Raw genomic sequence first — 71,865 nt, 5'->3', positions numbered from 1 at the left:
AAAGCAACACGCGGACTGGAGCGTCCCAGTTTACGTTACAAAGCACTACATGGACCGGAGCGTCCCAGTTTACGTTACAAAGCAACATGCGGACCGGAGCGTCCCAGTTTACGTTACAAAGAAATACGCGGACCGGAGCATCCCAGTTTACGTTACAAAGCAACACGCGGACTGGAGCGTCCCAGTTTACGTTACAAAGCAACACGCGGACTGGAGCGTCCCAGTTTACGTTACAAAGCAACATGCGGACTGGAGCGTCCCAGTTTACGTTACAAACCACCACATGGACCGGAGCGTCCCAGTTTACGTTACAAAGCAACATGTGGACTAGATCGTCCCAGTTTACGTTACAAAGCAACACGCGGACTGGAGCGTCCCAGTTTACGTTACAAAGCACCACACGGACCGGAGCGTCCCAGTTTACGTTACAAAGCAACACGCGGACCGGAGCGTCCCAGTTTACGTTACAAAGCAAAATGCTGACCGGAGCGTCCCAGTTTACGTTACAAACCACTACATGGACCGGAGCGTCCCAGTTTACGTTACAAAGCACCACACGGACCGGAGCGTCCCAGTTTACGTTACAAAGCAACATGCGGACCGGAGCGTCCCAGTTTACGTTACAAAGAAATACGCGGACCGGAGTGTCCCAGTTTATGTTACAAAGCAACAAGCGGACTGGAGCGTCCTAGTTTACGTTACAAACCACTACATGGACCGGAGCGTCCCAGTTTACGTTACAAACCACTACATGGACCGGAGCGTCCCAGTTTACGTTACAAAGCAACACGCGGACCGGAGCGTCCCAGTTTACGTTACAAAGCAACACGCGGACTGGAGCGTCCCAGTTTACGTTACAAAGCAACACGCGGACTGGAGCGTCCCAGTTTACGTTACAAAGCAACACGCGGACTGGAGCGTCCCAGTTTACGTTACAAAGCAACATGCGGACTGGAGCGTCCCAGTTTACGTTACAAAGCAACACGCGGACTGGAGCGTCCCAGTTTACGTTACAAACCACCACATGGACTGGAGCGTCTCAGTTGACGTTACAAAGCAACATTGGGACTGGAGCGTCCCAGCTTACATTACGAAGCAACATGCGGACCAGAGCATCCCAGTTTACGTTACGAAGCAACATGCGGACTGGAGCGTCCCAGTTTATGTTACAAAGCAACATGCTGACCGGAGCGTCCCAGTTTACGTTATAAACCACTACATGGACCGGAGCGTCCCAGTTTACGTTACAAAGCAACATGTGGACCGGAGCGTCCCAGTTTACGTTACAAAGCAACACGCGGACTGGAGCGTCCCAGTTTACGTTACAAAGCAACATGCGGACTGGAGCGTCCCAGTTTACGTTACAAAGCACCACACGGACCGGAGCGTCCCAGTTTACGTTACAAAGCAACATGCGGACTGGAGCGTCCCAGTTTACGTTACAAAGAAATACGCGGACCGGAGTGTCCCAGTTTACGTTACAAAGCAACAAGCGGACTGGAGCGTCCCAGTTTACGTTACAAACCACTACATGGACCGGAGCGTCCCAGTTTACGTTACAAAGCAACATGCGGACCGGAGCGTCCCAGTTTACGTTACAAAGCACCACACGGACCGGAGCGTCCCAGTTTACGTTACAAAGGAACATGCGGACCGGAGCGTCCCAGTTTACGTTACAAAGAAATACGCGGACCGGAGTGTCCCAGTTTACGTTACAAAGCAACAAGCGGACTGGAGCGTCCTAGTTTACGTTACAAACCACTACATGGACCGGAGCGTCCCAGTTTACGTTACAAAGCAACATGCGGACTGGAGCGTCCCAGTTTACGTTACAAAGCAACATGCGGACCGGAGCGTCCCAGTTTACGTTACAAAGAAATACGCGGACCGGAGTGTCCCAGTTTACGTTACAAAGCAACACGCGGACTGGAGCGTCCCAGTTTACGCTACAAAGCAACATGCGGACTGGAGCGTCCCAGTTTACATTACGAAGCAACATGCGGACCGGAGCATCCCAGTTTACGTTACGAAGCAACATGGAGACTGGAGCGTCCCAGTTTACGTTACAAACCACCACATGGACCGGAGCGTCCCAATTTACGTTACAAAGCAACATGCGGACTGGAGCGTCCCAGTTTATGTTACAAAGCAACATGCTGACCGGAGCGTCCCAGTTTACGTTACAAACCACTACATGGACCGGAGCGTCCCAGTTTACGTTACAAAGCAACATGCGGACCGGAGCATCCCAGTTTACATTACAAAGCAACATGCGGACTGGAGCGTCCCAGTTTACGTTACAAACCACCACACGGACCGGAGCGTCCCAGTTTACGTTACAAAGCAACACGCGGACTGGAGCATCCCAGTTTACGTTACAAAGCAACACGTGGACTGGAGCGTCCCAGTTTACGTTACAAAGCAACACGCGGACTGGAGCGTCCCAGTTTACGTTACAAAGCAACATGCGGACTGGAGCGTCCCAGTTTACGTTACAAACCACCACATGGACCGGAGCGTCCCAGTTTACGTTACAAAGCAACATGTGGACTAGATCGTCCCAGTTTACGTTACAAAGCAACACGCGGACTGGAGCGTCCCAGTTTACGTTACAAAGCAACACGCGGACTGGAGCGTCCCAGTTTACGTTACAAAGCAACATGCGGACTGGAGCGTCCCAGTTTACATTACAAAGCAACATGCGGACCGGAGCATCCCAGTTTACGTTACGAAGCAACATGCGGACTGGAGCGTCCCAGTTTATGTTACAAAGCAACATGTTGACCGGAGCGTCCCAGTTTACGTTACAAACCACTACATGGACCGGAGCGTCCCAGTTTACGTTACAAAGCAACATGTGGACCGGAGCGTCCCAGTTTACGTTACAAAGCAACACGCGGACTGGAGCGTCCCAGTTTACGTTACAAAGCAACATGCGGACTGGAGCGTCCCAGTTTATGTTACAAAGCACCACACGGACCGGAGCGTCCCAGTTTACGTTACAAAGCAACATGCGGACTGGAGCGTCCCAGTTTACGTTACAAAGCAACATGCGGACCGGAGCGTCCTAGTTTACGTTACAAACCACTACATGGACCGGAGCGTCCCAGTTTATGTTACAAAGCAACATGCGGACCGGAGCATCCCAGTTTACGTTACAAAGCAACACGCGGACTGGAGCGTCCCAGTTTACGTTACAAAGCAACATGCGGACTGGAGCGTCCCAGTTTACGTTACAAACCACCACATGGACCGGAGCGTCCCAGTTTACGTTACAAACCACCACATGGACCGGAGCGTCCCAATTTACGTTACAAAGCAACATGCGGACTGGAGCGTCCCAGTTTATGTTACAAAGCAACATGCGGACTGGAGCGTCCCAGTTTACGTTACAAACCACCACATGGACCGGAGCGTCCCAGTTTACGTTACAAAGCAACATGTGGACTAGATCGTCCCAGTTTACGTTACAAAGCAACACGCGGACTGGAGCGTCCCAGTTTACGTTACAAAGCAACACGCGGACTGGAGCGTCCCAGTTTACGTTACAAAGCAACATGCGGACTGGAGCGTCCCAGTTTACATTACAAAGCAACATGCGGACCGGAGCATCCCAGTTTACGTTACGAAGCAACATGCGGACTGGAGCGTCCCAGTTTATGTTACAAAGCAACATGTTGACCGGAGCGTCCCAGTTTACGTTACAAACCACTACATGGACCGGAGCGTCCCAGTTTACGTTACAAAGCAACATGTGGACCGGAGCGTCCCAGTTTACGTTACAAAGCAACACGCGGACCGGAGCATCCCAGTTTACGTTACAAAGCAACACGCGGACTGGAGCGTCCCAGTTTACGTTACAAAGCAACATGCGGACTGGAGCGTCCCAGTTTACGTTACAAAGCAACACGCGGACTGGAGCGTCCCAGTTTACGTTACAAAGCAACATGCGGACTGGAGCGTCCCAGTTTACATTACAAAGCAACATGCGGACCGGAGCATCCCAGTTTACGTTACGAAGCAACATGCGGACTGGAGCGTCCCAGTTTATGTTACAAAGCAACATGTTGACCGGAGCGTCCCAGTTTACGTTACAAACCACTACATGGACCGGAGCGTCCCAGTTTACGTTACAAAGCAACATGTGGACCGGAGCGTCCCAGTTTACGTTACAAAGCAACACGCGGACCGGAGCATCCCAGTTTACGTTACAAAGCAACACGCGGACTGGAGCGTCCCAGTTTACGTTACAAAGCAACATGCGGACTGGAGCGTCCCAGTTTACGTTACAAACCACCACATGGACCGGAGCGTCCCAGTTTACGTTACAAAGCAACATGCGGACCGGAGCGTCCCAGTTTACGCTACAAAGCAACATGCGGACTGGAGCGTCCCAGTTTACATTACGAAGCAACATGCGGACCGGAGCATCCCAGTTTACGTTACGAAGCAACATGGAGACTGGAGCGTCCCAGTTTACGTTACAAACCACCACATGGACCGGAGCGTCCCAATTTACGTTACAAAGCAACATGCGGACTGGAGCGTCCCAGTTTATGTTACAAAGCAACATGCGGACTGGAGCGTCCCAGTTTACGTTACAAACCACCACACGGACCGGAGCGTCCCAGTTTACGTTACAAAGCAACACGCGGACTGGAGCATCCCAGTTTACGTTACAAAGCAACACGTGGACTGGAGCGTCCCAGTTTACGTTACAAAGCAACACGCGGACTGGAGCGTCCCAGTTTACGTTACAAAGCAACACGCGGACTGGAGCGTCCCAGTTTACGTTACAAAGCAACATGCGGACTGGAGCGTCCCAGTTTACGTTACAAACCACCACATGGACCGGAGCGTCCCAGTTTACGTTACAAAGCAACATGTGGACTAGATCGTCCCAGTTTACGTTACAAAGCAACACGCGGACTGGAGCGTCCCAGTTTACGTTACAAAGCAACACGCGGACTGGAGCGTCCCAGTTTACGTTACAAAGCAACATGCGGACTGGAGCGTCCCAGTTTACATTACAAAGCAACATGCGGACCGGAGCATCCCAGTTTACGTTACGAAGCAACATGCGGACTGGAGCGTCCCAGTTTATGTTACAAAGCAACATGTTGACCGGAGCGTCCCAGTTTACGTTACAAACCACTACATGGACCGGAGCGTCCCAGTTTACGTTACAAAGCAACATGTGGACCGGAGCGTCCCAGTTTACGTTACAAAGCAACACGCGGACTGGAGCGTCCCAGTTTACGTTACAAAGCAACATGCGGACTGGAGCGTCCCAGTTTATGTTACAAAGCACCACACGGACCGGAGCGTCCCAGTTTACGTTACAAAGCAACATGCGGACTGGAGCGTCCCAGTTTACGTTACAAAGCAACATGCGGACCGGAGCGTCCTAGTTTACGTTACAAACCACTACATGGACCGGAGCGTCCCAGTTTATGTTACAAAGCAACATGCGGACCGGAGCATCCCAGTTTACGTTACAAAGCAACACGCGGACTGGAGCGTCCCAGTTTACGTTACAAAGCAACATGCGGACTGGAGCGTCCCAGTTCACGTTACAAACCACCACATGGACCGGAGCGTCCCAGTTTACGTTACAAAGCAACATGCGGACCGGAGCGTCCCAGTTTACGCTACAAAGCAACATGCGGACTGGAGCGTCCCAGTTTACATTACGAAGCAACATGCGGACCGGAGCATCCCAGTTTACGTTACGAAGCAACATGGAGACTGGAGCGTCCCAGTTTACGTTACAAACCACCACATGGACCGGAGCGTCCCAATTTACGTTACAAAGCAACATGCGGACTGGAGCGTCCCAGTTTATGTTACAAAGCAACATGCTGACCGGAGCGTCCCAGTTTACGTTACAAACCACTACATGGACCGGAGCGTCCCAGTTTACGTTACAAAGCAACATGTGGACCGGAGCGTCCCAGTTTACGTTACAAAGCAACATGCGGACCGGAGCGTCCCAGTTTACGTTACAAAGCAACATGCGGACCGGAGCGTCCCAGTTTACGTTACAAAGCAACACGCGGACCGGAGTGTCCCAGTTTACGTTACAAAGCAACAAGCGGACTGGAGCGTCCTAGTTTACGTTACAAACCACTACATGGACCGGAGCGTCCCAGTTTACGTTACAAAGCAACATGCGGACTGGAGCGTCCCAGTTTATGTTACAAAGCAACATGCGGACTGGAGCGTCCCAGTTTACGTTACAAACCACCACATGGACCGGAGCGTCCCAGTTTACGTTACAAAGCAACATGTGGACTAGATCGTCCCAGTTTACGTTACAAAGCAACACGCGGACTGGAGCGTCCCAGTTTACGTTACAAAGCAACACGCGGACTGGAGCGTCCCAGTTTACGTTACAAAGCAACATGCGGACTGGAGCGTCCCAGTTTACATTACAAAGCAACATGCGGACCGGAGCATCCCAGTTTACGTTACGAAGCAACATGCGGACTGGAGCGTCCCAGTTTATGTTACAAAGCAACATGTTGACCGGAGCGTCCCAGTTTACGTTACAAACCACTACATGGACCGGAGCGTCCCAGTTTACGTTACAAAGCAACATGTGGACCGGAGCGTCCCAGTTTACGTTACAAAGCAACACGCGGACCGGAGCATCCCAGTTTACGTTACAAAGCAACACGCGGACTGGAGCGTCCCAGTTTACGTTACAAAGCAACATGCGGACTGGAGCGTCCCAGTTTACGTTACAAAGCAACACGCGGACTGGAGCGTCCCAGTTTACGTTACAAAGCAACATGCGGACTGGAGCGTCCCAGTTTACATTACAAAGCAACATGCGGACCGGAGCATCCCAGTTTACGTTACGAAGCAACATGCGGACTGGAGCGTCCCAGTTTATGTTACAAAGCAACATGTTGACCGGAGCGTCCCAGTTTACGTTACAAACCACTACATGGACCGGAGCGTCCCAGTTTACGTTACAAAGCAACATGTGGACCGGAGCGTCCCAGTTTACGTTACAAAGCAACACGCGGACCGGAGCATCCCAGTTTACGTTACAAAGCAACACGCGGACTGGAGCGTCCCAGTTTACGTTACAAAGCAACATGCGGACTGGAGCGTCCCAGTTTACGTTACAAACCACCACATGGACCGGAGCGTCCCAGTTTACGTTACAAAGCAACATGCGGACCGGAGCGTCCCAGTTTACGCTACAAAGCAACATGCGGACTGGAGCGTCCCAGTTTACATTACGAAGCAACATGCGGACCGGAGCATCCCAGTTTACGTTACGAAGCAACATGGAGACTGGAGCGTCCCAGTTTACGTTACAAACCACCACATGGACCGGAGCGTCCCAATTTACGTTACAAAGCAACATGCGGACTGGAGCGTCCCAGTTTATGTTACAAAGCAACATGCGGACTGGAGCGTCCCAGTTTACGTTACAAACCACCACACGGACCGGAGCGTCCCAGTTTACGTTACAAAGCAACACGCGGACTGGAGCATCCCAGTTTACGTTACAAAGCAACACGTGGACTGGAGCGTCCCAGTTTACGTTACAAAGCAACACGCGGACTGGAGCGTCCCAGTTTACGTTACAAAGCAACACGCGGACTGGAGCGTCCCAGTTTACGTTACAAAGCAACATGCGGACTGGAGCGTCCCAGTTTACGTTACAAACCACCACATGGACCGGAGCGTCCCAGTTTACGTTACAAAGCAACATGTGGACTAGATCGTCCCAGTTTACGTTACAAAGCAACACGCGGACTGGAGCGTCCCAGTTTACGTTACAAAGCAACACGCGGACTGGAGCGTCCCAGTTTACGTTACAAAGCAACATGCGGACTGGAGCGTCCCAGTTTACATTACAAAGCAACATGCGGACCGGAGCATCCCAGTTTACGTTACGAAGCAACATGCGGACTGGAGCGTCCCAGTTTATGTTACAAAGCAACATGTTGACCGGAGCGTCCCAGTTTACGTTACAAACCACTACATGGACCGGAGCGTCCCAGTTTACGTTACAAAGCAACATGTGGACCGGAGCGTCCCAGTTTACGTTACAAAGCAACACGCGGACTGGAGCGTCCCAGTTTACGTTACAAAGCAACATGCGGACTGGAGCGTCCCAGTTTATGTTACAAAGCACCACACGGACCGGAGCGTCCCAGTTTACGTTACAAAGCAACATGCGGACTGGAGCGTCCCAGTTTACGTTACAAAGCAACATGCGGACCGGAGCGTCCTAGTTTACGTTACAAACCACTACATGGACCGGAGCGTCCCAGTTTATGTTACAAAGCAACATGCGGACCGGAGCATCCCAGTTTACGTTACAAAGCAACACGCGGACTGGAGCGTCCCAGTTTACGTTACAAAGCAACATGCGGACTGGAGCGTCCCAGTTCACGTTACAAACCACCACATGGACCGGAGCGTCCCAGTTTACGTTACAAAGCAACATGCGGACCGGAGCGTCCCAGTTTACGCTACAAAGCAACATGCGGACTGGAGCGTCCCAGTTTACATTACGAAGCAACATGCGGACCGGAGCATCCCAGTTTACGTTACGAAGCAACATGGAGACTGGAGCGTCCCAGTTTACGTTACAAACCACCACATGGACCGGAGCGTCCCAATTTACGTTACAAAGCAACATGCGGACTGGAGCGTCCCAGTTTATGTTACAAAGCAACATGCTGACCGGAGCGTCCCAGTTTACGTTACAAACCACTACATGGACCGGAGCGTCCCAGTTTACGTTACAAAGCAACATGTGGACCGGAGCGTCCCAGTTTACGTTACAAAGCAACATGCGGACCGGAGCGTCCCAGTTTACGTTACAAAGCAACATGCGGACCGGAGCGTCCCAGTTTACGTTACAAAGCAACACGCGGACCGGAGTGTCCCAGTTTACGTTACAAAGCAACAAGCGGACTGGAGCGTCCTAGTTTACGTTACAAACCACTACATGGACCGGAGCGTCCCAGTTTACGTTACAAAGCAACATGCGGACTGGAGCGTCCCAGTTTACGTTACAAAGCAATATGCGGACTGGAGCGTCCCAGTTTACGTTACAAAGCAACACGCGGACTGGAGCGTCCCAGTTTACGTTACAAAGCAACATGCGGACTGGAGCGTCCCAGCTTACGTTACAAAGCAACATGCGGACTGGAGCGTCCCAGTTTACGTTACAAACCACCACATGGACCGGAGCATCCCAGTTTATGTTACAAAGCAACACGTGGACCGGAGTGTCCCAGTTTTCGTTATAAAGTAACACGCGGACTGGAGCGTCCCAGTTTACGTTACAAACCACCACACGGACCGGAGCGTCCCAGTTTACGTTACAAAGCACCACACGGACCGAAGCGTCCCAGTTTACGTTACAAACCACCACATGGAACGGAGCGTCCCAGTTTACGTTACAAAGCAACATGCGGACCGGAGCATCCCAGTTTACATTACAAAGCAACATGCGGACTGGAGCGTCCCAGTTTACGTTACAAACCACCACACGGACCGTAGCGTCCCAGTTTACGTTACAAAGCAACACGCGGACTGGAGCATCCCAGTTTACGTTACAAAGCAACACGTGGACTGGAGCGTCCCAGTTTACGTTACAAAGCAACACGCGGACTGGAGCGTCCCAGTTTACGTTACAAAGCAACATGCGGACTGGAGCGTCCCAGTTTACGTTACAAACCACCACATGGACCGGAGCGTCCCAGTTTACGTTACAAAGCAACATGTGGACTAGATCGTCCCAGTTTACGTTACAAAGCAACACGCGGACTGGAGCATCCCAGTTTACGTTACAAAGCACCAGACGGACCGGAGCGTCCCAGTTTACGTTACAAAGCAACACGCGGACCGGAGCGTCCCAGTTTATGTTACAAAGCAACATGCTGACCGGAGCGTCCCAGTTTACATTACAAACCACTACATGCACCGGAGCGTCCCAGTTTACGTTACAAAGCACCACACGGACTGGAGCGTCCCAGTTTACGTTACAAAGCAACATGCAAACTGGAGCGTCCCAGTTTACGTTACAAAGCAACATGCAAACTGGAGCGTCCCAGTTTTCGTTACAAAGCAACATGCAAACTGGAGTGTCCCAGTTTACGTTACAAAGCAACACGCGGACTGGAGCATCCCAGTTTACGTTACAAAGCAACACGTGGACTGGAGCGTCCCAGTTTACGTTACAAAGCAACACGCGGACTGGAGCGTCCCAGTTTACGTTACAAAGCAACATGCGGACTGGAGCGTCCCAGTTTACGTTACAAACCACCACATGGACCGGAGCGTCCCAGTTTACGTTACAAAGCAACATGTGGACTAGATCGTCCCAGTTTACGTTACAAAGCAACACGCGGACTGGAGCATCCCAGTTTACGTTACAAAGCACCAGACGGACCGGAGCGTCCCAGTTTACGTTACAAAGCAACACGCGGACCGGAGCGTCCCAGTTTATGTTACAAAGCAACATGCTGACCGGAGCGTCCCAGTTTACATTACAAACCACTACATGCACCGGAGCGTCCCAGTTTACGTTACAAAGCACCACACGGACTGGAGCGTCCCAGTTTACGTTACAAAGCAACATGCAAACTGGAGCGTCCCAGTTTACGTTACAAAGCAACATGCAAACTGGAGCGTCCCAGTTTTCGTTATAAAGCAACATGCAAACTGGAGTGTCCCAGTTTACGTTACAAAGCAACATGCGGACTGGAGCGTCCCAGTTTACGTTACAAACCACCACATGGACCGGAGCGTCCCAGTTTACGTTACAAAGCACCACACGGACTGGAGCGTCCCAGTTTACGTTACAAAGCAACATGCAAACTGGAGCGTCCCAGTTTACGTTACAAAGCAACATGCAAACTGGAGCGTCCCAGTTTTCGTTACAAAGCAACATGCAAACTGGAGTGTCCCAGCTTACGTTACAAAGCAACATGCGGACTGGAGCGTCCCAGTTTACGTTACAAACCACCACATGGACCGGAGCGTCCCACTTTACGTTACAAAGCAACACGCGGACCGGAGCGTCCCAGTTTACGTTACAAAGCAACACGCGGACTGGAGCGTCCTAGTTTACGTTACAAAGCAACACGCGGACTGGAGCGTCCTAGTTTACGTTACAAAGCAACATGCGGACTGGAGCGTCCCAGTTTACGTTACAAAGCAACACGCGGACTGGAGCGTCCTAGTTTACGTTACAAAGCAACACGCGGACCGGAGCATCCCAGTTTACTTTACGAAGCAACATGCAGACTGGAGCGTCCTAGTTTACGTTACAAAGCAACATGTGGACCGGAGCGTCCCAGTTTACGTTACAAACCACCACATGGACTGGAGCGTCCCAGTTTACGTTACAAAGCAACATGCGGACCGGAGCATCCCAGTTTACGTTACAAAGCAACATGTGGACCGGAGCGTCCCAGTTTACGTTACAAACCACCACATGGACTGGAGCGTCCCAGTTTACGTTACAAAGCAACATGTGGACCGGAGCGTCCCAGTTTACGTTACGAAGCAACATGGAGACTGGAGCGTCCCAGTTTACGTTACAAACCACCACATGGACCGGAGCGTCCCAATTTACGTTACAAAGCAACATGCGGACTGGAGCGTCCCAGTTTATGTTACAAAGCAACATGCTGACCGGAGCGTCCCAGTTTACGTTACAAACCACTACATGGACCGGAGCGTCCCAGTTTACGTTACAAAGCAACATGTGGACCGGAGCGTCCCAGTTTACGTTACAAAGCAACATGCGGACCGGAGCGTCCCAGTTTACGTTACAAAGCAACATGCGGACCGGAGCGTCCCAGTTTACGTTACAAAGCAACACGCGGACCGGAGTGTCCCAGTTTACGTTACAAAGCAACAAGCGGACTGGAGCGTCCTAGTTTACGTTACAAACCACTACATGGACCGGAGCGTCCCAGTTTACGTTACAAAGCAACATGCGGACTGGAGCGTCCCAGTTTACGTTACAAAGCAATATGCGGACTGGAGCGTCCCAGTTTACGTTACAAAGCAACACGCGGACTGGAGCGTCCCAGTTTACGTTACAAAGCAACATGCGGACTGGAGCGTCCCAGCTTACGTTACAAAGCAACATGCGGACTGGAGCGTCCCAGTTTACGTTACAAACCACCACATGGACCGGAGCATCCCAGTTTATGTTACAAAGCAACACGTGGACCGGAGTGTCCCAGTTTTCGTTATAAAGTAACACGCGGACTGGAGCGTCCCAGTTTACGTTACAAACCACCACACGGACCGGAGCGTCCCAGTTTACGTTACAAAGCACCACACGGACCGAAGCGTCCCAGTTTACGTTACAAACCACCACATGGAACGGAGCGTCCCAGTTTACGTTACAAAGCAACATGCGGACCGGAGCATCCCAGTTTACATTACAAAGCAACATGCGGACTGGAGCGTCCCAGTTTACGTTACAAACCACCACACGGACCGTAGCGTCCCAGTTTACGTTACAAAGCAACACGCGGACTGGAGCATCCCAGTTTACGTTACAAAGCAACACGTGGACTGGAGCGTCCCAGTTTACGTTACAAAGCAACACGCGGACTGGAGCGTCCCAGTTTACGTTACAAAGCAACATGCGGACTGGAGCGTCCCAGTTTACGTTACAAACCACCACATGGACCGGAGCGTCCCAGTTTACGTTACAAAGCAACATGTGGACTAGATCGTCCCAGTTTACGTTACAAAGCAACACGCGGACTGGAGCATCCCAGTTTACGTTACAAAGCACCAGACGGACCGGAGCGTCCCAGTTTACGTTACAAAGCAACACGCGGACCGGAGCGTCCCAGTTTATGTTACAAAGCAACATGCTGACCGGAGCGTCCCAGTTTACATTACAAACCACTACATGCACCGGAGCGTCCCAGTTTACGTTACAAAGCACCACACGGACTGGAGCGTCCCAGTTTACGTTACAAAGCAACATGCAAACTGGAGCGTCCCAGTTTACGTTACAAAGCAACATGCAAACTGGAGCGTCCCAGTTTTCGTTACAAAGCAACATGCAAACTGGAGTGTCCCAGTTTACGTTACAAAGCAACATGCGGACTGGAGCGTCCCAGTTTACGTTACAAACCACCACATGGACCGGAGCGTCCCAGTTTACGTTACAAAGCACCACACGGACTGGAGCGTCCCAGTTTACGTTACAAAGCAACATGCAAACTGGAGCGTCCCAGTTTACGTTACAAAGCAACATGCAAACTGGAGCGTCCCAGTTTTCGTTACAAAGCAACATGCAAACTGGAGTGTCCCAGCTTACGTTACAAAGCAACATGCGGACTGGAGCGTCCCAGTTTACGTTACAAACCACCACATGGACCGGAGCGTCCCAGTTTACGTTACAAAGCAACACGCGGACCGGAGCGTCCCAGTTTACGTTACAAAGCAACACGCGGACTGGAGCGTCCTAGTTTACGTTACAAAGCAACACGCGGACTGGAGCGTCCTAGTTTACGTTACAAAGCAACATGCGGACTGGAGCGTCCCAGTTTACGTTACAAAGCAACACGCGGACTGGAGCGTCCTAGTTTACGTTACAAAGCAACATGCGGACCGGAGCATCCCAGTTTACTTTACGAAGCAACATGCAGACTGGAGCGTCCTAGTTTACGTTACAAAGCAACATGTGGACCGGAGCGTCCCAGTTTACGTTACAAACCACCACATGGACTGGAGCGTCCCAGTTTACGTTACAAAGCAACATGCGGACCGGAGCATCCCAGTTTACGTTACAAAGCAACATGTGGACCGGAGCGTCCCAGTTTACGTTACAAACCACCACATGGACTGGAGCGTCCCAGTTTACGTTACAAAGCAACATGTGGACCGGAGCGTCCCAGTTTACGTTACAAAGCAACATGTGGACCGGAGCGTCCCAGTTTACGTTACAAACCACCACATGGACTGGAGCGTCTCAGTTTACGTTACAAAGCAACACGCGGACCGGAGCGTCCCAGTTTACGTTACAAAGCAACATGCGGACCGGAGCATCCCAGTTTACGTTGAACTAATCCAAAAGTCTGTTTCTGTTTTGCTGTTTAGCTTTTTTCTGCTTTCTGCCTTTTGTCCGGCTGGAAAAATAGTCATCCTACCAATGACTTAAATCCTTTCGTTGGTTTAATTCATCTTTTCTAACTGATGTTGGCATCCAGCTGTGTCCTTCAGGCAGCCATGATGGAACTAACTTCAGGAAATGCTGCTTTAACCACCACCACCTTTACCACCACCTCCACCACCACCACCTTTACCACCCCCACCTCCACCACCCCCACCTCCACCACCACCACCTTTACCACCACCTCCACCACCACCACCTTTACCACCACCACCTCCACCACCACCACCTTTACCACCCCCACCTCCACCACCACCACCTTTACCAGCACCAGTTAATAATCAAACTAAATGAATGTGTTTCTTCTTCTTGTGTTTCCAGCTGACCCGCTGGTAGGCAGCATCGCCACACAGTACCTGACCAACAGAGCGGAACACGACAGGATAGCCAAACAGTGGACCAAACGCTACGCCACATAGAGCGGCCGCACCCCCCCAACACACACACACGCCCAACACGTCCCTTCCTCTGGAATCTATGGAAGCACACACACACACACACCCCCCCCCCCCCCCCCCCCCCCCCCCGTCCCCCGGAGATATGAACTGTTTTTTGTTCCATGCTGACTTGAAAAGCTTCTTTTATACAAAGTCTGTTGGATTGTATTTTCCAAGTGGCTGAATGTTGATATGGTCATGAAAAGCTTTATTACTGTTCTTATTGTTGATAACATGGTCGCTTGTTGTCTCTGTGTTTTATTCCTGATCTCATGTGATGTAAAAATGTTCATACTGAGTGCATTTAGCTCGCTTTTACCTGGCTGATATTAGTGCATGGCATGAGGCTCGTGTTCCTGCAGCGTTAACTCTTTCTGTCCCAGCAGCGAGCCCACCATGATGTACCACACTAGTGGATAGTTTGCTGTAAATTTTAATGCCTTGTGAGAATACATGCTCATTAAATACTCAATAAAACCCTGGCTGTAAAGTGATGGAGTGTGTTCTGATGTGCTGGGGCTCGTCTGTCCGACCTGCTCGCCGCCGAGCCGGATGGTTGCACAGCGAAAGGTGACACATCGTTTCATCGTTTCGCCTTTTATTTTCACTTTAAATCCGTTTTCTGCTGACTTGGATTGATGTCAGTGATGCAGCACAAACACTCTGCGTGCCCTGTGAGGCAACTGAACTCTGCTCCGACACACCTGTCCAGGTGGAAAATGCTTCCTTTATGCAGATGATCAAAACCAACAGGAGGAGTTGAGGTGGCATGTGGGAGGAACCATTCCTACTTCTATGTTTAATGTTTTGTGTCATTTCCAGCTCAGAAAGGTTTGAGGAGGCCGTCGATGCTTCATCTGCCTCCAACGTCTTCAGCTTGTCCAAAAACTGGAAGTAAAATCAGGCAAGTCTTTACAAATGTTGAGCCTGAATCTCCAGAACCTTCTGGAGTTTTTCTGCAGAAAACCTCCCTGAGATTCACAAAGGTGTTTGCAGACTGCTGAAAAGCAACCTGGTGCGCCATGAAACGACAAACCAGCTGCTTTTACTTTGCAGGGAGACGCTAAAAACTGCCTGTAAAGGAGCGCGAGGTTTGCAGGCGGCGTGCAAACAGACAGGCACGTCAACATGATGACGAGGAGGAATGAAAAGAAGAAGAAAAAGTGTAGCGAAGCCGATTTTTCTCATGTTTAACATGTTGACTTGATTCTAAATGATCTAATGGAGAACTTTAAACAGCAGCTTTATGTGCGAGCGGGTGTGCACGTGGACATCTGTGCAGGTGAGTCTGGGTCTTACAAGCAGCTGACAGGAACACAACCTGCATGTCTTCATGAAAATACTTTTTAGAATAAAAACCAAGAGAATTCTGGTTCTGCTGGACTCTAATCTAAACTAATCTAATCATGAAACGATTTAATCGGTTCATTTCAGTTCTTCACATTTTATAAAACATTTTTCCAAGAAGCAACTTTTTATTTAAACGTATTTTAGTGGAAGAAATAACAGCTGGTGTAAACTTGAATTAAACTGTATTTTCATTCTAAACGGCTGGAAAATCTGGACCTGATGGTTTGGAGCCGCTGCGGCGGCTTTCTACACGATACAGACCCGTTCGATGATATCGACCAACATCAGGAATGATCACTTTTTACTTTAATGACACAACATGCACATATTATTCATCGAACTCTTCAGTTTTCCAGCAGATTCTGCGCAACATCTGTCAGCCTGATGACATCAAGCCGTGTCACCTGAGAGGATTTACTGGATAAAGTTTTGGATACTGGGGATGAGACGTTGTGTTTTCATGGTCGGTGGAAACGTTTTCGGCTGCTGATGCTGCACCAGCATCTTTTTCTGCTTTATTTTAACTCGCATTGTGTCTTACAGTTCTCAGGAGTGAAATTTTAAACACTGGTTTGAGGGAAAAAAATCACGGCTTGCATTTAAAGCGGTACGAAATTCCACCATTCAGCAATGTAAAGCAGAATAAAGGAAAAAGTGAGACAGGAAAGCAAACTGAAGGCGGGAGACTCCGGCATTGTTTTATAAATCCTGCATTGACTGATTTTCCTCTGCTGTAACTTTTAGGAATGTTGTTTTTGGTGTAGACCTCCACCCGGTATGTAAACCTCCACCCGGTATGTAGACCTCCACCCGGTATGTAAACCTCCACCCGGTATGTAAACCTCCACCCGGTATGTAGACCTCCACCCGGTGTGTAAACCTCCACCCGGTATGTAAACCTCCACCCGGTATGTAAACCTCCACCCGGTATGTAGACCTCCACCCGGTGTGTAAACCTCCACCCGGTATGTAAACCTCCACCCGGTATGTAAACCTCCACCCGGTATGTAGACCTCCACCCAGTATGTAAACCTCCACCCGGTATGTAGACCTCCACCCGGTATGTAAACCTCCACCCGGTATGTAGACCTCCACCCGGTATGTAAACCTCCACCCGGTATGTAGACCTCCACCCAGTATGTAAACCTCCACCCGGTATGTAGACCTCCACCCGGTATGTAAACCTCCACCCGGTATGTAAACCTCCACCCGGTATGTAAACCTCCACCCGGTATGTAAACCTCCACCCGGTATGTAAACCTCCACCCGGTATGTAGACCTCCACCCAGTATGTAAACCTCCACCCGGTATGTAGACCTCCACCCAGTATGTAGACCTCCACCCGGTATGTAGACCTCCACCCGGTATGTAGACCTCCACCCGGTATGTAGACCTACATACCCGGTATGTAGACCTCCACCCGGTATGTAGACCTCCACCCGGTATGTAAAGCTCCACCCGGTATGTAGACCTCCACCCGGTATGTAGACCTACATACCCGGTATGTAGACCTCCACCCGGTATGTAAACCTCCACCCGGTATGTAGACCTCCACCCAGTATGTAAACCTCCACCCGGTATGTAAACCTCCACCCGGTATGTAGACCTCCACCCGGTATGTAGACCTCCACCCGGTATGTAAACCTCCACCCGGTATGTAAACCTCCACCCGGTATGTAGACCTCCACCCAGTATGTAAACCTCCACCCGGTGTGTAAACCTCCACCCGGTATGTAAACCTCCACCCGGTATGTAGACCTCCACCCGGTATGTAGACCTCCACCCGGTATGTAAACCTCCACCCGGTATGTAGACCTCCACCCGGTATGTAGACCTCCACCCGGTATGTAGACCTCCACCCGGTATGTAAAGCTCCACCCGGTATGTAGACCTCCACCCGGTATGTAGACCTCCACCCAGTATGTAGACCTCCACCCAGTATGTAAACCTCCACCCGTTATGTAAACCTCCACCCGTTATGTAGACCTCCACCCGGTATGTAGACCTCCACCCAGTATGTAAACCTCCACCCGGTATGTAGACCTCCACCCAGTATGTAGACCTCCACCCAGTATGTAAACCTCCACCCGGTATGTAGACCTCCACCCAGTATGTAGACCTCCACCCGGTATGTAGACCTCCACCCAGTATGTAGACCTCCACCCAGTATGTAAACCTCCACCCGGTATGTAAACCTCCACCCGGTATGTAAACCTCCACCCAGTACCTCCACCCAGTATGTAAACCTCCACCCAGTACCTCCACCCGGTATGTAGACCTCCACCCGGTATGTAAACCTCCACCCAGTACCTCCACCCAGTATGTAAACCTCCACCCAGTACCTCCACCCGGTATGTAGACCTCCACCCGGTATGTAGACCTCCACCAAGTATGTAAACCTCCACCCGGTATGTAGACCTCCACCAAGTATGTAAACCTCCACCCGGTATGTAAACCTCCACCCGGTATGTAGACCTCCACCCGGTATGTAAACCTCCACCCGGTATGTAGACCTCCACCCGGTATGTAGACCTCCACCCGGTATGGAGACCTCCACCCAGTATGTAAACCTCCACCCGGTATGTAAACCTCCACCCGGTATGTAGACCTCCACCCGGTATGTAGACCTCCACCCGGTATGTAGACCTCCACCCGGTATGGAGACCTCCACCCGGTATGGAGACCTCCACCCAGTATGTAGACCTCCACCAAGTATGTAAACCTCCACCCGGTATGTAGACCTCCACCAAGTATGTAAACCTCCACCCGGTATGTAGACCTCCACCAAGTATGTAAACCTCCACCCAGTATGTAAACCTCCACCCGGTATGTAGACCTCCACCCGGTATGTAAACCTCCACCCGGTATGTAGACCTCCACCCGGTATGTAGACCTCCACCCGGTATGGAGACCTCCACCCGGTATGTAGACCTCCACCAAGTATGTAAACCTCCACCCGGTATGTAGACCTCCACCAAGTATGTAAACCTCCACCCGGTATGTAGACCTCCACCAAGTATGTAAACCTCCACCCAGTATGTAAACCTCCACCCGGTATGTAGACCTCCACCAAGTATGTAAACCTCCACCCAGTATGTAAACCTCCACCCGGTATGTAGACCTCCACCAAGTATGTAAACCTCCACCCAGTATGTAAACCTCCACCCGGTATGTAGACCTCCACCCAGTATGTAAACCTCCACCCAGTATGTAAACCTCCACCCAGTATGTAGACCTCCACCCGGTATGTAGACCTCCACCCAGTATGGAGACCTCCACCCAGTATGTAGACCTCCACCAAGTATGTAAACCTCCACCCGGTATGTAAACCTCCACCCAGTATGTAGACCTCCACCAAGTATGTAAACCTCCACCCAGTATGTAAACCTCCACCCGGTATGTAGACCTCCACCAAGTATGTAAACCTCCACCCAGTATGTAAACCTCCACCCGGTATGGAGACCTCCACCCGGTATGTAGACCTCCACCAAGTATGTAAACCTCCACCCAGTATGTAAACCTCCACCCAGTATGTAGACCTCCACCCGGTATGTAGACCTCCACCCAGTATGGAGACCTCCACCCAGTATGGAGACCTCCACCCAGTATGGAGACCTCCCCCCGGGAGGAGGAGGAGAAGGAGGAGGAGGAAGATGAAAAGGAGGAGGAGGAAGAGGAACAGGATGAGGAGGAGGAGGAAGAGGATGAGGAGGAGGAAGATGAGGAGGAGGAGAAACAGGGTGAGGAAGAGGAGGAGGAGGAGGAGGAGGATGCACGTGACCTGCAAGTGACAAGATGACACCTGCTTCATCATCTCACATGAGGAACAAGTTGACTTTTCTCTTCTTTGAGTGAAAAAGTCCAAACAGAAACGCTGAACTGGTTTTTCCTCCGTTTCAGGGAAAAGTTCAGATTTCTGCTGCTGCTCCGACACTTCCGGCGGCGGCAGGCACGCGACCATCAGAAACTGCGTCAAGCTTTGTTTGTTACCGGAAACAGGCCGATTAACTCCTGCAAAATAAAAGCATTTAACCGTAAACCCAGCTGTTGATTCCAAATGACATTCAGCCAGTAGTAAATGTTTACATCTCCACCTGTTTAATCTTTAACAGTTTTATTTAAAGTATTTAAAGTTTTATTCACTGTGAATCATTTTGTGTGTTTTTGTTGAAACATGACCAAACTACACGATAATGACATGCTTGGGGGGGTGGCAACAGGGTGAAAACTAATGACTTCAACACCTTCTTCAGCTGGTTTAGCTCCCACACTGCCCCCGCCTCCTCTGGTCTCTGATCTGGACTCTGGTCTAGTCTTTGGTCTTGACTCTGGTCTGAACTCTGGACTCTGGTCTCTGATCCACCATGACGTTCACAGCCCCCCTCTAAGCTCCACCTCTTTGCCCATATTTGTATTTTCTGGGTGAGACGACACGCATGCCCCTGCCAAGATGGTGATGGGAGGAACCGCCCACCGAGCTTCAATTCAGCTCTTCAGAAACCTACGGGTGACGTCACGGAGGCTCCGCCCATCTCTATATACAGTCTATGGTTCCCACCCTCTGTTCCTCGTCAGAACTTGTGCCACTGAGTTCTGGAGTAATTGTAAGCTGGAAATGGACTTTTTAGGAAGACCAGAGAGCAGGGAATTACAGTAATCTCATCTACTGGAAATAAAAGCATCAGCACCTCTGTGCTGGCAGGAGAGACTCTGGCGATGTTTTTTTTTTTAGATGATTAAAACATGTTTTTGTTACATTTTTATTGTGTGGAATAAAGTCCAGCTCAGAGTCAAGAAGAACACCCAGATTTCTCACACACTGAGGGAATAAAATGGTAGAATATTGGTAAAAGGATCTCTCTCTCTCTTGCCTTCAGGACCGACAATTAAAACTTCAATCCTGGTTAAGCTGTAAAGGTTCTCTGCCATCCATGACTTTATATCTGAAATACAGTTAAAAAGAACATCAAGTGGCTCTAAGTCATCAGGGGACTCGGCGATGTAAAGCTGCGTATCATCAGCATAGCTGTGGACATCAACGCCTGGATAGACGGAGGAGACAAACAGAAGAAAACATTTTATAATCAGAATAAACCGAAAAGATTTGGTACATTTTCCATTTTATTGATAAAAGTCCATTTAAAAGAGAAAGAAACGAACTTTCCAACTGTTGAAGATTTATTGGGATGAAGAAATAATCCGCCGAACACAGGAACTCTTCCGCGCTTTTATTTAGTAAACAGACGCTGACCGGAACCGTTGGACGTGCGGATTGACAGTCGTGCGTCCAGGCGGCGGAGGCACACGCGCACAGTCCGTGCACCCACACAAAGAAAGGTACCTTAAAGGAGGTGTTTAGGATGCGGGAGGACTGGGGGGCTGTTTGGTGTGATGTGGCTGATTTTGGTGCTGTTTGGGGGGGGGCATCCTGTGGCTGGCTGCGGGAGATCAGCTGCATGTCGGCGGCTGCTGAAAGCCTGAAAACCTGCAACTGAAGCCTGAAAACCTGCAACTGAAGCCGTTTTCTGTCCGTTTTAACGTCCCACCGCGGACCGGGGGGACACCAGCCTGGGGGGCTGCAGGACACCAGCCTGGGGGGTGCGCGACCCCGCTGACCTCCTCAGGGGAAGTTTAATTCTGCAGAAACGTGTTGCGGTGGAAGTCTCGCGGCTCCTCCAGACTGTACCGGACCGGGTCGCCGGCTCGGCTCGGCTCGGCTCGGGTGTCTGGCCGTGGATCGCGCCGTGGTGGGGGCTACAACGAGGCCTGCAGCCGGACTAGTCCACCACATCATTTCCTTTGTCGCTGCCCGACACGGCCAGAGGCGCAGACATAAGAAGAGCCAGATCTGTGTCGCCCACGCGGGGAGTACTGGTTAGTTAGCTGGGACTAGTTAGTTGGGTAAACATCTAGTCGAGCCTGGTGGTTAAAAGCACGGAGGCGTTTATGGAGACTGGTTGCTGGGATTCCTGCCCATAGCTTCCAGTTGCACCGCGGCCGTTCTTTCCAACGCTGCGCCGAATTCCGTAGAAAAATCCTAGAATTTACGTCTAACGCTCATTTCCAGTAAAATTATAGAATCACTTCTAGATTCTCATCTTTGTCCAGGATTTTGATTAAAATTTAGCACGGATATTTATAATACTTAGACTTGACAGATCTCAGTGCTGCATAGGGGGGGGTCCTGTTTTTACTTTCAACCAGAGTTCTTGTTTGTTGCCAAGGCTCGGTATGTCGGATGAAGATTCCCGTGCCAGCACAAGCTCTTCCTCTTCCACATCATCAACCCAGCAGCAACAGGAAGCACCCCCCCAAAAGAAACGAGAAAGCAAGGCCAGCATGAGCAAGACCTCCAAACTTCTGTCCACCAGCGCTAAAAGGTGAGCCTGCCGGTGTGTCTCTGCACCGGCTGCAGGATTTAGCCTCCATCTGACCCGACTGCTCTCCCTGCAGAATTCAGAAGGAACTGGCCGACATCACCCTGGACCCTCCTCCAAACTGCAGGTAGGGGGGCGTTGGTCTGAAGGGGCTGAAGAGGTGTGTGTGGGGGGGGGGGGCAGGGGGGAGGTAGGGTGGAAGCAGGGGGGAGGCTGGTTCTGGGAACTGTAAAACCCAGACCAGGTCTGGTTCTGGAAGCTGTAAAACATGTTGTAACACGAAACACGTTGGGGCATGTCGACGTGCTGGAGGGGGAAACACGTTGGGGCGTGTCGACGTGCTGGAGGGGGAAACACGTTGGGGCGTGTCGACGTGCTGGAGGGGGAAACACGTTGGGGCGTGTCGTCGTGCTGGAGGGGGAAACACGTTGGGGCGTGTCGACGTGCTGGAGGGGGAAACACGGGGCGTGTCGACATGCTGGAGGTGGTAACACGTTGGGGCGTGTTGACGTGCTGGAGGGGGAAACACGTTGGGGCATGTTGACTTGCTGGATGGGGAAACACGTTGGGGCATGTTGATGTGCTGGAGGGGGAAACACGTTGGGGCATGTTGATGTGCTGGAGGGGGAAACACGTTGGGGCATGTTGACGTGCTGGAGGGGGAAACACGTTGGGGCATGTTGATGTGCTGGAGGGGGAAACACGTTGGGGCATGTTGACGTGCTGGAGGGGGAAACACGTTGGGGCATGTTGACGTGCTGGAGGGGGAAACACGTTGGGGCATGTTGACGTGCTGGAGGGGGAAACACGTTGGGGCGTGTCGACGTGCTGGAGGGGGAAACACGTTGGGGCGTGTCGACGTGCTGGAGGGGGAAACACGTTGGGGCGTGTCGTCGTGCTGGAGGCTGTAACACGCTGGGGTGTGTAGACTTGCTGGAGGCGGTAACAAGGGGCGTGTCGACGTGCTGGAGGGGGAAACACGTTGGGGCGTGTCGACATGCTGGAGGTGGTAACACGTTGGGGCGTGTTGACGTGCTGGAGGGGGAAACACGTTGGGGCATGTTGACTTGCTGGATGGGGAAACACGTTGGGGCATGTTGATGTGCTGGAGGGGGAAACACGTTGGGGCATGTTGATGTGCTGGAGGGGGAAACACGTTGGGGCATGTTGATGTGCTGGAGGGGGAAACACGTTGGGGCATGTTGACGTGCTGGAGGGGGAAACACGTTGGGGCATGTAGACGTGCTGGAGGGGGAAACACGTTGGGGCATGTATACATGCTGGATGGGGAAACACGTTGGGGCATGTTGACTTGCTGGAGGGGGAAACACGTTGGGGCATGTTGACTTGCTGGAGGGGGAAACACGTTGGGGCATGTATACATGCTGGAGGGGGAAACACTTGGGGCATGTATACATGCTGGAGAGGGAAACACTTGGGGCATGTATACATGCTGGATGGGGAAACACGTTGGGGCATGTTGACGTGCTGGAGGGGGAAACATGTTGGGCATGTTGACGTGCTGGAGGGGGAAACACGTTGGGGCATGTTGACATGCTGGAGGGGGAAACATGTTGGGCATGTTGACGTGCTGGAGGGGGGAAACACGTTGGGGCATGTTGACATGCTGGATGGGGAAACACGTTGGGGCATGTTGACATGCTGGAGGGGGAAACATGTTGGGCATGTTGACGTGCTGGAGGGGGGAAACACGTTGGGGCATGTTGACGTGCTGGAGGGGGGAAACACGTTGGGGCATGTTGACGTGCTGGAGGGGGAAACACGTTGGGGCGTGTTGACGTGCTGGAGGGGGAAACACGTTGGGGCATGTTGACTTGCTGGATGGGGAAACACGTTGGGGCATGTTGATGTGCTGGAGGGGGAAACACGTTGGGGCATGTTGATGTGCTGGAGGGGGAAACACGTTGGGGCATGTTGACGTGCTGGAGGGGGAAACACGTTGGGGCATGTTGACGTGCTGGAGGGGGAAACACGTTGGGGCATGTTGACGTGCTGGAGGGGGAAACACGTTGGGGCGTGTCGACGTGCTGGAGGGGGAAACACGTTGGGGCGTGTCGACGTGCTGGAGGGGGAAACACGTTGGGGCGTGTCGTCGTGCTGGAGGCTGTAACACGCTGGGGTGTGTAGACTTGCTGGAGGCGGTAACAAGGGGCGTGTCGACGTGCTGGAGGGGGAAACACGTTGGGGCGTGTCGACATGCTGGAGGTGGTAACACGTTGGGGCGTGTTGACGTGCTGGAGGGGGAAACACGTTGGGGCATGTTGACTTGCTGGATGGGGAAACACGTTGGGGCATGTTGATGTGCTGGAGGGGGAAACACGTTGGGGCATGTTGATGTGCTGGAGGGGGAAACACGTTGGGGCATGTTGATGTGCTGGAGGGGGAAACACGTTGGGGCATGTTGACGTGCTGGAGGGGGAAACACGTTGGGGCATGTAGACGTGCTGGAGGGGGAAACACGTTGGGGCATGTATACATGCTGGATGGGGAAACACGTTGGGGCATGTTGACTTGCTGGAGGGGGAAACACGTTGGGGCATGTTGACTTGCTGGAGGGGGAAACACGTTGGGGCATGTATACATGCTGGAGGGGGAAACACTTGGGGCATGTATACATGCTGGAGAGGGAAACACTTGGGGCATGTATACATGCTGGATGGGGAAACACGTTGGGGCATGTTGACGTGCTGGAGGGGGAAACATGTTGGGCATGTTGACGTGCTGGAGGGGGAAACATGTTGGGCATGTTGACGTGCTGGAGGGGGAAACACGTTGGGGCATGTTGACATGCTGGAGGGGGAAACATGTTGGGCATGTTGACGTGCTGGAGGGGGGAAACACGTTGGGGCATGTTGACATGCTGGATGGGGAAACACGTTGGGGCATGTTGACATGCTGGAGGGGGAAACATGTTGGGCATGTTGACGTGCTGGAGGGGGAAACACGTTGGGGCATGTCGACGTGCTGGAGGGGGAAACACGTTGGGGCATGTCGACGTGCTGGAGGGGGAAACACGTTGGGGCATGTTGACGTGCTGGAGGGGGAAACACGTTGGGGCATGTTGACGTGCTGGAGAGGGAAACACGTTGGGGCATGTTGACATGCTGGAGGGGGAAACACGTTGGGGCATGTCGACGTGCTGGAGGGGGAAACACGTTGGGGCATGTCGACGTGCTGGAGGGGGAAACACGTTGGGGCATGTTGACGTGCTGGAGGGGGAAACACGTTGGGGCATGTTGACGTGCTGGAGGGGGAAACACGTTGGGGCATGTTGACGTGCTGGAGGGGGAAACACGTTGGGGCATGTTGACGTGCTGGAGAGGGAAACACGTTGGGGCATGTTGACATGCTGGAGGGGGAAACACGTTGGGGCATGTCGACGTGCTGGAGGGGGAAACACGTTGGGGCATGTTGACGTGCTGGAGGGGGAAACACGTTGGGGCATGTTGACGTGCTGGAGAGGGAAACACGTTGGGGCATGTTGACATGCTGGAGAGGGAAACATGTTGGGGCATGTTGACATGCTGGAGGGGGAAACATGTTGGGCATGTTGACGTGCTGGAGGGGGGAAACACGTTGGGGCATGTTGACATGCAGGAGGGGGAAACACGTTGGTGCATGTAGACTTGCTGAGGCGGTAACACTGGGGCGTGTTGACGTGCTGGAGGGGGAAACACGTTGGGGCATGTTGACATGCTGGAGAGGGAAACATGTTGGGGCATGTTGACATGCTGGAGGGGGAAACATGTTGGGCATGTTGACGTGCTGGAGGGGGGAAACACGTTGGGGCATGTTGACATGCAGGAGGGGGAAACACGTTGGTGCATGTAGACTTGCTGAGGCGGTAACACTGGGGCGTGTTGACGTGCTGGAGGGGGAAACACGTTGGGGCATGTTGACGTGCTGGAGGGGGAAACACGTTGGTGCGTGTAGACTTGCTGAGGCGGTAACACGTTGGGGCGGGGGAAAGTCTTCCCCGATGGTCGAGCGTTCGGATGAGATGGTTTTATTCTAGACAAAACCTGACGCATTTTCTGTCAGCTCTGCATGGTTAGGGTTAGGGACATGACGTTGGGTGCGCCGTCGTCATGTCGACGTCCTCCTCAGCACACCCATCCGTTCTCTCCACACTGCGTGCAGCTGTGCTGAAATGCTTTTGCTCTGTTCCCGCAGCGCCGGACCCAAAGGAGACAACATCTACGAGTGGAGGTCCACCATCCTGGGCCCCCCCGGCTCCGTGTACGAGGGAGGAGTGTTCTTCCTGGACATCGCCTTCACGCCAGACTACCCCTTCAAACCGCCCAAGGTGACATAAATCACTTGTGATGATGGAAAGGCTGATGGCTGGCAGGATTTCCATGTTTCCCTGCTGCAGCGCCTGCTTCCCTAACAGCTGTGGTCTGTAAATGAATCAGGTGTGTTGCAGCAGGTAAACATCCCGGCAGGGATCCAGTATTTTCAGCATCTCTTGATTGCTCTGTGTCGCTACGTAGCCTGCACGCAACACGTCGTCAGATGTTTATGTAACTGAGAGCACAGACGACGTAACAGCGTTAAACTGGAGGCGTTGCAGTGAGCAGCCATGTAAAAACGCTCGTTGTCTCTTATCTAACTGAGCTCATTATCTTAGAACAACCGTCTTTGTTTTCTAATCGATTTAATCCAGAAAAACAACTTTCTATTTTCTCCCAGTGAATCCTTGAATCATCAACTGGGCTTTATTTACAGGCGTAGTTCTCATTTCGTCCAGTAGAGGGCGACATGCGTCTGCAGCAGGGAGAGTCCAGCTCCACTCCGCAATCCCACAGGTTGCGGAGTGGAGCTGTGTCCCTGCTCCAACACACCTGACAGAACTTGTGTCCCTGCTCCAACACACCTGACAGAACTTCGTTGGCTATTGGATCATACAATGGAAGCCAGGTGTGTTGGAGCAGGGATACATGGAACCCCTGCAGGACAGCAGACCGACTTCAGACACCCCTGGTCTGCGATGAGCTCCTTCCCAGATGTGGCAACATCAAACATTTGTTGTGTACTTTTATTTTCACATAAATTGTGTTTTCATGTAATTTTATATAACATTTATTTTTAAATGATCCTCCTGAATTATGGTTTGATAATTATTTCTAATTATGTTCTGGTTTGAAATTAATTTAAAAGTCATAATAAAAAAAATTTCATGTTTTATTTTAATTCCTTTTGTATTTATTTTTTGTCCCCACCTGCTTTTGTTATTCTGCTTCTAATATTAGCGTTGTTGTTGTTGAGATTTTACTTTTGATTTTTCATTTATCTATTTTTAAAGTGGCCCAGCTTCTAAATAAACACACATTTGACTTGGCACAAAGATAAAAACAGCTTTTTTTTATTAGACTAAGTTGTTGTTATCACTATTATTAGTAGTAGTAGTAGTAGTAGTAGTATTAATAATAATAACTAGAACCAGCTATTATTAAGATAATTGCAACTGTGAATGCCCATTTATTGAACTATGCTGAATGACTGAAATGAAATTGCATAAGTATAAGAAATTGGGGGGGGGGGGGGGGGGGGGAGCACAACTGAATTTTTTTTTTTTTTTTTTTGCCCTACATTGGTATTGAACCCATAAACTCCTGTATTGAAGCACTGACTTACTCACTATGCCACTAGTTCTCTTAGTTGCACCTTGGAAAAAGCATTTAAATGTTTTCCATTTGGGATGGGAACGCCTTTTTTTTTTTTTTTTTTTTTTTTAACTTCCAGCAGGGTATGATTCGTGGAATTGCAAAAACATGTGCGAGGTTGAACTAAACTCCAGTAAAGATGTGACAGACTTTATTGTTCAATGTGGAAAAACTTTTTTTTTTAAGTTTAAGATTTATCAAAGTGTTGAAATGTTGCAGGGAGCATTGTTGGAACAAATCCTTCATATTTAACTTGGACATTTGCAGATAAATTCCTTCGCTCCTTAAAGTGTGCAGCTGAGACCAATAGTTCACATTGAGCAGCCTGCAGAACTGCACGCCATCACACAAGTAACAGCCGACAAACAACAACGGAGCTATATGTTAAATGTTGCATTTGAACCCGGGCCTTGTATGTGTACCTGTGTACAAAATGGACCAATCGCTGAGCTGACTTCCATTTTGTCCAATCACTGGAGAGGATTTTAACATTTGGCAAAAATGGTAAAAAGACCAAAAGTCATGGCACATATCTCCTGAATGAGCTGAACAGTTTGATATTTGAATGGTTGAAATGAGGCAAAAGGTGTAGGAGGAGTAGCGTGCCAACCATTTTGCAGAAAAGACACTGGGGACGGGAAATTGATGAACCGGACACTGCAAACTGGTGCAGAGCTCTGAAACCCTGTCGACCAATCACTGTGCTGAATCTTTGCAAGGTCCAATCCGCATTTGTTTGGAAGGACTTTCATCCAATCACAAGGCTGAATTTATTTTTACAAAACGCTAAATATCTCAAAACCTAAAAGATTTAATTAAAAAAAAAAAACTAGAGTTAATACTTTTTATTAACTTTTTGTATAAGTTGTGCAACTTTCCAAGACAAACATTGCACAGACACCATTCTGTTTGTGTGAACAGTCAACACCACCAGCACAGCTTGCAGCTAAATCTAAGCACTTTGACGGAACAGTATGCAGTAGTTTGAAGGACTTTCACCCAATCACAAGGCTGAATTTATTTTCACAAAATGCTAAATATCTCAAAAACTACAAAGATTGAAGAAAAAAAAAATCATAGCATACATGTTCTGAAGGAGCTGCACAGTTTAAGATCTGAATGATTGAAGTGACTTGAACGGTGCAGGAGTAGAACGGCAAAGTTTGGCGGAATAATAATAAAAATGGCTGAACAGGATCTCCATAATGTGAATGCCCCCATGAACATTCACATTAATAATTAGTCTGTATTGACATGTTGTACCCTGCTCAGCAGACCGGTGCAGACTAACGTGGGGGATGCTGCTGAAGCCTCACCGACGGCCTACATGCCGTGAGATGATGTGAAAAATGCGTAAATGTTTGACTGATGGAAGGTGGACTGTCTGTTTCCAGGTGACGTTCCGCACGAGGATCTACCACTGCAACATCAACAGTCAGGGAGTCATCTGTCTGGACATCCTGAAGGACAACTGGAGTCCCGCCCTCACCATCTCCAAGGTCCTGCTGTCCATCTGCTCCCTGCTCACTGACTGCAACCCTGGTGAGCACACGGCTGATCCGATCCTCCCTCGCCGTGGTTTGGTAGCAGACGGCATGGGAAATCAGCAGCAGTAACGCAGACAGAGACGAGCAGCGGCAGCTTCGCTGAAGTCTGCTTCTCCTCCAGGAGCGGCAGCTCCCGCACCGTGGTTCACCGTGACGGTTCCCCTACAGACTCAACTGCATCACGCTCCTGCAGAGAGGAAAACCTCCAACAGGACCAGGAAGGAAAACCTCCATCAGGACCAGGAAGGAAAACCTCCATCAGGACCAGAACCAGGAAGGAAAACCTCCAACAGGACCAGGAAGGAAAACCTCCATCAGGACCAGGAAGGAAAACCTCCATCAGGACCAGGAAGGAAAACCTCCATCAGGACCAGAACCAGGAAGAAAAACCTCCATCAGGACCAGGAAGGAAAACCTCCATCAGGACCAGGAAGGAAAACCTCCATCAGGACCAGGAAGGAAAACCTCCATCAGGACCAGGAAGGAAAACCTCCATCAGGACCAGAACCAGGAAGGAAAACCTCCATCAGGACCAGAACCAGGAAGGAAAACCTCCATCAGGACCAGGAAGGAAAACCTCCATCAGGACCAGAACCAGGAAGGAAGACCCCCATCAGGACCAGAACCAGGAAGGAAGACCCCCATCAGGACCAGAATCAGGAAGGAAAACCTCCATCAGGACCAGGAAGGAAAACCTCCATCAGGACCAGAACCAGGGAGGAAAACCTCCATCAGGACCAGGAAGGAAAACCTCCATCAGGACCAGGAAGGAAAACCTCCATCAGGACCAGGAAGGAAAACCTCCATCAGGACCAGAACCAGGAAGGAAAACCTCCATCAGGACCAGAACCAGGAAGGAAAACCTCCATCAGGACCAGAACCAGGAAGGAAAACCTCCATCAGGACCAGGAAGGAAAACCTCCATCAGGACCAGAACCAGGAAGGAAGACCCCCATCAGGACCAGAACCAGGAAGGAAGACCCCCATCAGGACCAGAATCAGGAAGGAAAACCTCCATCAGGACCAGGAAGGAAAACCTCCATCAGGACCAGAACCAGGGAGGAAAACCTCCATCAGGACCAGGAAGGAAAACCTCCATCAGGACCAGGAAGGAAAACCTCCATCAGGACCAGAACCAGGAAGGAAAACCTCCATCAGGATCAGGAAGGAAAACCTCCATCAGGACCAGAACCAGGAAGGAAGACCCCCATCAGGACCAGAACCAGGAAGGAAGACCCCCATCAGGACCAGAATCAGGAAGGAAAACCTCCATCAGGACCAGGAAGGAAAACCTCCATCAGGACCAGAACCAGGGAGGAAAACCTCCATCAGGACCAGGAAGGAAAACCTCCATCAGGACCAGGAAGGAAAACCTCCATCAGGACCAGAACCAGGAAGGAAGACCCCCATCAGGACCAGGAAGGAAAATCTCCATCAGGACCAGAACCAGGAAGGAAGACCCCCATCAGGACCAGGAAGGAAAACCTCCATCAGGACCAGAACCAGGAAGGAAGACCCCCATCAGGACCAGGAAGGAAAATCTCCATCAGGACCAGAACCAGGAAGGAAGACCCCCATCAGGACCAGGAAGGAAAACCTCCATCAGGACCAGAACCAGGAAGGAAGACCCCCATCAGGACCAGGAAGGAAAACCTCCATCAGGACCAGGAAGGAAAACCTCCATCAGGACCAGAACCAGGAAGGAAGACCCCCATCAGGACCAGGAAGGAAAACCTCCATCAGGACCAGAACCAGGAAGGAAGACCCCCATCAGGACCAGGAAGGAAAACCTCCATCAGGACCAGAACCAGGAAGGAAAACCTCCATCAGGACCAGGAAGGAAAACCTCCATCAGGACCAGAACCAGGAAGGAAAACCCCCATCAGGACCAGGAAGGAAAACCTCCATCAGGACCAGAACCAGGAAGGAAAACCTCCATCAGGACCAGGAAGGAAAACCTCCATCAGGACCAGGAAGGAAAACCTCCATCAGGACCAGAACCAGGAAGGAAAACCTCCATCAGGACCAGGAAGGAAAACCTCCATCAGGACCAGAACCAGGAAGGAAGACCCCCATCAGGACCAGAACCAGGAAGGAAAACCTCCATCAGGACCAGGAAGGAAAACCTCCATCAGGACCAGAACCAGGGAGGAAAACCTCCATCAGGACCAGGAAGGAAAACCTCCATCAGGACCAGGAAGGAAAACCTCCATCAGGACCAGAACCAGGAAGGAAAACCTCCATCAGGATCAGGAAGGAAAACCTCCATCAGGACCAGAACCAGGAAGGAAGACCCCCATCAGGACCAGAATCAGGAAGGAAGACCCCCATCAGGACCAGAATCAGGAAGGAAAACCTCCATCAGGACCAGGAAGGAAAACCTCCATCAGGACCAGAACCAGGGAGGAAAACCTCCATCAGGACCAGGGAGGAAAACCTCCATCAGGACCAGGAAGGAAAACCTCCATCAGGACCAGAACCAGGAAGGAAGACCCCCATCAGGACCAGGAAGGAAAATCTCCATCAGGACCAGAACCAGGAAGGAAGACCCCCATCAGGACCAGGAAGGAAAACCTCCATCAGGACCAGAACCAGGAAGGAAGACCCCCATCAGGACCAGGAAGGAAAATCTCCATCAGGACCAGAACCAGGAAGGAAGACCCCCATCAGGACCAGGAAGGAAAACCTCCATCAGGACCAGAACCAGGAAGGAAGACCCCCATCAGGACCAGGAAGGAAAACCTCCATCAGGACCAGGAAGGAAAACCTCCATCAGGACCAGAACCAGGAAGGAAGACCCCCATCAGGACCAGGAAGGAAAACCTCCATCAGGACCAGAACCAGGAAGGAAGACCCCCATCAGGACCAGGAAGGAAAACCTCCATCAGGACCAGAACCAGGAAGGAAGACCCCCATCAGGACCAGGAAGGAAAATCTCCATCAGGACCAGAACCAGGAAGGAAGACCCCCATCAGGACCAGGAAGGAAAACCTCCATCAGGACCAGAACCAGGAAGGAAGACCCCCATCAGGACCAGGAAGGAAAACCTCCATCAGGACCAGAACCAGGAAGGAAGACCCCCATCAGGACCAGGAAGGAAAACCTCCATCAGGACCAGAACCAGGAAGGAAGACCCCCATCAGGACCAGGAAGGAAAACCTCCATCAGGACCAGAACCAGGAAGGAAGACCCCCATCAGGACCAGGAAGGAAAATCTCCATCAGGACCAGAACCAGGAAGGAAGACCCCCATCAGGACCAGGAAGGAAAACCTCCATCAGGACCAGAACCAGGAAGGAAGACCCCCATCAGGACCAGGAAGGAAAACCTCCATCAGGACCAGAACCAGGAAGGAAGACCCCCATCAGGACCAGGAAGGAAAACCTCCATCAGGACCAGAACCAGGAAGGAAGACCCCCATCAGGACCAGGAAGGAAAACCTCCATCAGGACCAGAACCAGGAAGGAAGACCCCCATCAGGACCAGGAAGGAAAACCTCCATCAGGACCAGGAAGGAAGACCTCCACCTGGAGGCTTCCTATTCCTATTAAACAGCTGGAGAACTGCTCAGATTCACGTTGTTGGCGTTTTCAGTTCATCAGACATGGCTGCGCGATGAGAAGCTGCTGTCTGTTTCTGGACAAAACAGACTTCCGTGCTCCGGTAACAGTTTCTAGGAGCTGTTGTTGATGCTCATCAGGCTGGAAAAGTTTACAGCAACATCTCTAATGAGCTGAGACTCTGCCAGCCTGCAGTGGTGAAAGAAGAGGAGGGAATTCCAGACTTATTACCTTCAAATGATCGTTCAGAAGACGAGTTAACACACTTCCCAGAGCAAAGGCAGCTTTTCAGGGTTGAATCTGCAGTTATGTCCGGTCCTGAAGAGGCTCCATCCGCCTAAGATGGTCTGATTTAATGGTGGAAGACGGACTGACTGTGCAGGCGTTTTTTCCTCTTTCAGGTCAACAGATTTTCTCATCCATCGTGCGATTACAGGAGAAATCACCACTGTAATTTGGTCGCAGCAGCAAAACAGAAGATCTCAAACTGCCTGAACATGCAAATGAACAGATATCTGCAAGTTAATGTTGCATCATCACAACTCTGCTCATCATCATAACTCACCTACACATACACGTCAAAACACATCCTACGCGTCATCACGCACCCCCCCGCGCGTCGTAACGCACACCTACATGTAGTAACGCAACCCTACGCGTCGAAAAGCACACCTACGCATCATAACACACACCTCAGTGTAGTAACACAACCCTACGTGTGGTAACGCACACCTACATTTAGTAACACAACCCTACGCGTCGAAACGCGCCCTACCCATCGTAACGCACACCTACACGTTATAACACACACCTCAGCGTTGAAGTGCACACCTACGTCGTAACGCACCGCCTACATGTCAAAACGCACACTTACACGTTGTAACGCACACCTCAGCGTCGTAACACACACCTACTCGTAGAAACGCAACCCTATGCGTCGAAACACACACCTACGCGTAGTAACGCACATCTACATGTAAAAACACACACCTACGCGTAGTAACGCACATCTACATGTAAAAACACACACCTACGCGTAGTAACGCACATCTACATGTAAAAACACACACCTACGCGTAGTAACGCACATCTACATGTAAAAACACACACCTACGCGTAGTAACGCACATCTACATGTAAAAACACACTTACGCGTAGTAACGCACATCTACATGTAAAAACACACACCTACGCGTAGTAACGCACATCTACATGTAAAAACACACACCTACGCGTAGTAACGCACATCTACATGTAAAAACACACACCTACGCGTAGTAACGCACATCTACATGTAAAAACACACACCTACGCGTAGTAACGCACATCTACATGTAAAAACACACACCTACGCGTAGTAACGCACATCTACATGTAAAAACACACACCTACGCGTAGTAACGCACATCTACATGTAAAAACACACACCTACGCGTAGTAACGCACATCTACATGTAAAAACACACTTACGCGTAGTAACGCACATCTACATGTAAAAACACACACCTACGCGTAGTAACGCACATCTACATGTAAAAACACACACCTACGCGTAGTAACGCACATCTACATGTAAAAACACACACCTACGCGTAGTAACGCACATCTACATGTAAAAACACACACCTACGCGTAGTAACGCACATCTACATGTAAAAACACACACCTACGCGTAGTAACGCACATCTACATGTAAAAACACACCTACGCGTAGTAACGCACATCTACATGTAAAAACACACACCTACGCGTAGTAACGCACATCTACATGTAAAAACACACCTACGCGTAGTAACGCACATCTACATGTAAAAACACACACCTACGCGTAGTAACGCACATCTACATGTAAAAACACACACCTACGCGTAGTAACGCACATCTACATGTAAAAACACACTTACGCGTAGTAACGCACATCTACATGTAAAAACACACACCTACGCGTAGTAACGCACATCTACATGTAAAAACACACACCTACGCGTAGTAACGCACATCTACATGTAAAAACACACACCTACGCGTAGTAACGCACATCTACATGTAAAAACACACACCTACGCGTAGTAACGCACATCTACATGTAAAAACACACACCTACGCGTAGTAACGCACATCTACATTTAAAAACACACACCTACGCGTAGTAACGCACATCTACATGTAAAAACACACACCTACGCGTAGTAACGCACATCTACATGTAAAAACACACACCTACGCGTAGTAACGCACATCTACATGTAAAAACACACCTACGCGTAGTAACGCACATCTACATGTAAAAACACACACCTACGCGTAGTAACGCACATCTACATGTAAAAACACACACCTACGCGTAGTAACGCACATCTACATGTAAAAACACACACCTACGCGTAGTAACGCACATCTACATGTAAAAACACACACCTACGCGTAGTAACGCACATCTACATGTAAAAACACACACCTACGCGTAGTAACGCACATCTACATGTAAAAACACACACCTACGCGTAGTAACGCACATCTACATGTAAAAACACACACCTACGCGTAGTAACGCACATCTACATGTAAAAACACACACCTACGCGTAGTAACGCACATCTACATGTAAAAACACACACCTACGCGTAGTAACGCACATCTACATGTAAAAACACACACCTACGCGTAGTAACGCACATCTACATGTAAAAACACACACCTACGCGTAGTAACGCACATCTACATGTAAAAAAACACACCTACGCGTAGTAACACACCTCAGCGTCGAAATGCACACCTACAAACATACATGGTGAAAGTAGACACCGCTTTTCCTAAATAATCCATGCAGATGACACATACATTTTATTTAAATCAATAAAAATGATCTTTTGCTGCACAGCAGCAGGATATATTGACCTAATTCTCGAGGTTAGATGATGGTGGGCACACCTGCTGAGTCGCTGCAGGTTTCCTAAAACATTTTCACTCCCTTCATGTTTTCTTGTGGTTTCCCCAGGCCGCTGGGAACCGTCTGCAACGTCTTCATGTGGAACAGCTTTAACCGAAGATCAAACCCGTCATCTGACAGAAACTAAAACCAAATGTTTCAGTAGCTTCAGCCTGATTGATTATTGATGTGTATCTGGAACAAACAGGAGATGCTGATGTGTCCTGTTTTTGTTTCCACAGCTGACCCGCTGGTTGGAAGCATCGCCACACAGTACACAACAAACAGACCAGAGCACGACAGGATAGCCAAACAGTGGACCAAACGCTATGCCACATAATCAGCGAGGCCGCCGCTGGGCGATGACCTGGGCAAGGGGGGGGATACGGGGTCTTGTAGCAGAGGGTGGGGGGTAGGATTGGTTTTTATTTTGGAATTGAAGTTTTAACTCCTGACGTATTTTTTGCTCTTGTCTCTTGCCCGACTATAACCAGATCCGGCAGGAAGTTTGTGCTTGAAGACGGACATCAACACGGCTAGATGAAACGTGTCTGAGCGTGATTCCCAGTCTCACATGTTGGTGTTTGCGTCCTCTCCAGAAAGAAAAGCTGTTTTACACATGTAGACATGTTTAGATATGGATGGATATTGGTTGTGATTTGTGTTGAGTACTGATGTTTGTTTTTCCCTGTGAAGAATAAAACATGACCAAGTGAAGCATCCGTGGTTTGATCATTCTGCAGAGTTTATTAAGAAGCGGCTACATGTGATTCACAGAGGATAAAAGCATCTTTATCTCTGTTCTAGTGCAGCACATAAAACACACGTTCATCGCCTCGCCATCTGCTCCATAAAGCAACACTGCTCATTAAAGTGACAAAAATAAATTAGTTAAAAAATAAATATTTCATCTGAACACTGATTATGTCTACTGTTAGAGGCAGACGCGAACGCAGCTTTAAATAGCAGCCATTTGGGATTACACAGGAGTGCAACTAACACACACACACATGTCACCAGAAAACAGTACCAGGAGTATTATTGCTGCCAGGCTGAAGGAGATATGATGTGGGACGGACCTGGAAGAGGAGGATGAGGAGCGAAGAGTCCCTCTACTGTCAAGCAAGCCAACAGATGATGTGTTCCTGTAAACTACAGTGAAGTTTGTACGCCGTAAACACACATTTAATCCTAATGAGACTGGAAATGGCGAGAGACTGAGGTGTACCAGCACCTCACTGACCTGTCTGCTCAGATCAACATGGGCGCTCACACCCAGCGGTTGGCTGTGTGCTCAGCCACCGTGTGCAGCGGTACACCTGGGTCGCTGCACGCCCTCCTGAACGCTCGCATCAGTGTTGCCGCGCTGTGTTGTGCCTAAAAGCGTTCCCAGTCTGAGACAGACGTGGATGAAATGTTGGTCCCGAACCAGACTTACAGTTACATCCCCGCCCCAGAGGTTTCACATCGCCGCAATCAAACATGGTGGAACTAGCCGCCCAGAGGTTTCACATCGCCGCAATCAAACATGGTGGAACAACCCTCCCCAGAGGTCTCACATCGCCGCAATCAAACATGGTGGAACTCCTCGCCCCAGAGGTCTCACATCGCCGCAATCAAACATGGTGGAACTCCTCGCCCCAGAGGTTTCCCATCGCCACAAACATGGTGGAACTACCCTCCCCAGAGGTTTCACATCGCCGCAATCAAACATGGTGGAACTACCCTCCCCAGAGGTTTTACATCGCCACAATCAAACATGGTGGAACTACCCTCCCCAGAGGTTTCACATCGCCGCAATCAAACATGGTGGAACTACCCTCCCCAGAGGTCTCACATTGCCGCAATCAAACATGGTGGAACTACCCTCCCCAGAGGTTTCACATCGCCAAAATCAAACATGGTGGAACTACCCGCCCCAGAGGTTTCCCATCGCCACACACATGGTGGAACTACCCGCCCCAGAGGTTTCCCATCGCCACACACATGGTGGAACTACCCGCCCCAGAGGTTTCCCATCGCCACACACATGGTGGAACTACCCGCCCCAGAGGTTTCACATTGCCGCAATCAAACATGGTGGAACTACCCGCCCCAGAGGTCTCACATCGCCGCAATCAAACATGGTGGAAGTGAGGAGTCAGCTTGAAAAGCCCAAGATAGACCCAGTCCCTATGCTAAGCTAGGCTAACTACATCTAAGACAAACGGTTCGACCAGCAGTTTTAAAGGTTAATTGAATATGAGCAGATGAACATGTGTACATGTTAGCAGCATGTAAGCAGCATGTATGTACCAACACGTACGCAGCTGCAGATTATTATGGCTTCACATGTCGCTGGACGGAGTGCCCTTGCTTTTGCGCCCAGGCAGAGGGAAGGCCGACTTGCTCTGCGGCTGCGTGAGGCGGCTGGTCAGCATAGTGAAGGGCTCGATGAGCGAGTTGCGTTCGGTGACGCTCACCTCCCACAGCTTCACCTTCTCGCCTCGCGCCCACTGCTGCGCCGCGTCCTGCTCCACCTGACGGCGCTCTTGCAGGTCGCTTTTGTTTCCCAGCACGATGACCATCACCTGGAGACACAATGGCACACCTGAAGCAGAACTGAGGGCGTCATGGGGTGAAACCTGCGTTTTGCTGTTAATTAGAAAAACCGAAGCAAACTCATGCAGCTCATGACGTCGCCGGAGCCACTTCACATCGATCTGTGTGTCCGTGTTGTGTTTCCACATCACAGACAACCATTTTATGGGACGTGAGTATTTTAATCCAAAAACATTGATACGCAAGCAGCTGAAGATTCGGCACATCTAGACATGGTGGTCAGAAGACAATCTGGACAGGTGGAGGACAAAGGAAGGCGACCCAGACCTGAAAACGTCTCTGTGACAAAAGAACGGCGTCTAAAAGGTTTTATTTAGCTCAAATCCTGCAAATACCTCATACAGGTACCTGATGAACGCCACAGCCCCGTCAGATGTGGTCTCCATGGAAACGTAGCTGTCAAGAAGCTGTTCTTAAAGAAGGGAAACAGGAAGAAAAGGATGAGGTCACATCCTCCCCAGAACCAGGACCTGAAGGGGTCCAATGGAGGGAAGGATCCTCGCCAGAACCTGGACCTGAAGGGGTCCAATGGAGGGACAGATCCTCTCCAGAACCCGGACCTGAACCCGGACTGAAGCAGGGTGAGATCGTCTGGGCAGAGAACGGAACAAAAAGGCCAAAACATCCAAAGAGTTTTTGGGAATTCCTTGGGAATGTCTGGAGAACTCTTCCTGAACAGAGATTAAAGTAAACAGAACTGTAAACAAGGTTTTCTTCAACATACTTTGAATCAGCCTCACCTCTTTTTTATCTCTAGACTTGTCTATTTCCTTCTTCAGAACGTCCACCTTCCTGAACGACTCCAGGCTGTCGACGCTGTAAACAAGGACGAAGCCATCTGCCACTGAGTAGTAGTGCTTCGGGAGATCCTGCCCGTCCTGGAGTCCTTTGGTGTCGTAGAGCCTCAGCTGTTCCTTTACACCTCGGTCAGTTTCCACCGAGGCCACATACACGTCTTCCTGCGTCTCACTGGGCTCTGAGCCTGAACAGGACAAAGACTTTCAGCCAGTCAGGGACTTGCTAATACAACCGTACCACAGGAGGGGAAACAGTGCCAGAAATGTGAATACGTGCAGAATAACTGTAATCATGTCAGTTGGTTGTATGATTTTGGTCAATAACTGCGCAGAAGCAGGTAACAGTGTCACATTCCATTCTAGATTGCTATCTTGATTTTTTAAAAAGTACATACTCTTCTCATATAGATATTACCTCAAATTAGGTCTTTTTTTCTGAGGATTTCATGCCGGTTTGGAGGGTGTGCTGCAAGGAAGATTTTTCTGCATATTTTTGGCTCTTTCAAGACTTATGATGAGTCTCCATGGCAACAAAAGACTTGTTTACAAATCGGGATCAACCGATTAAACTCTCCCAAATCAGGATTATCAGCGAAACAACACATCAAATCCCGATGGAGTTGAAAAGAAAGAAGAGGATGCAGAGCGATGGAGATTTAAACCATTTCTCCCGACCGTCGTCATGGGTAATGTGAGATCGCTAGCTAACAAAACGGACGCGCTCGAGATGCTAACAAGGTCTCAGAAAGAATACAGAGAGTGCAGTATTATGTGCTTCACCGAGACATGGCTGCATGAACACATCCCTGACTGTAATGTGTCTGTACCGGGCTTTAAAACGGTCCGTGCAGACCGCAGTAGACAACACAGCGGAAAGCTAAAGGGTGGTGGAATTGCAGTGCTGGTTAACCAGCATTGGTGTCATCCTGGACATGTTACTGTCAAGGAGAAGATATGCACAAGGGACATGGAACTGTTAGCTGTGAGCTTCCGTCCATATTATTTACCCAGAGAGTTTACCTGTGTTATTCTGGTAGCGGTTTATATAATACCTGGTACCGCACCAGACACAGCCTGTGACGTCATCAGCTCCGTCGTTGCTCGGCTACAAACACAGCATCCAAACTCATTCATGGCGATCTCCGGAGACTTCAACAACGTCTCCCTCTCTGCAACTCTACCAACATTCCAGCAGTTTGTCAGCTGCTCCACCAGAGAAAATAAGATGTTGGACTTATTTTATGCAAATATGAATAATGGATGCAGTTGTTCTGCCCCGCCTCCTTTAGGAAGATCTGACCATAATCTGGTTCTTCTCACCTCCACCTACAAGCCCATCGTTCAGCAGCAACCAGTCATCACAAAGACTATCAAAATCTGGTCTGCTGAAGCTGAAGATGCTCTTAGAGGAGGCTTTGAGGCTACAGACTGGAACGTCCTCTGTGAACCTCATGGAGACGACATCAACGCCATGACTGAGTGTGTGACAGATTACATAAACTTCTGTGTGGACAGCATCGTCCCAACAAGAACAGTGAGGTGCTTCCCCAATAACAAACCCTGGATCACCAGTGACCTGAAAAAGCTGCTGAACATCAAAAAGAAAGCCTTCAGGGATGGAGACAGGGAGTTATTGAGGGCAACACAAAAACAACTTAAAACACAAACTAAGAAGTGCAAGGAGGACTACAGGAAGAAGTTAGAAAGTCAGCTCCAGCAGAATAACCTGAGGGATGTGTGGTCTGGAATGAAGAAGATCACCGGCTTCAAGTTAAAGGGGGACCAGCCTGATGGAGGTCTGGACAGAGCTAATGAGCTGAACATATTCTTCACCAGGTTCAGTTCACCCCCTACCTCCAGCCCAACAGACCACACACCCTCCATAAGCCCACTGCTTTCCTGTCACGCCTCCAATCTGTCACCCTGCAGCTCAGTCATGGACCAGAACACAGCTTCATCTCCCTCCACATCAGGACATCCTGAGACCTCCACCTTGTTTGTCTCCTGCAATCAGGTTAAGAAGCAACTTGAGAAACTGAACCAGAACAAGGCTGCAGGTCCAGATGGTGTCAGTCCCAGAGTTCTCAAGACCTGCTCAGAACAACTATGTCCGATTCTCCAGCACCTTTTCAACACCAGTCTGAGATGTAATAGAGTCCCAGTGCTGTGGAAAACCTCCTGCCTTGTTCCAGTGCCTAAAAAACACAACCAGCTGAACCAAGTGACTACAGACCAGTTGCCCTGACATCTCACATCATGAAAGTCCTGGAGAGACTCTTACTGGCTCACCTCAACAAGCAAGTAAACACCTTTCAGGACCCATTCCAGTTTGCATATGGTAATGGACTTGGGGTTGAAGATGCCATCATATACCTGCTCCAGAGAGCACACTCTCATCTGGACCATTCAGGCAGCACTCTGAGGGTCATGTTCTTTCATTTCTCAGTGCTTTTAATACCATTCAGCCTGCTTTGTTATGTGAGAAGCTCCATAAATTCCAGGTGGATACCTCCACAACCACCTGGATCTATGACTACCTCACAAACAGACCCCAGTTTGTGAGACTGAAAGGTTGTGTGTCTGAGATGGAGGTCAGCAGCACTGGTGCACCACAAGGAACTGTACTCTGGCCATTCCTCTTCACTCTGTACACCTCAGACCTCCAGTACAACTCTGAGTCCTGTCATCTGCAGAAATACTCTGATGACTCTGCAGTTGTGGGGTGTATCAGGGATGGACAAGAAGCAGAGTACAGAGAACTGGTCAGTCAGTTTGTTAAATGGTGCGGTGACAATCATCTCATATTAAATAGCAGCTAAACAAAAGAGATGATTGTTGACTTCAGGAGGAAGAAGAATAAACAAAGCACTGTTTCCATCCTGGGAGAGGAGGTGGAGGTGGTGGAGGAATACAAGTATCTTGGAGTTCAGCTGGACAACAAACTGGACTGGAAATGCAACACTGACTACATCTACAAGAAAGGTCAGAGCAGACTGTACTTCTTAAGGAAGCTGAGATGGTTTAACGTCTGCACCAAGATGTTGCATATCTTCTATAAGTCTGTTGTGGAGAGTGCAGTCAGCTTTGCAGCATCTGCTGGGGTAGTAGCATCAGAACCAGAGACTTGAAGAGAATCAACAAACTGATCCAGAAAACTGCTTCTGTGCTTGGAGTAACTCTGGAGCCGCTGGAGCTGATTGTCCAAAGAAGAATGCTGCACAAGCTGATGAAGATGATGGAGGATTCTTCACACCCTCTCCACAACACAGTGATGAAACAACAAAGTGTGTTCAGTGAGAGGCTTCTTCAGGTCCGATGTAAGACTGAAAGATACAGAAGATCATTCCTGCCAGCAGCCATCAGCCTCCGGAACAAGACCTCCTCTAGTTATTATTATTATCTACTACAATATTGAATTTCCCTTTGGGATTAATAAAGTATTTTTCATTTCATTTCACATGCAATGAAATGAAAGCCTGTAAGTGCAGCACTTACCTGCACTGTGATTTCCATACAGCAGCTGTTCCAGGATGGCAGTCTTCCCCACCGCTGCCTGACCACACACCACCACCTTGCAGCCTTTGCCCATGGCGAGCCTGCGTCACGTGCAGAAAAACGCCATGTCACATCTGGCACGTGCTCAATCAGCATCAACACTGGAAAGCTCCTCTGAGACACAAACAGGGTCTGCTGGCTCATGGTCAGAAAACATGAAAACCATAACAGTCTTTCTGCGTCATATAAACCAGTTACAAACACGCCTCTGCTGTCAATAACTGCTGCATTCATGGGGATTTTACTCACTTTAAAGCGATGGATAATTAGTCGTTTGTTACTGCAGCCTCCACAGCCGGAGTGTCCATCCTGCTCTGCCACGCCAGACGTCAAACCTTTTACTCACTGCGCATGCGTGAAACGCTGCGTCGCGAAACCATAAGACGTGGACGGAGTCTCCGTGACGTCACCCATAGGGTTTTTTTTTTAAACTTTATTTAAAGCGGTTGTGTGACAATACTACGTCACCCGCAGGTTTCTGAAGAGCTGAATTGAAGCTCAGTGCACGGTTCATACCGTCGCCATGTTGGCAGGGGCATGCGTGTCGTCTCGCCCGGAAAATGGGCAAAGAGGTGGAGCTGAGAGGGCAAGTTAGAAAAAAATTCACTCCCCCCCACAGTTGTCATGAAGGTACCCCTGACCTATTAAACCTAAAATGGATTTTTGTACCAGACTGAAAACATGTTTATTTCTGCCGTGAAGTTGGCCTTTTTAACATGGGAGTCTATGGGGATTTGCTCTGTTTTGGAGCCAGCCCCTAGTGGATGAAGGGGGAACTGCAGTTTTATGCACTTCCGCATAGGCTTCACTTTTAACCGCCGGAGGTTGCCGCTTGCGCGAAACTCATAACACACGTGATGAACAGACCCCGCCCCCCCCCCCCTATATATGACATTAAAATATATACACAAACTGTGTGTGTGTGTATAAAGGGACAAAGAGTAAAGAAGTGCAATTAAAAGTCCAAGTCGATCATGAATTGTTTTGTATCCATACATTTCACGGCTTAAAAAAAAAAAAAAAAAAAAAATTCATTCATAAATATCACAAACAGTGGCTTCATATTCAAAACAAGGCATTTGTGTATAAAATGTTTAGCTAACAAAATTAAAGAGTTATATAGGAGTTTTATATAGGAGAATTTTTTTTGTCTTCTAAAACAAGTCCAAAATTAGTTAATGTAAGACTTAAATTAAGAAAATAACAAATTTTTTAAAATGAAACCCTGAAAAAACCTCCATTGTTCTTTTACAAAATCACATAAAAAACAGGTGCATCTGTTTCACAGAAAGATCAGTTATTCTTGTTTATGTTGAATCTTTGTCTCATTGATCAATCAAATTCATACATACATAAACAGACGTGAATCAGATAGATTTTCTTTAAACATTGTTTTTTTATATTACAGGATTAGCTACCATTTAAATCACACTTTAAACCATGAACAGAGTTAGCTTAATTTCTTCTTTAATTTAAAACTAATTAAAAAACGTTTTAATTATTCTTGAGATTTAGTTGCTGTGTTGTTAATAAAACTTCCGAAACCAGAAAAGCAGAAATAAAAGAAAAGAACCTACATTTCCCATGAGCACACAGGAAGTGCGTCATCACGGCGCTCTTAAGGCATGCTGGGTGAAAGAGCTCCCTCTTTCCGGCTGGTTCGCCATCATGTAAGCGAGTTTCCATCCTTCGGAACCAAACACAATCCACTAAAATCCTCATTCATACAGTTTCATCTGTACTTCAGGCGTAGGGGGTGATGTTTACACTTATTACCGGCTTCAACGCCTTTCCTATTTTCTGTCGCTGTGGAGGAATATGTGGATTTCAGCCGGTTTTTACCGAAGTCTGTCCGTTTTACCGGAGATGCTGTCGGTGTTTCATCGCTGCCTGGCAGGCAGCCTCGCTGTTGCAACGCCGTGTTTTAATTAAGCGGTTTATCCTGCCAACTTTTCCATGTCGGGTCTGTTCGTGCAACATTTTCTGAAAGTGTTTATTTGTTGAATTGTTGCCCAACAACCCGGCGGACCTGCAGAAAGCTGCTCGGCTAACTGGCACGGTGGCGTTAGCTTTTTAGTGTGGAATGATCTTCAGGATGAATTTACTGCTTTCCAGTCATTTCCTGCTTTGTCTTTAATCTGTTTGTAAAGTAATCAAACTATTTCTGTGGTTAATACCTCCCAGTAGCAGTGTGAACAGTGTAGAAGAGTCTTGATGTGGAACCATGTGTAGTCAGTATGAAGATTCACCCAGCAGATGTGCTAACTGTTGCTAAACATACATATCAATACATACATGAACACACTGGCAGTATCACTCCTGTATTAAGATACCCATAAGATACTGGTCTAGAAAAGGTTTTAACAGCATGTTCTGATGTTTTTCCTCTTCAGATAAGTCAACATGGGAGCGTATAGATATATGCAGGAGTTATGGCGCAAGAAGCAGTCGGATGTGATGCGCTTCCTGCTCCGCGTCCGCTGCTGGCAGTACCGCCAGCTGTCGAACCTCCACCGTGCTCCTAGACCCACCAGGCCCGACAAGGCTCGCAGGCTGGGCTACAAGGCCAAGCAGGGTGCGTCCCTAACCACGTCTAACATCATCACTTATATTTTCCTCTTTAACCATATTCCACTTTTATTTAAACAGGCTACGTCATCTACCGCATCCGCGTGCGCCGCGGTGGCCGTAAACGCCCCGTTCCCAAGGGCGCCACATATGGCAAGCCAGTGCACCACGGCGTCAACCAGCTCAAGTTTGCCCGCAGTTTGCAGTCTGTTGCTGAGGTACGATTGTCTTCACACAGTAAACGGTTATAAGTTTTTTCTGCCCCGTCCTGTAAGCAGCTGCGGTTGGAGTAACAGCAGAGCTGCAGGACATGTCTGGCTGCAGAACACCTGCAACCTGGTGATGAGTTGGGGTGTTTCATTGGTAAATTCTGATGAAATGCTTCTTTATTCTGTGTTAAAACAGCAAGTTGCTTTAAATACATTTAAGAAAAGAAATCTTCAGCAGACGTCCCCAAAGTTATTCGCCTGCATCTGACATGTCTGGGAAGACTAGAGGAGGACTAGAGCCACAGGACTAGATCAGGGGTCCCTGGTCCTCGTGAGCGACCACCCTGCAGGTTTTAGCATTTCCCCGCTGTGACTCAGATCAATGGCGACCTTTTCCTATGAATCAAGCGTATTGTAGCAGGTAAACAAGATGGCAGCTCACAGTGACCGGAGTTAGAGACCCCCTGGACTATAGGGAGCAGTGTGGGGGTTGAAGGGCCTTGCTGTGGTGCCACTGTGGTTCCCCTTTGTGGCCAGTCCAGTAAAACTAGCCTCCAGCAGACTGCCACACCCCAATCCTCGGCCAGCGCGGTGTCGTAACGCCCACTTTCATGGCTGCACTTAGGAGACCGCTGCATGAGCCTGACTGACAGGGAGTCTGTTTATATTAAGTATTAAAATAAGTTTTTTGGTTCACTTCACACCGTTAACCAGATGGTCATCGGTCACAGGCAGGACATTTTACTGAAACAGTAAAATGCTGTTTAACTTTGCAGCAGGTGAAGTCTGGCGATGAACAGTCGTTATCTACTGGCTTTAAGCTGTCGGCTAACGCTATGCTAGGTTAGCATAGCTGCAGACGTACAATGTAGACGTCTCTTTGCTAACCGTGTAGAAGAACAGGGAAGGTTTGCTCCACTCGATGGCTCAAACTCACTCTGGTGGCCGCAGTCCTGCAAGTGTTAGTGTCCCTGCTGCAACAAATCAGACTAGCAGACTGGTGCGGAGCACATTAAAGTCTGCAGTCTGCTGATTTGTCAGTCAGCTGTGTTGCAGCAGGAAGACCTGCAGCTCTCGGAGACTGGACAGAATAATCAGCGTTGTCTTATTTACCGAGTTCATCCTGGGGACCAGATAGGACCGTCTGGCTGTGGTGGACCCGGCACATGGAGCAATGGCGTGGTTTGATGCCAGCTGTACCTGCTTTACAGATAGAAAGTGAAGCCCGTTGCATTGTGACGCAACGCGAGTCTGGTCTCCAGATCTGCCGTTCCAGTTTAATAGCCTGGCTTTTGGTGACATGTTGAAGTGCTTTGGAGTTGGATGCTGTTGTCATGGCAGCGCCATTGCAACCGATGGCTGAATCTGTGTTGACGTGCTTCTCCATCTTCAGGAGCGTGCTGGTCGTCACTGTGGAGCCCTGCGAGTGCTCAACTCCTACTGGGTGGGCGAGGACTCCACCTACAAGTTCTACGAGGTGATTCTGGTCGACACCTTCCACAAGGCCATCAGACGCAACCCAGACACCCAGTGGATCACAAAGGCTGTGCACAAGCACAGGGAGATGCGTGGCCTGACGTCTGCAGGAAAGAAGAGCCGTGGTCTGGGCAAGGGCCACAAGTTCCACCTGACCATTGGAGGCTCGCGCCGCGCCGCCTGGAAGAGGCGCAATACCCTGCAGCTGCACCGCTACCGTTAGACCGCGCCTGTACATTTAAACCAATAAACAGCCCTTTTTATGGTCAACATCTGGTCTGGTGTGTTTGAGATGGCGGTGTGAACAAGTCTGCAAAAACAGGATTATGGTGTGTTCAGACCAAACGCATTTTAGGCGTCAAAAACGCTGAACACTCCACGCTGGTCACTAAACTGCCACTTTTGTGTCCGACGCCCAAAACGCTCCCAAAACTCCAGACAAGCGGCAAACGCAGCGGAAAAGAGGGGGAAAGGCGGCGCTTTTCTTCCGGTTAGTCTGAATGATGGCGGATTCAGTAGAGACGACATTGTTTTATTTAATAAATAAATCTAGAGAATGTTGTCGTAGGGGCAGTGATAGTGTTAGTGCAACAAGCGCCACACTCAGCAGAGAGCCCCCCCCCCCCCCCCCCCCCCCCCCCAAACAAAGTGTTGCGAGGCAACATATCCTGCTACGTTGCACAGAAATCCTCCAGGAGCTGGCAGATGATCGCTCTGATTGGCTGACGCTCTGCGTCAAGCTGCCAAAGTTCACCTTTGCCCATCTGTCTTTATATGCGCATTCCGCATTAATTTTAAACTAAATTTTCAGCACACGGAACGCCCAAGCCCAACACCCCCTTGCCACGCCTTCCACATAGACTTTACATGGAAACCTGCTGCTCTTGGTGCTCAAAACGCGTTTGGTCTGAACACACCGTTAGAGTGAAGCAAACTGTTTTAATGGGAGCTTTCAGGTAAATCAACAGATCTGGGAAACCTAGTTTAGTGTCAGAAACCTGGCAGTTTGCATAGTTCATTAGAACTCCGACGTCGATGACGAGGAAATAACGTGATGAACTGGTGGTGTGATGGCTGAACTGGGACGTTTTACTGGTTGGAAGAGGTTTGGTGTGAAGATGCCCCAAAGTGAAAATTGGTTCTGACATCAATATAATATAATATGCATAAAAGCATTTATTATGGTTCTTTGTGGATTTTAAAAACAAGTTTTTGGGTTTTAACGCTGGAAAACCCAAGAACACTTTTTTTCCTCCAGAAAATTATAAACTATGCATTGAATGACTGAGTTCACTTTTTCAATTTTAACCCTTTAATCCCAAATTTAGGATTTGTGCCAAATTTGACTCTTTGGGCTTTAAGGTGTATTTCGGAGAATCGCAACAACAAACACTGTCAATGTAAAGTATTCTATATTTAGGAAAACAGTCAGCGACACCAATACATTTAACAATGTTTTCATTTAATTTTTTTGTTGCATGTTAGAGCTGGATTTCAAATGTAAAGCATACTTTGGCCAATGGAAGCCAGAACACAAGGCCAAAATTACGACACTAACAGTATGGGTCATTGCTTATCCAAAAATTTGTTCTACGGGAGAGAGGAACTCACAATAGACATTGAGTCTTTTAAGCAATTTCTTTTGTTTATGCAAAAAAAAAAACTGCACGTTTTTCGCATTGCATTTACGTTTTGAGGTCCTTTCACACGGCACATTCACGGCGATGTTCTTCCATGACAGAACTATGGGCGATTTGGTCAAAAAGGAACTCTGCACTCTGATCAACTTGAACAAACCTTGGTAACTGGAAAGAAGGGCCTGGAGTTGGTGGCCTACCTCGCTTTTTTTGAGGTTCCAACTTCAACCAAGCCTGGAGCAACCAAAGCCTGAAATTTGCGAAGTTTTGAGTAATTTTGATCCACTTATTCCCCTTTGCCTCACAATCATGCTGGAAAAGATGCTATGCTTTGATCACAGCAACAGACATAAAATTCCAGAAAAGTATCATATACCAGTGATGGGTCCTGAGGAGGAATTTACAGCATGCAAGATGTGCATCTAGCATGTCAGCTCCTCCCATGAAGGCTTTGTACTCCTTGATGATGTTCAGCTGATTGGTGTTGGTGTACTTTTTTTTTTTTTTTTCTTTGGACCTTTACCAGCACCAAGCTATTCCAAAAGGCTCTGGCCAAGCATATGTTGACATCAAAGTGGCAGCTTTCGTGTCTTGCCATTTCAAACAAATGGTGTTGGACTCACTTTGATAATCATAGGATAATCACGGCTGTTCTTGGACAAGTCTTTGTCATCAGGTTTCACATCAACATGTGGTTCCCTTTGCCAATACTTTCTCAATGAGGGGCATTAAAGGGAAGAAATTGTCAGTGGAAATCAGGAAAATGTACTTTATCTGCAAGTTACTGGCATAGCTTCATCACAATGTCTCCACCAACTCCTGATTGACTCTTCCCTTTTTCTTCATTGCATCCCCCTTTTTCTCATATATCAAAAGATACCAGAATTTACTTTATTAGTCTCTGACCATGGTAACCAAGGTAACACTAAAATACAAATGAATTTGATTCATGGCTTTAGCCAAATGCAGGACTGTCATCATTCTCCATTTACAAAGTCACCCAAAATACCAAAGGGTCATTTCTGACCCAACATTTTTTGACCCACACACCCAAGGGTCAATTTTGGCACATCGTTTTTTAAGCTAGCTCAGAGTCACTAATTTATCCCCATAAAACAAAAATTGTTTTTCTAGCCATTCTGCATGCTAAAACTATACAGGTTAGCAAAAAATTAACAATTTTACCAACCTCTGGTTTGCAGAAAAGACTATTTTGTTTCGGTAGGTTTCCAGCTGAACAAAACATGTAGTCAGGCATCTTACCACTACAACACTGGCTCATGTCAGGTCAATTTTCATCCACTAGGTGTTTCTGTGCAGAGGTCAGAAATGGCACTCTGGGATTTTGGAGTCAAATTTGACTTTTTAAAATTTTTTTTTATTTTTGTTCATTTTGGGCAGCAGCAAGTAAAAATGGCCAAATTTGACCACTTGGGTTCTCCAGGGTTAAAATGTCTCTCATTTCTGTAATAGCAGAATGGCGGGGTTGTGTTGGCCGTCTAAAGTAGATTTTTCTTGTTTTGGGGCTTCTGTGTTACATAGACAAACTTCTGTTTGTTTTTGTCTGTTATTGACAATCAGTTCCACCTGCTGTTGTGCAAATGGAATAGTCAACAAGTGGAAATTATAGGCAATTGGCAAAACACACCCAATAAAGGAGTGGTTCTGCAGGTGGTGACCAAAGACCACTTCTCAGTTCCGGTGCTTTCTGGCTGATGTTTTGGTCTGAATGCTGGCGGTGCTTTCACTCTAGTGGTAGCATGAGACGGAGTCTACAACCCACACAAGTGGCTCAGGTAGTGCAGCTCATCCAGGATGGCACATCAATGCCAGCTGTGGCAAGAAGGTTTGCTGTGTCTGTCAGCGTAGTGTCCAGAGCATGGAGGCGCTACCAGGAGACAGGCCAGTACATCAGGAGACGTGGAGGAGGCCGTGGGAGGGCAACAACCCAGCAGCAGGACCGCTACCTCCTTCTTTGTGCAAGGAGGAACAGGAGGAGCACTGCCAGAGCCCTGCAGAATGAGCTCCAGCAGGACACAAATGTGCATGTGTCTGCTCCAACAGTCAGAAACAGACTCCATGAGGGTGGTATGAGGGCCCGACGTCCACAGGTGGGGGTTGTGCTTCCAGCCCAACACCATGCAGGACGTTTGGCGTTTGCCAGAGAACACCAAGATAAATTCTCCACTGGCGCCCTGAGCTCTTCACAGATGGAAGCAGGTTCACACTGAACACGTGACAGACGTGACAGAGTCTGGAGACACTGTGGAGAACGTTCTGCTGCCTGCAACATCCTCCAGCAGGACCGGTTTGGCAGTGGGTCAGTAATGGTGTGGGGGGGGGCATTTCTTTGGAGGGCCGCACAGCCCTCCATGTGCTCGCCAGAGGTAGCCTGACTGCCATTAGGTACCGAGATGAGATCCTCAGACCCCTTGTGGGACCATATGCTGGTGCGGTTGGCCCTGGGTTCCTCCTAATGCAAGACAATGCTAGACCTCATGTGGCTGGAGTGTGTCAGCAGTTCCTGCAACACCAAGGCATTGATGTTATGGACCGGCCCGCCCGTTCCCCAGACCTGGATCCAGCTGAACACATCTGGGACATCATGTCTCGCTCCATCCACCAACGCCAAGTTGCACCACAGACTGTCCAGGAGTTGGTGGATCCTTTAGTCCAGGTCTGGGAGGAGATCCCTCAGGAGAACATCCGCCGCCTCATCAGGAGCATGCCCAAGTGTTGTAGGGAGGTCATACAGGCACGCGGAGGCCACACACACTACTGAGCCTCATTCTGACTTGTTTAAAGGACATTACATCAAAGCTGGATCAGCCTGTAGTGTGTTTATCCACTTTCATTTGGAGTAGAACTCCAAATCCAGACCTCCATGGGTTGATATGTTTGATTTTCATTGATAATTTTTGTGTGATTTTGTTGTCAGCACATTCAGCTATGGAAAGAACAAAGTATTTAACAAAAATATTTCTTTCATTCAGATCTACAACGTGTTCCCTTTATTTTTTGAGCAGTATATATATATATATATATATATATATATATATATATATATATATATATATATATGTGTATATTTATTTATTTTTAAAATGTGTGTGTGTAGAAACACACAGCTTGGCATACCACAAGCAGTCACTGTCAAACAGCTTCAACACATAAAGCAAGTACTGAGAATTCAGTTAATTGACAAGAAGAAGATCCAGACCATTAAAGACACATTATGTAACTTTCTGACCATAAAATTGCTTCTTGAATCAAGTGTGTTGTAGCAGGGAAACACTAAAAGCTGCAGGATGGTAGCCGGAGTTAGAGACGCTGTTATAGTTAAGTCAGTTCATCCACTAGAGGGCAGTGGTGAGTTCAGCTTCTGCATTGGGACAGGAACACACAGCTACAGGCACAGACATAATATACATAGACGCTGCATAGTATCACGCTGACGTCTGACGTCGCCATCTTGGATGGGTCTCTATGCGCCTTTAATGCATTTATTTGTAAGGTGTAGGTTCAACCACAATAACTTCACCAATTTTTACCAGATTTTCCCCCCAGTTTGGTTTGTTACAAAGAGCAGAGATGTTATGATACAGATTACTGTCAAACATTAAAAACAACCTGCTTTTATTCTAAAATATTTTTATAATGCTATTTAACAAAGACGTAAGGTAGCTACAGTATAAATAAATGTATAAATAGATTTGGTACTAACATGTTTGATGTATTTGGACTTATCTATTTTTATCTGGTCCAATAAATTATTCAACCTTGTGAAATGTAATTCCACACCATCTGCTTTCAACATTTTGCCGGTTACTGCAACCGTATGCTGAACAAAATGCAGGAATAGTTGCTGGCTTTTGCTTAACTACAGTGGACTCTTTTTACATTTGTCAATATAGAGATACAGTTTTACAAAGTTTGAAAATAAAATACTGTATCAAAACTTTGCAATTCAAAAGTTACCCAGAAAAACACTTGGAAAGTGTTCCTGGATCCAAACAGTGATCCAGATCACCACCTAAATTAAATCACATCTTCCTTTTCTTTCTGCATAGTGGTTAGCACTGTGGCCTCACAGCAAGAAGGTTGCTGGTTCAATTCTTGGCTGGGGCGAGATTTGGTCAGTGGCCTGTGTGGAGTTTGCATGTTCTCCCCATGTATGTGTGGGTTCTCTGGCTTCCTCCCACCGTCCAAAGACACGCATGTTAGGCTAATTGCTTACTCTAAATTGCCCTTAGGAGTGAGTGAGAGCGGTTGTCTGTGTGGCCCTGCGATGGGCTGGTGAGCTGTCCAGGGTGTAACCTGCCTTTCACCCAAAAGCCAATAGGCTCCAGCTTCCCCGTGACTCTGAAGTGGATTAAGCGGGGTAGAGAATGAATCTTCCTTTTCACATTTCCAACAAGTCCTGGAAATTTCATGAAAATCTATCCATAACTTAATCTTGAACACAAACAGAAAGCCAGTAAAAACAACCTCCGTGGAAGTAATGCTACCATGCAAAACATCATTTTTCCATAAACACCTCATAGGAGTAAAATTTATCATTGTTATTTAGTAGATTATTCATTGTGTTAATGTCACAGTGTGAAAGTTCTTTAAAATACCAGCAAAGGGTTTCCACTGTTAAAAAAAATGGGAGCGCTAGCCAGGCAGAGTTTCGTAAATTTTATTTACAATAAAATTGTTTTTCCTTCTAAAAATAAAATCAGTGGCTCAGTAAAAGAAAAATAAAAGTCCTCTAGCGCGACCGGAGCAGGGGCTAAAACCTGAAAAAGAAAACTGTTCTTTTCTTGGGAGCCTTTGCTGGCTTCCGATTCTCCAACCAGGTGATTCAGATGAAGCCGAGAGATGAGGTCTGGAGCTGCACGACGCCTGTCACCGCTGTGGGAGAGAAGAACAGCGAGCCTCAGATAACAGCTTTTCAGTGGAAAAGGAGAGTAGTTTTTGCCCTTGGTGTGCGCACATGCTTTTCCACGTCCCTTTACTTAGCTGTTAGAAGGCGTTGCATTGATTCACTCTTGGCCAGGGTCAGTTTCAAACCATCTCTTGGCCTCTGCCTGTAGTCTTGAGGATAGTCTTATACACCCGGTCCCACCAGCGCTGCAGCTCTGTTGCCTTCTGAGCTTCTCTCTTTGCTGTGTTCCCTTCCTCCTTCTTCTGGTCATTCAGTCCTTTTAAGGAGTCTTTATCCAATGAGAACTCTGGGGGTGTGGTGTTCTAATTGGGGTCAGCTGTCCTATATCACCACCAGGTTTTAGCAATCACACAATTAAAAACATACCTGAGACTAAAACCAAACAACATAAAACTGACACCAGTATTAAAAGGTTAAAAGCCTGCAAGTTCTCAGGAATTTTATAAAACCATGGATGATAAGGGTAAAAACTGACAGTAAAAAGTCCCACTTTGACATTAACATTATTTATCAACCAATTATGTAGAAAAGTGTTTTGTTTGTGTGTAATATATACGCGTTGTTCGAAAGAAAACAGTTATGTGGGGAAACTACGTTGATCTGCAGCAAGACACGAAAGCAGAGACCCATCCAATATGGCAGCGACACTGGTTCACTCTTCACCGCTCAATGAGGCGTCTATGTACATATGATGTCTATGGCGACAGGGTTGTTTACTAAAACACCAGAAGAAAAATGCTGTTTCCTTTTTTTTCTGTTCTCAACTTCCATGTGTGTTTCTGGTAACCAAGCAGGTACCCTTGGACCATTCCTTATAGAAAGTGTCCATCTAGGGTTGCCACCTTTCACAAATTAAAGTAAGGGACGCCTACCTCAGTCCACGTTTAGTGGTACACCAGTTATGTTTTGTCCAAGTAAAGGAATCATCAAGTAATCACTTAAACTTAGAGACTGAAATGCTTGAATGAATACATTGATGGATGTAAAGTGATGCTAGTTAGGCTTCATAAAGCTGCAATGACATGGATCTCACATGAGGAAAAATATATGCACAATATTTAGCTATTATTTAATAATTAACCTAGTTAATACTGTGTGATGAATCACATGACAACAGCTGGCACTTAAAGGAAGATCTCTGTGTGTAAAATGTGCAACATTGAACTTTAACCCTTTCATGCCTAGAGACCCTGTAGTGGACACCAAAGCTTTTTTCTTGCATATTCATGATTGAGGATGGTGTTTTTGCAAATAAATCAATTCAGTGGATGTTAGTGAGTCATCCGATACCTTTCCACTCACTGGAGAATAAATAAATATTTGATATACTTGGACATAATGTAATTATGCAATTTTGTCTTTGCGATAAACAGGAAAAGAAAATGATACAGCTGTATTATATAGAAGATTTACTTAATATAATTACAATTATATTTTATTTTATGAATATTTTATAGAATACAATAAAATAAACCATAAATACATTTTAAATATTACTAATGAACAAAAAAGTATCATTGTATTTGTCTGTAGAGGTAAAATACTGTACTTAAAAAATGTTGCATTGTTTTTTATTAATTTATGCCTTAAAGGATTAAAAAATAAGTAAAATGAAATGAATGAAAAATACTTTATTAATTCCCAAAGGGAAATTCAACATTGTAGTATATAATAATAATAACTAGAGGAGGTCTTGTTCCGGAGGCTGATGGCTGCTGGCAGGAATGATCTTCTGTATCTTTCAGTCTTACATCGGACCTGAAGAAGCCTCTCACTGAACACACTTTGTTGTTTCATCACTGTGTTGTGGAGAGGGTGTGAAGAATCCTCCATCATCTTCATCAGCTTGTGCAGCATTCTTCTTTGGACAATCAGCTCCAGCGGCTCCAGAGTTACTCCAAGCACAGAAGCAGCTTTCTGGATCAGTTTGTTGATTCTCTTCAAGTCTCTGGTTCTGATGCTACTACCCCAGCAGATGCTGCAAAGCTGACTGCACTCTCCACAACAGACTTCTAGAAGATATGCAACATCTTGGTGCAGACGTTAAACCATCTCAGCTTCCTTAAGAAGTACAGTCTGCTCTGACCTTTCTTGTAGATGTAGTCAGTGTTGCATTTCCAGTCCAGTTTGTTGTCCAGCTGAACTCCAAGATACTTGTATTCCTCCACCACCTCCACCTCCTCTCCCAGGATGGAAACAGTGCTTTGTTTATTCTTCTTCCTCCTGAAGTCAACAATCATCTCTTTTGTTTTGCTGCTATTTAATATGAGATGATTGTCACCGCACCATTTAACAAACTGACTGACCAGTTCTCTGTACTCTGCTTCTTGTCCATCCCTGATACACCCCACAACTGCAGAGTCATCAGAGTATTTCTGCAGATGACAGGACTCAGAGTTGTACTGGAAGTCTGAGGTGTACAGAGTGAAGAGGAATGGCCAGAGTACAGTTCCTTGTGGTGCACCAGTGCTGCTGACCTCCATCTCAGACACACAACCTTTCAGTCTCACAAACTGGGGTCTGTTTGTGAGGTAGTCATAGATCCAGGTGGTTGTGGAGGTATCCACCTGGAATTTATGGAGCTTCTCACATAACAAAGCAGGCTGAATGGTATTAAAAGCACTGAGAAATGAAAGAACATGACCCTCAGAGTGCTGCCTGAATGGTCCAGATGAGCGTGTGCTCTCTGGAGCAGGTATATGATGGCATCTTCAACCCCAAGTCCATTACGATATGCAAACTGGAATGGGTCCTGAAAGGTGTTTACTTGCTTGTTGAGGTGAGCCAGTAAGAGTCTCTCCAGGACTTTCATGATGTGAGATGTCAGGGCAACTGGTCTGTAGTCACTTGGTTCAGCTGGTTGTGTTTTTTAGGCACTGGAACAAGGCAGGAGGTTTTCCACAGCACTGGGACTCTATTTAGTCTCAGACTGGTGTTGAAAAGGTGCTGGAGAATCGGACATAGTTGTTTTGAGCAGGTCTTGAGAACTCTGGGACTGACACCATCTGGACCTGCAGCCTTGTTCTGGTTCAGTTTCTCAAGTTGCTTCTTAACCTGATTGCAGGAGACAAACAAGGTGGAGGTCTCAGGATGTCCTGATGTGGAGGGAGATGAAGCTGTGTTCTGGTCCATGACTGAGCTGCAGGGTGACAGATTGGAGGCGTGACAGGAAAGCAGTGGGTTTATGGAGGGTGTGTGGTCTGTTGGGCTGGAGGTAGGGGGTGAACTGAACCTGTTGAAGAATATGTTCAGCTCATTAGCTCTGTCCAGACCTCCATCAGGCTGGTCCCCCTTTAACTTGAAGCCGGTGATCTTCTTCATTCCAGACCACACATCCCACAGGTTATTCTGCTGGAGCTGACTTTCTAACTTCTTCCTGTAGTCCTCCTTACACTTCTTAGTTTGTGTTTTAAGTTGTTTTTGTGTTGCCCTCAATAACTCCCTGTCTCCATCCCTGAAGGCTTTCTTTTTGATGTTCAGCAGCTTTTTCAGGTCACTGGTGATCCAGGGTTTGTTATTGGGGAAGCACCTAACTGTTCTTGTTGGGACGATGCTGTCCACACAGAAGTTTATGTAATCTGTCACACACTCAGTCATGGCGTTGATGTCGTCTCCATGAGGTTCACAGAGGACGTTCCAGTCTGTAGCCTCAAAGCCTCCTCTAAGAGCATCTTCAGCTTCAGCAGACCAGATTTTGATAGTCTTTGTGATGACTGGTTGCTGCTGAACGATGGGCTTGTAGGTGGAGGTGAGAAGAACCAGATTATGGTCAGATCTTCCTAAAGGAGGCGGGGCAGAACAACTGTATCCATTATTCATATTTGCATAAAATAAGTCCATCCATCCATCCATCCATCCATCCATCCATCTTCTGCTGCTTATCCGGGGTCGGGTCGTGGTGGCAGCAGCCTAAGCAGGGAAGCCCAGACTTCCCTCTCCCCAGCCACATTTGCCAACTCTGCGGGGGGATCCCGAGGCGTTCCCAGGCCAGCCGAGAGATATAATCCCTCCAGCGTGTCCTGGGTCTTCCCCGGGGTCTCCTCCCAGAGGGACGTGCCTGGAACACCTCACCAGGGAGGTCCAGGAGGCATCCTGACCAGATGCCCGAGCCACCTCAACTGGTTCCTCTCCATGCGGAGGAGCAGCGGCTCTACTCTGAGCCCCTCCCGGATGACCGAGCGCCTCACCCTATCTCTAAGGGTGAGCCTGGCCACCCTGCGGAGGAAACCCATTTCAGCCGCCTGTATACGGGATCTCCTTCTTTCGGTCACGACCCACAGCTCATGACCATAGGTGAGGGTAGGAACGTAGATCGACTGGTAAATCGAGAGCTTCGCCTTCTGGCTCAGCTCCTTCTTCACCACGACAGACCGGCGCAGAGTCCGCATTACTGCAGACGCCGCACTGATCCGTCTGTCGATCTCGCGCTCCATCCTTCCCCCACTTGTGAACAAGACCCCGAGATATTTAAACTCCTCCACTTGAGGCAGGACCTCACTCCCGACCCAGAGAGGGCAATCCACCCTATTCCGGCTGAGGACCATGGTCTCAGATTTGGAGGTGCTGATTCTCATCCCAGTCGCTTCACACTCGGCCGCGAATCGCTCAAGTGAGAGCTGGAGATCACGACCAGATGAAGCCAACAGGACCACGTCATCTGCAAAAAGCAGGGACCCAATCCTGAGGCCACCAAGTCGGATCCCCTCAACACCTCGGCTGCACCTAGAAATTCTGTCTAAATAAGTTATGAACAGGATCGGTGATAAAGGGCAGCCTTGGCGGAGTCCAACCCTCACCGGAAACGAATCCGACTTACTACCGGCAATGTGGACCAAGCTCTGACACCTGTCGTACAGGGACCGGACAGCTTGCACAAGGGGGTCCAGTACCCCATACTCCCGGAGTACCCCCCACAGGAGCCCCCGGGGGACACGGTCGAATGCCTTCTCCAGGTCCACAAAACACATGTAGACTGGTTGGGCAAACTCCCATGCCCCCTCCAGGACCCCAAAGAGGGTATAGAGCTGGTCCACTGTTCCGCGACCAGGACGAAAACCACACTGCTCCTCCTCAATCCGGGATTCGACTATCCAACGGACCCTCCTTTCCAGGACCCCTGATTAGACCTTACCAGGGAGGCTGAGGAGTGTGATTCCCCTGTAATTGGAACCCACCCTCCAGTCCCCCTTCTTAAAAAGGGGGACCACTACCCCAGTCTGCCAATCCAGCGGTACTGCCCCCGATGTCCACGCGATGCTGCACAGGCGTGTCAGCCAGGACAGCCCCACAGCATCCAGAGCCTTAAGGAACTCCGGGCGGATCTCATCTACCCCCGGGGGCCTTGCCGCCAAGGAGCTTTTTGACCACCTCAGTGACTTCAGCCCCAGAGATAGGAGAGTCCACCCCTGAGTCCACCAGCTCTGCTTCCTCATCGGAAGACGTGTTGGTAGGATTGAGGAGGTCTTCGAAGTATTCCTTCCACCGACCCACTACGTCCCGAGTGGAGGTCAGCAGTTCCCCACCTCCACTGTACACAGTATTGATGGAGCACTGCTTCCCCCTCCTGAGCCGCCGGATGGTGGACCAGAATCTCCTCGAAGCTGTCTGGAAGTCTTTCTCCATGGCCTCGCCGAACTCCTCCCACGCCCGAGTTTTTGCCTCGGCAACAGCCGAAGCTGCATGCCGCTTAGCCCGCCGGTACCCATCAGCTGCCTCCAGAGTCCCACAGGCCAAGAAGGCCCGATAGGACTCCTTCCTCAGGTTGACGGCATTCCTCACTGCTGGTGTCCACCAACGAGTCCTGGGATTACCGCCACGACAGGCACCAACGACCTTACAGCCACAGCTCCGGCCGGCCGCCTCAGCAATAGAGGCATTGAACACAGCCCATTCGGACTCAATGTCCCCCGCCTCACTCGGGACATGGTTGAAGCTCTGCTGAAGGTGGGAGTTGAAGCTCGCTCTGACAGGTGACTCAGCCAGACGTTCCCAGCAGACCCTCACAACACGTTTGGGTCTGCCAAATCTGACCGGTTTCCTCCCCCACCACCTGAGCCAACTCACCACCAGGTGGTGATCAGTTGACAGCTCTGCCCCCCTCTTCACCCGAGTGTCCAAGGCATGTGGCCGCAGGTCCGACGATACAACTACAAAATCAAGCATCGAACTGCAGCCCAGGGAATCCTGATGCCAGGTGTACATATGGACACTTTTATGTTGGAACATGGTGTTCGTTATGGACAATCCATGACGAGCACAGAAGTCCAATAACAAAACACCATTTGGGTTCAGAGGGAGGGGACCATGCCTCCCAATCACTCCCCTCCAGGTCTCACTGTCATTGCCCACGTGAGCATTGAAGTCCCCCAGCAGAACAATGGAGTCCCAAGAAGGAACACCCTCCAGCACTCCCTCCAAGGACTCCAGAAAGGGTGGGTACTCTGAACTGCTGTTCGGCGCATAAGCACAGACAACAGTCAGGACCCGTCCCCCCATCCAGAGGCGGAGGGAAACTACCCTTTCATCCACCGGGGTAAACCCCAACGTGCAGGCACCAAGCTGGGGACTGATGAGAATGCCCACACCTGCTCGGCGCCTCCCACCATGAGCAACTCCAGAGTGGAAGAAAGTCCAACCCCTTTCGAGGGTACTGGTTCCAGAGCCCAAGCCATGTGTCGAGGTGAGTCCATCTATATCTAGCCGGAACCGCTCAACCTCACGCACAAGCTCAGGCTCCTTCCCCACCAGAGAGGTGACGTTCCACGTCCCCAGAGCCAGCTTCTGCAGCCGGGGATCGGACCGCCAGGGTCCCTGCCCCTTGCTGCCGCCCAGCTCACATTGCACCCGACCCCTACGGCTCCTCCCGCAGATGGTGAGCCCACGGGAGCATAAAATAAGTCTAACATCTTATTTTCTCTGGTGGAGCAGCTGACAAACTGCTGGAACGTTGGTAGAGTTGCAGAGAGGGAGACGTTGTTAAAGTCTCCGGAGATCGCCATGTATGAGTTTGGATGCTGTGTTTGTAGCCGAGCAACGACGGAGCCGATGACGTCACAGGCTGTGTCTGGTGCGGTACCAGGTATTATATAAACCGCTACCAGAATAACACAGGTAAACTCTCTGGGTAAATAATATGGATGGAAGCTCACAGCTGTTATTCACAGGAGTTGAATAACAAATAGCTCATATAATTTATACCATGGTCACTAATAATTCAGCCTGTTAACATAGTGCTACATTGTTCTGTTAGGAGTTTTCATAGCAACGTATTGACATACCGTCATGCTGTGAAATACATGTCTCCGTATTGTTCATCATACATGTTGAACTGTATGTTTGCTGCCTGTCTCATGATTTGAAGGGAAGTCATGTCATCATAACAGTTTAACAATATGAATAAATAAAGGATCACACTCTGAGATGAGTGCTGTTAGATGTCGGACACTCTACCGTGAATGTGACTGAACACTGAAATGTTTTACACTTTGCCTTGTAAACATCCTCACCGACGCTACAGCCAAGAATGCAACTCTTCTCACTCACGTCGGTTTAGCAGCACTTTGGTTTAGAGGACAGTACCAGGTACAGTAGAGTACCAACCAGGTACAGTAGAATAGCAGGTACAGTAGAGTACCAGATAAAGTAGAGTACCAACCAGGTACAGTAAAATAGCAGGTACAGTAGAGTACCAGATAAAGTAGAGTACCAACCAGGTACAGTAGAATAGCAGGTACAGTAGAGTACCAGATAAAGTAGAGTACCAACCAGGTACAGTAGAATAGCAGGTACAGTATAGTACCAACCAGGTACAGTAGAATAGCAGGTACAGTAGAGTACCAGATACAGTAGAGTTCCAACCAGATACAGTAGAATATCAATCAGGTACAGTAGAATAGCAAGTACAGTAGAGTACCAGATACAGTAGAGTACCAACCAGGTACAGTAGAATAGCAAGTACAGTAGAGTACCAGATACAGTAGAGTACCAACCAGGTACAGTAGAATAGCAGGTAAGTAGAGTACCAGATACAGTAGAGTACCAACCAGGTACAGTAGAGTACCAACTAGGTACAGTAGAATATCAGGTACAGTAGAGTACCAGATACAGTAGAGTACCAACTAGGTACAGTAGAATATCAGATACAGTAGAGTACCAACCAGGTACAGTAGAATAGCAGGTACAGTAGAGTACCAGATACAGTAGAGTACCAACTAGGTACAGTAGAATATCAGATACAGTAGAGTACCAACCAGGTACAGTAGAATAGCAGGTACAGTAGAGTACCAACCAGGTACAGTAGAGTTCCAACTAGGTACAGTAGAATAGCAGGTACAGTAGAGTACCAGATACAGTAGAGTACCAACTAGGTACAGTAGAATAGCAGGTACAGTAGAATAGCAGGTACAGTAGAGTACCAACCAGGTACAGTAGAATAGCAGAGTACCAACCAGATACAGTAGAATAGCAGGTACAGTAGAGTACCAACCACGTACAGTAGAATAGCAGGTACAGTTGAGTACCAAACAGGTACAGTAGAATATCAGGTACAGTAGAGTACCAGATACAGTAGAGTACCAACTAGGTACAGTAGAATATCAGATACAGTAGAGTACCAACCAGGTACAGTAGAATAGCAGGTACAGTAGAGTACCAGATACAGTAGAGTACCAACTAGGTACAGTAGAATATCAGATACAGTAGAGTACCAACCAGGTACAGTAGAATAGCAGGTACAGTAGAGTACCAACCAGGTACAGTAGAGTTCCAACTAGGTACAGTAGAATAGCAGGTACAGTAGAGTACCAGATACAGTAGAGTACCAACTAGGTACAGTAGAATAGCAGGTACAGTAGAATAGCAGGTACAGTAGAGTACCAACCAGGTACAGTAGAATAGCAGAGTACCAACCAGATACAGTAGAATAGCAGGTACAGTAGAGTACCAACCACGTACAGTAGAATAGCAGGTACAGTTGAGTACCAAACAGGTACAGTAGAATAGCAGGTACAGTAGAGTACCAGATACAGTAGAGTTCCAACCAGGTACAGTAGAATAGCAGGTAAGTAGAGTACCAGGTACAGTGGAGTACCAACCAGGTACAGTAGAGTACCAACTAGGTAGAGTAGAATAGCAGCTACAGTAGAGTACCAGATACAGTAGAGTACCAACCAGGTACAGTAGAATAGCAGGTATAGTACAGTACCAACCAGGTACAGTAGAATATCAGGTACAGTAGAGTACAAACCAGGTACAGTAGAATAGCAGAGTACCAACCAGGTACAGTAGAATAGCAGGTACAGTAGAGTACCAACCATGTACAGTAGAATAGCAGAGTACCAACCAGGTACAGTAGAATAGCAGGTACAGTAGAGTACCAACCAGGTACAGTAGAGTACCAACTAGGTACAGTAGTATAGCAGGTACAGTAGAGTACCAACCAGGTACAGTAGACTACCAACTAGGTACAGTAGAATAGCAGGTACAGTAGAGTACCAACCAGGTACCGTAGAGTACCAACTAGGTACAGTAGAATAGCAGGTACAGTAGAGTACCAACCAGGTACAGTAGAGTACCAACCAGGTACAGTAGACTACCAACCAGGTACAGTAGAATAGCAGGTACAGTAGAGTACCAATCAGGTTGGACGTCCAACCCCGCCCAATATCCAGCGGCGCTTCATTCTCGAGGCTGCAGCCAAAACCTTCTCGGTGTCTCAGGTTTTAGCCATCTCCTTGTGAGCCTTTTTACTTGCAGCCAGCAGGAAGAGTCGTCTCTGTCTAATAACAGTAGTTCCAAAGTAAGCTGGAGTTTTTACCAGTTTGAAGAGACGTGTTCTGGGTTTGGATTTGAACAGTTGTATGGAGTTACAGAGCTCGAGGTGCCGCTGTGCCAGCCGTAAGTTTTACTGTTGGGCGCCTTAACCGTTTCCCTGCGGAGAGACACTAAACTGCGTCACTAAGAATCTTATTTTGTCTGAAAAATATCTGCTTATCTTAAAGCTGCGGTAGGTAATATTGGGGAGCTGGCAGGACCCTGTCATGGGTCCTCCCCCTTTCTTGCCCCCTCCCCCTTTTTGGCTCCTTACCTTGTCTTGGCTCCTCCCCCTCTGGTTCTGCTCCTTGCGTGGTCCGAGGCTTTTTTATTCGCAGCTTTTTCCACCAATGATTTTTTCTTTCTCGGCTGTTTAGCAGGAGGAGGCAAATAAACCGAGCCGGGTCGGGAAATCCTTTCTGCATTTTCTCAGCCATCTTTGCCTTCCGAGTTTCTTCTTCATGACTTTGTATTTTCATCCTAACACGCTGTTTATATGCAGGGTGTGGCTATCAGGTATGCGCTGCTGGAGGGGGAGGAGGGGAGCCGGGAGAAGAAGCTTACGGAATATAAGAAATAAACAACTCCAATTGGGTCAGCATGTTTCTTCTCATTTTTTATTGTTCATGATGACAGAATGTTTAGACTACTATCAGGACGAGGAACCACTTCACCCAGAGGAACATGAGTAACATTAGTTAGTTAGTTAATCATGCTAACAGCTGTTTGGCATCCTGTCTTTAGAAAACACCTGAGAAACATCTGGAACTGATGAGACCAGTTGATGGACTCCTGTTATCTGGCAGAGCAGGGATAACTACCTGTGGACCTCCTGCAGGTATTAGATGCTGATTCTAAGGAAACTAGTCTCTAACAGGTGCTACAACAGGTGAGTTGTAGCAGGGAAACATCTACAAACTGCAGTTGATGAAATCTATGAAGCCTTGGCTGAAAGAAGCTTTCTGGATGGGAGCAAAGCCTGTTTACGCCTTTCAGCATTCATGGCGCCTTTTCAGATGTGCAACTTCCCAGTTTGATAAGCCGCAATGCACCAGCGCTCCATCAGAGTACATCGTTTCATTTTCCTCCATGTGACCACCAGAGCTGGCTTCCAGCGTGTTTCTGGATCCTGTTCACATGTCATGAAGCTTTAACCTGCAAGTGTGGATTTCAGGCTGAATGGTGTGTTCTCTGGAATCTTCCATGAACTGGTTTCCAGTAGAGACTCATGTCTGCATGTCTGAACATCACTAGCATGCAGTCTTGTCCCGTGCATACAGAGATTCCTCCTGATTCTTGATTTTTTTAAAATATTTTACCCCGTGTCTGGAGGGATATTAATCTCTTTGCTAGTTTCCATGAAGGAAAATTATCTAAAATTTGTTCCTGGATTTAGAAAATGTCTACTTCAGTTTCTCTTCTTTCACAGCATGACTGGTGATCAGCGAAATTCTTGCTACTGTTTCTCCACACTTCTGCTCTCCTCTTCAAGATGAGCTTTGTGAAATCAAACATTGATTTGCTGTTCTGTGTGTTTTATTGTGAGTAAATATTTGGCTTTTGTTTTATGGTCTCAGCTTTTGGGATCAGGGTGGATGCACCTCCCTCAGATGAAAATGTAAACGTTTGTATTTGTAAACCACTAAATCACCAAGACTGCCAAAACCATTTTCCTGTTACCTGCATGTGACGTTTACAGCAATTTATAGCCATTATAACTGATCTATTGATATTTTAAGTCTCATTTGGTGATCTCTGTACACATCGGATCAGTTCTCCACAAGCTAACAGTAACAGCTTGGTTGCAGCGTAGGATCAGAAGACTCTGCTGTGGTTTTATGAAGCGTCATATTTAATCCACCAGTGACCTGTAAACCAGTTCACCTCACTGGTTAAATGCCACATCTTTAATATAACAATATCCTTCAGTTCCACCACGTTACGATGGGAAAGTTTGTGTTTACAGGTCTGGATTCAGTCCTGCTGGTGAGCTCCCAGTCTGCTTACTGGTCTGACTGGTCATTTTGGCTTCTTGACAGGTTAGATGATGATGATGCTGCTGAACTTAAAAACGGGTCTGTAATTGAAACTTTCAAGTATGACAGAAAGATCAGCTGATTGTTTCTCTACCAGCGACACAAACTTGATCCAACTGCTGAAAATCCAGTCGGACACCGACTGATGCGTCCACCCCCATACTGGACAGACTGGACTCACATATGGTCTCATGATGTTCCTGGTGCAGCATCTTCTTCCAGGTCAGGGATCCTCCATCCTGGTCCTGGGGGACCTCGAGGTGTCCTGCAGGCTTTCTAAGTGTTCCTGCTGCAACACACCTGAGTCAAATCAATGTGCAGAGCTAGTCTGAGTCGGGTGTGTTCCAGCAGGGACACCAGGAAAACCTGCAGGTCCTAGAGGACCAGGACCGAGGATCCCTGTTCCAGGTCACTATGTTCCCGTCCAGAGTTTTTACTGACCAGAGCACAACGGTCATGTTCCTCCCTCTCCATTGTCCATCTGCAGGGAGTCTGCTCAGCAGAAGTGACCTCTGACCTCATCGGCTAAATCCCCCCTAAATAAAAACGCATGGGGGGGGGGGAAGCATGTTCATTTGTAGGAAGTCAGGAAATGTTAACGGTGAGATCGTTTAAAAACGGCTCAGTGCTGCTTCTGACTGTGGGGCTGCAGCTGAGTCCTGCCTCCTTTTTGGAGGAGGAGGAGGAGGAGGAAGAAGAGGAGGAGGAAGAGGAGGAGGGTGAAGCACCTCAATGTCACATTGACCCAGAAAGAATCGCGAGCATGTGTGGGGGTTGATATGACAGCTTGCAGCTGGATCCAGCAGCCTGCTATGTAGCTTATTTAACCCCAATCTCCTGACAAACATCCAGCGGAAACATCACTCACGTCTTCGCTGCCAGAAACAACAAGAGAAGAAAAATAACTTTTCTTGCTGTTTTTCTAAAGTGCAGCAAGAAAACTTTATCGAGCAGACAAACGTTATGATGTTTAGCATCGTTAGCATCTCCTCTAACATCTGTAAACAACTGGAAGTGAGGAGAGCAGCTGCTGGAATGTCGTCCTGTTCTGGTCTGATGCAGGATTCCAGCTGCTCTACTGGACCTTGTTGCTGGTTTCTGCTTCCATGATGCTCCAGATGTTTGTACTGGTTAAAACATCTGGACTGCAGCAGACCAGTTCTCCTGTTCCACCATCAGGATGTGGTCCAGCGTGGTCCTGCTGAACTAGTTCTCCTGTTCCCCCATCAGGATGTGGTTCAGCGTGGTCCTGTTGGACCAGTTCTCCTGTTCCACCATCAGGATGTGGTTCAGCATGGTCCTGTTGGACCAGTTCTCCTGTTCCCCCATCAGGATGTGGTTCAGCATGGTCCTGGTGGACCAGTTCTCCTGTTCCACCATCAGGATGTGGTTCAGCGTGGTCCTGTTGGACCAGTTCTCCTGTTCCACCATCAGGATGTGGTTCAGCGTGGTCCTGCTGGACCAGTTCTCCTGTTCCACCATCAGGATGTGGTTAAGCGTGGTCCTGCTGGACCGGTTCTCCTGTTCCACTATCAGGATGTGGTTCAGCGTGGTCCTACTGGACCAGTTCTCCTGTTCTCATCATGATGTGGTGGAACGGGAGATTCTCACAGTGATGTGGTGGAACAGAAGGTTCTCATGGTGATGAGGTGGAACGGGAAATTCTCATGGTGATGTGGTGGAACGCGAGATTCTCATGGTAATGAGGTGGAACGGGATGTTCTCATCCTGATGTGGTGGAACGGGAGATTCTCATGGTGATGAAGTGGAAAGCGAGATTCTAATCATGATGTGGTAGAACGGGAGATTCTCACAGTGATGTGGTGGAAAAGAAGGTTCTCATGGTGATGAGGTGGAACGGGAAATTCTAATCATGATGAGGTAGAACGGGAGATTCTAATCATGATGTGGTAGAACGGGAGATTCTCACAGTGATGTGGTGGAACAGAAGGTTCTCATGGTGATGAGGTGGAACGGGAAATTCTCATGGTGATGTGGTGGAACGCGAGATTCTCATGGTAATGAGGTGGAACGGGATGTTCTCATCCTGATGTGGTGGAACGGGAGATTCTCATGGTGATGAAGTGGAAAGCGAGATTCTAATCATGATGTGGTAGATCGCCAGATTCTCATGGTGATGAGGTGGAACGGGAAATTCTCATGGTGATGAGGTAGAGCGGGAGATTCTCATGGTGATGAGGTGGAACGGGAGATTCTCATGGTGATGAGGTGGAACGGGAGATTCTCATGGTGATGAGGTGGAGCGGGAGATTCTCATGGTGATGAGGTGGAACGGGAGATTCTCACAGTGATGTGGTGGAACAGAATGTTCTCATGGTGATGAGGTGGAACGGGAAATTCTCATGGTGATGTGGTGGAACGGGAGATTCTCATGGTAATGAGGTGGAACGGGATGTTCTCATCCTGATGTGGTGGAACGCGAGATTCTCATGGTGATGAAGTGGAAAGCGAGATTCTAATCATGATGTGGTAGATCGCCAGATTCTCATGGTGATGAGGTGGAACGGGAAATTCTAATCATGATAAGGTAGAACGGGAGATTCTAATCATGATGTGGTAGAACGGGAGATTCTCACAGTGATGTGGTGGAACAGAAGGTTCTCATGGTGATGAGGTGGAACGGGAAATTCTCATGGTGATGTGGTGGAACGCGAGATTCTCATGGTAATGAGGTGGAACGGGATGTTCTCATCCTGATGTGGTGGAACGGGAGATTCTCATGGTGATGAAGTGGAAAGCGAGATTCTAATCATGATGTGGTAGATCGCCAGATTCTCATGGTGATGAGGTGGAACGGGAAATTCTCATGGTGATGAGGTAGAGCGGGAGATTCTCATGGTGATGAGGTGGAACGGGAGATTCTCATGGTGATGAGGTGGAACGGGAGATTCTCATGGTGATGAGGTGGAGCGGGAGATTCTCATGGTGATGAGGTGGAACGGGAGATTCTCACAGTGATGTGGTGGAACAGAAGGTTCTCATGGTGATGAGGTGGAACGGGAAATTCTCATGGTGATGTGGTGGAACGCGAGATTCTCATGGTAATGAGGTGGAACGGGATGTTCTCATCCTGATGTGGTGGAACGCGAGATTCTCATGGTGATGAAGTGGAAAGCGAGATTCTAATCATGATGTGGTAGATCGCCAGATTCTCATGGTGATGAGGTAGAGCGGGAGATTCTCATGGTGATGAGGTGGAACGGGAGATTCTCATGGTGATGAGGTGGAACGGGAGATTCTCATGGTGATGAGGTGGAGCGGGAGATTCTCATCATGATGAGGTGGAACGGGAGATTCTCATGGTGATGAGGTGGAACGGGAGATTCTCATGGTGATGAGGTAGAGCGGGAGATTCTCATGGTGATGAGGTGGAACGGGAGATTCTCATGGTGATGTGGTGGAACGGGAGATTCTCATCATGATGTGGTGGAACTGGAGATTCTCATGGTGATGAGGTGGAACGGGAGATTCTCATCATGATGTGGTGGAACTGGAGATTCTCATGGTGATGAGGTGGAATGGGAGATTCTCATCATTACATGGTGGAATCGGAAGTTCTCATGGTGAAGTGATGTAATGGGGGATTCTCATCATAATGAGGTGGAACAGAAGGTTCTCATGGTGATGTGGTGGAACGGAAGATTCTCATGGTGATGAGGTGGAACGGGAGATTCTCATGGTGATGTGGTGGAAAGGGAGATTCTCATGGTGATGAAGTGGAATGGGAGATTCTAATGGTGATGAGGTGGAACGGGAGATTCTCATGGTGATGAGGTGGAACGGGAGATTCTCATGGTGATGAGGTGGAACGGGAGATTCTCATGGTGATGAGGTAGAGCGGGAGATTCTCATCATGATGAGGTGGAACGGGAGATTCTCATGGTGATGAGGTGGAAAGGGAGATTCTCATGGTGATGAGGTGGAACAGGAGATTCTGATCATTATGTAGTGGAAAGGGATGTTCTCATCCTGATGAGGTGGAACGTGAGATTCTCATGGTGATGAGGTAGAAAGGGAGATTCTAATCATGGTGTGGTGGAACGGGAGATTCTCATGGTGATGAGGTGGAATGGGAGATTCTCATGGTGATGAGGTGGAACGGGAGATTTTCATGGTGATGAGGTGGAACGGGATATTCTCTCATGATGACGTGGAACTGGATATTCTCATGGTGATCAGGTGGAACCGGAGGTTCTCATCATGATGAGTTAGAACGGGAGATTCTCATGGTGATGTGGTGGAATGGGATATTCTCATCATGATTTGGTGGAACAGGAGGTTCTCATGGTGATGTGGTGCAACAGGAGGTTCTCGTGGTGATGTGGTGGAACGGAAGGTTGTCATGGTGATGTGGTGGAACGGGAGATTCTCATGGTGATATGGTGCAACAGGAGGTTCTCGTGGTGATGTGGTGGAACCGGAGGTTCTCATCATGATGACAGAACGGGAGATTCTCATGGTGATGTGGTGGAACGGGAGGTTCTCATGGTGATGAGGTGGAATGGGATATTCTCATCATGATTTGGTGGAACAGGAGGTTCTCATGGTCATGACGTGGAACGCTACATTCTCACAGTGACGTGGTGGGATGGGAGATTCTCATGTTGATGAGGTTCAACGCGAGATTCTCATTATGATATGGTGGAATGGGAGATTCTAATCATGATGCGGTGTAACGGGATATTCTCATGGTGATGAGGTGGAAAGCGAGATTCTCATCATGATATGGTGAAACGGGACATTCTCATCATGACGTGGTGGAACGGGAAATTCTCATGGTGATGAGGTGCAACAGGAGGTTCTCGTGGTGATGTGGTGGAACGGAAGGTTGTCATGGTGATGTGGTGGAACGGGGAGATTCTCATGGTGATGAGGTGGAACTGGATATTCTCATTGTGATCAGGTGGAACCGCAGGTTCTCATCATGATGAGGTAGAACGGGAGATTCTTATGGTGATTAGGTGGAACAGGAGATTCTCATGGTGATGAGGTGCAACAGGAGGTTCTCTTGGTGATGAGGTAGAACGGGAGATTCTCATGGTGATGAGGTGGTACGGGAAATTATCATCATGATGTGGTGGAATGGGAGATTCTAATCATGATGCGGTGTAACGGGATATTCTCATGGTGATGAGGTGGAAAGCGAGATTCTCATCATGATATGGTGAAACGGGACATTCTCATCATGACGTGGTGGAACGGGAAATTCTCATGGTGATGAGGTGGAATGGGAGATTCTCATGGTGATGAGGTGGACCGCAAGATTCTCATCATTATGTGGTGGAACGGGAGATTTTCATGGTGATGAGCTGGAACGGGAGATTCTCATGGTGATGTGATGGAACGGGAGATTCTAATGGTGATGAGGTGGAACGGGAGATTCTCATGGTGATGAGGTGGAACGGGAGATTTTCATGGTGATGAGGTGGAACGGGAGATTGTCATGGTGATGAGGTGGAACGGGATATTCTCATGGTGATGAGGTGGTAAGCGAGATTCTCATCATGATATGGTGAAACGGGACATTCTCATCATGACGTGGTGGAACGGGAAATTCTCATGGTGATGAGGTGGAATGGGAGATTCTCATGGTGATGAGGTGGACCGCAAGATTCTCATCATTATGTGGTGGAACGGGAGATTCAAATCATGATTTGGTGGAATGGGAGATTCTCATGCTGATGCCGGGGAATCGGAAATTGTCATGGTGATGTGGTGGAACGGGAGATTCTCATCATGATGTGGTGGAATGGGAGATTCTCATGGTGATGTGGTGGAACGGGAGGTTCTCATGGTCATGACGTGGAATGCTAAATTCTCATGGTGATGTGGTGGAACTGGAGATTCTCATGGTGATGTGGTGGAACTGGATATTCTCATGGTGATTATGTGGAACCGGAGGTTCTCATCATGATGACTTAGAACGGGAGATTCTCATGGTGATGTGGTGGAACGGGAGGTTCTCATGGTGATGAGGTGGAATGGGATATTCTCATCATGATTTTGTGGAACAGGAGGTTCTCATGGTCATGACGTGGAACGCTACATTCTCACAGTGACGTGGTGGAACCGGAGATTCTCATGGTGATGAGGTGCAACAGGAGGTTCTCGTGGTGATGTGGTGGAACGGGACATTATCATCATGATGTGG

At 48.6% G+C, this 71,865-nt stretch overlaps 4 protein-coding genes across 5 annotated transcripts in view; 3 read left to right on the top strand and 1 right to left on the bottom strand.

The window, feature by feature from the left end:
- LOC306769894 (ubiquitin-conjugating enzyme E2 E2-like) overlaps positions 1-14,619 on the top strand; it is an 89,723-nt gene extending 75,104 nt beyond the window's left edge. Inside the window, exon 6 of one of the 2 annotated variants that reach the window (XR_013771715.1) lies at positions 14,510-14,579. Coding sequence is in view for 1 of the 2 variants with exons in the window: in XM_079258659.1 (XP_079114785.1) it covers positions 14,510-14,607 (98 nt within the window). In the remaining variant the exon portion in view is untranslated. Of the gene's footprint in view, positions 1-14,509 lie in introns of both variants that reach the window. The other variant, XM_079258659.1, reaches the window with a different exon arrangement.
- Positions 14,620-21,245: 6,626 nt separating this feature from the next.
- On the top strand, positions 21,246-36,454 carry LOC306769895 (ubiquitin-conjugating enzyme E2 E1-like). The gene is made up of 6 exons (XM_079258660.1): positions 21,246-21,312; positions 22,200-22,355; positions 22,429-22,479; positions 26,547-26,679; positions 29,434-29,581; positions 36,317-36,454. The coding sequence occupies exons 2-6, from the start codon at positions 22,207-22,209 to the stop codon at positions 36,412-36,414; spliced, it is 579 nt and encodes a 192-aa protein (XP_079114786.1). The 5' UTR covers positions 21,246-21,312; positions 22,200-22,206; the 3' UTR covers positions 36,415-36,454.
- A 352-nt stretch (positions 36,455-36,806) lies between these two features.
- nkiras1 (NFKB inhibitor interacting Ras-like 1) lies at positions 36,807-43,382 on the bottom strand. Its single transcript, XM_079258268.1, has 4 exons — positions 43,277-43,382; positions 42,968-43,068; positions 39,416-39,657; positions 36,807-38,644 (listed from the first exon to the last, which is right to left on the bottom strand). The coding sequence occupies exons 2-4, from the start codon at positions 43,059-43,061 to the stop codon at positions 38,402-38,404; spliced, it is 579 nt and encodes a 192-aa protein (XP_079114394.1). The 5' UTR covers positions 43,062-43,068; positions 43,277-43,382; the 3' UTR covers positions 36,807-38,401.
- Positions 43,383-44,633: 1,251 nt separating this feature from the next.
- rpl15 (ribosomal protein L15) lies at positions 44,634-47,550 on the top strand. The gene is made up of 4 exons (XM_079259112.1): positions 44,634-44,697; positions 45,421-45,602; positions 45,677-45,813; positions 47,198-47,550. The coding sequence occupies exons 2-4, from the start codon at positions 45,431-45,433 to the stop codon at positions 47,501-47,503; spliced, it is 615 nt and encodes a 204-aa protein (XP_079115238.1). The 5' UTR covers positions 44,634-44,697; positions 45,421-45,430; the 3' UTR covers positions 47,504-47,550.
- Positions 47,551-71,865: the final 24,315 nt, after the last annotated feature.

The sequence above is a fragment of the Telmatherina bonti genome, assembly GCF_933228915.1.
Source record: "Telmatherina bonti genome assembly, chromosome: 19".
NCBI lineage: Eukaryota > Metazoa > Chordata > Actinopteri > Atheriniformes > Telmatherinidae > Telmatherina > Telmatherina bonti.
This window is presented reverse-complemented; position numbering and strand designations above follow the sequence as displayed.

Excerpts from the sequence above, each read along its gene's own strand:
- LOC306769895 (XM_079258660.1), top strand. The coding sequence starts at position 22,207 with ATGTCGGATGAAGATTCCCGTGCCAGCACAAGCTCTTCCTCTTCCACA. Across the intron at positions 22,480-26,546 it reads GACCCTCCTCCAAACTGCAG|CGCCGGACCCAAAGGAGACA; the intron begins GTAGGGGGGCGT and ends CTGTTCCCGCAG. Across the intron at positions 29,582-36,316 it reads GCTCACTGACTGCAACCCTG|CTGACCCGCTGGTTGGAAGC; the intron begins GTGAGCACACGG and ends TTGTTTCCACAG.
- nkiras1 (XM_079258268.1), bottom strand. The coding sequence starts at position 43,061 with ATGGGCAAAGGCTGCAAGGTGGTGGTGTGTGGTCAGGCAGCGGTGGGG. Across the intron at positions 39,658-42,967 it reads GTATGGAAATCACAGTGCAG|GCTCAGAGCCCAGTGAGACG; the intron begins GTAAGTGCTGCA and ends TGTCCTGTTCAG. Across the intron at positions 38,645-39,415 it reads AGTCTAGAGATAAAAAAGAG|GTGATGGTCATCGTGCTGGG; the intron begins GTGAGGCTGATT and ends TTGTGTCTCCAG.
- rpl15 (XM_079259112.1), top strand. The coding sequence starts at position 45,431 with ATGGGAGCGTATAGATATATGCAGGAGTTATGGCGCAAGAAGCAGTCG. Across the intron at positions 45,603-45,676 it reads GGGCTACAAGGCCAAGCAGG|GCTACGTCATCTACCGCATC; the intron begins GTGCGTCCCTAA and ends TTATTTAAACAG. Across the intron at positions 45,814-47,197 it reads GTTTGCAGTCTGTTGCTGAG|GAGCGTGCTGGTCGTCACTG; the intron begins GTACGATTGTCT and ends CTCCATCTTCAG.